The sequence below is a fragment of the Pelophylax lessonae genome (assembly GCF_965119305.1).
Source record: "Pelophylax lessonae genome assembly, chromosome: 3".
In the NCBI taxonomy this organism is placed as follows: Eukaryota; Metazoa; Chordata; class Amphibia; order Anura; family Ranidae; genus Pelophylax; species Pelophylax lessonae.
The window spans coordinates 163,379,600-163,451,688 of NC_138770.1; positions in this window are offsets into that span (position 1 = coordinate 163,379,600).

A 72,089-nucleotide genomic window follows, 5' to 3' on the forward strand; every position below is an offset into this window, starting at 1 on the left:
ATAGACAGGCACTTGAAGCTCTGTCATATTCTATACCAGAGACTTGGAGCATAGAACAGAATCCTGGTACTGGGTTTTTAAACAGGTGGATAACAATGATCACTTTTTACGATCTCTACTGGGTCAAGCCAACCCAACAAACTCAGAGCCACTCAAATACAAGCTATTCTCACAAACAGCTGTGTTGTGTGGCTGTATTTTTAGATCTATGTTCTCTTAGTTCTTGTTTCTACCCCATATTCTATACCATATTCCTGTACATTATCTGCTTATTTTTACAGCCTCTTGGAACTGTCGTATTGTGTTTCTCTTGATAAGTAAATTTGATAGGCAAATAAATTGTACATATGCAAAATGTACAAATGCAGTCAGAAAGTCTGTAATGTCTACCTATCTGGTCCAAGGGATTTTCCCCTCTGGTAGTCCTTAATGGCAATTGAAAGTTTTTTAGGTATTTAAGGTATTCCAAGAGATATTTGTCCTATATTTTTCATTTGGGGAGGGAAAAGGCTTTAAATAGGAACAGATGTCTCCTAATTGATTACAGGTGTAAGATATGAGATAGGTCTGGTGCAGGTTATAGAGAATGAAATAGAGAATAAGAAGTTTCAGTTATGTTTGTATAGTAACGTTTTCTATTTTCTTTAGCAAGGGTAGTCTGGTTAGATAGATCGTATAGATTAAGCGCATAGAAAATGAAATAGAGTTCCTGTATGAGCCAGAAGGTAGGTTTTTGGTCATAAAAGAGAGTACAAGAGTGGTAGTGGAATCTGAATTAAATTTGAGGTCTGCTGTGAAGGTGAAAAGTGCACATTTCCACAGAGAGATCTGGGAGAAATATTTTCTAGGCTATCAAATTTTATTTCACAAAGCATGACTTTTTCTTAAATGTTAGAGAAATGGACCGTACATATAGTGTGCCATGGACTGAAGCAGTAGATAGGGTTTGACCTAAAGTGGGCATGGACTCAGTTTGTTTCTGTTCATTTGGTTTTCAAGAGTAGATGAAATCTACTTTGCTGGCATTATTTCACCAATTCATATTTACCAATTATGTAAATATGAAGCTTCAGCTGTAGAAAAAAAGGATATCCCTTTTTAAAAAGATGATCTGCTGCTGCAATGATAACGTTTTTTCCTCAAGAGTTTTTGCTAAGCTTGGTGACATCCAGGTATATTTCTGCTGGGTCCTGTTTGTAAATGGGTTCAATATCGCAGGTAAAAGTCAGTGTGGATAGGCAGTGACAATAGCTGGGCTCTAATGGTTGCATTATTTACATCAAGCAAGGCTTTAGAACACTGAAAAGCTTGTGATCTTCTCACCGTGTCCTCCAAAACTTGCACATACAGTAGTCTAATAGAATGCATCTCTTAGGAAGAGATTTGTTGGCTAGAAACAACTGCATACAGCATAATAGACTGCTGCTCTGAGGATTCCAAAAGGATGTTGAAGAGGGACTCACACAGGGATTTGGAAAATCTGGCATCTTTTATGACTTGCATGCTTACTGGTCCAATGTCATTCTAGGTTTGACTAGGTCCAACCAAAAAGGGCAAAGAGACAGGTTTACTTTAACTTATCTATTTCTAGTATAACTTCCTCTCACTCACGATTAGCTTAATTTATCTCCTGGAAGTAAAAAAAATCCTATATAAGCTAAAAGTCGCTAAAGTTGTAGCTTGGAGTTGTAGGGCTATGGACGTTTCAACAGTGATTGGTGCAATGCTGTTAACATGGTGTTAGTCACATATTCCTCCATACACAGAAGTACTGGGTATTTTCTCTGGCACATGGCACGGAATAGAGCAATGGGGACAAAGGAATAGTATGTATATAGGTCGCTCACCCAGGAGCCTGTAGGGGGCGAGCACGTGCCGCCAGTGGCGCGCTCCCACCCCCGCTCGTTCACTGACATCCCCGCGTGTGTGACCGGCGGTTCCGATGTCCGCCGGCCACTCGCGATCTTCCGCAGGAGAGGGAGAAGGACGGACGGCTGATAAACACAGCCGTCTGTCATTCTCCCTTATGTAAGCACAGAGGCTATGCGATCCTGCTATGTAGGATCGTATAAGAAAGAAAAAATAGGAAACAACTGCGCTAATTCAAAACAATAATAAGCAGCAACTTCAAGTGCGACAGAAACCCCAAAACAGAATAATAAAAATAAGCTGCGCTGTATGTTGAACCATCAACTGAAATAGTCCATAAAAGTCCAATAACAAAATGTAGATGTGAAGACTTGTGCAGATACCCCTTACCAAATAGCTGATTGAGGAAAGCCAAATGATGAATAATCCACTTGTCCTCACGGTTGTGACACAATAATTCTCACAATAGCAATGGGCATCTCAGCAATGAGCATTAAAATGAAAGAAAATAAACACCATAGTGTAAATCCAACATTAAATGGGAATAAGCACCAGATGTAGTAATCAAGCCTTGTTCAGGTACCGCTTACCAGAGTTTCAACAAGATATAGCCCGACAATAAAGGATGACTCCAGACCCGCCTCAGAAGTTGGGGATCAGGGGACCTCGTGATGTCAGTGTGGAACTCCAGCAACGTGTATGTTGGATTATAGAAAATAAAACAAGGCAAACGCCATAGCGTAAAACCACAAAACAAAACAAAGAACAACCAACACCCAAGTGATGTACACACAGCAGGTCTCATAAGAGGAGAGTCAGTGCAAATAATTGAGTGAGACACCAACCACCAGACAGACTCCGTAGGTACCCCTTACCGAATGCTGTATGAAGAAAAAGCAGACAGGGGAGTGTGTAGGATATCAATCCAGTGAAGATGGCTGCTTACCAGATGGATAAGGATTAAAACGTAAAAAAGGGGGGAGGAGACACCGAACATGCAGACCGGGTGACCGATGGTATGTATAGGTACTCTTACCAACTTCAATGATAAAGAGGCAGGGATGTAAATAACTCGGCTAGAGCTCCCAAAGTAGACTCAACCAGCTCAACAAATAAATGGATGGGGAATCCAAAGGCTAAAACTTCCACTCGGGACTTCTCCACAAGGCTCAGGTTGTAGATCAAAAATTAGCCGGGGAACACAGAGGAGAGAGCCATAGCGTAAAACCCCAAATATATTTATTAACAAAAAAGGAAAAAAACTTACAAACGTCAGAGGATAAGAGCATAAATGGAGAGGGATGTACGAGCCGCCGGCCGGACGGCTCCGCTCGCCCGTCCTTCGTAGGTGGATCACGTGGGGATGACGTCAGCACGCCGCGTTCTGACGCGTTTCATCAAAGATGATATTCTCAAAGGAACGGGCGGCGTGCTGACGCCACCTTTAAATAACAACACAATCGATGACCAGAAGTTCCCTTAACGCCATCTTTACTGTGGTAACCCGGAACCGAAACATTCTGCATGGCCCGGAAAAGGAAATACAGAGAAACAATAGCAATAGCCATTGGTGAATCCCATGGAGGGATTAACCCTGAATTTACTCTAGCTATCACCATATGTAAGCACATATCGTACAGTGAACTACAAAACCAAATGGGCCGGGATCACAGCCCTGATGGCCAATGTGCAAAACTGCAATAAAAAAAAAAAAAATAAAAATTATATAAATAAGGCACTAAAAATAAGGCACTAGAAAAATTTGCCTAAATATAAGGTCCACTAAATATGAGAACTTACAGTAATGGATTCTATTGTGTGATCTCACAACATCATAGCACAACATCATAGAAACAGAGGTGAACAACATCATAGAAACAGAGGTGAACGCATTTATTGACAACTCTTAATCACTTTTTAGTCGGGTTTCCCCTCCCCTTTTCTCCTTTCTTGATTCCAACAAATTGCTTATCATTGTCGCTTCACATCTCTTATAGGATGGTTGTGGCTTGTTTTGTCATTATTGGTGTTTTTTATGCCTTCCAATGCTCATTGGCTCTGGAGAAGAATGTTTTTTCTTTCTTTTTACTTATATATATATTTTTTAAAATATGCATATATATTTTATTACTAATCAATTTATGTAACATATATTATTCATTTGTATATTTTTTATGTCCATATTGGCCTTAATCCGCAATTATGATCCAATATAATGTGATTCTGTTTCTATGATGTTGTGAGATCACACAATAGAATCCATTACTGGAAGTTCTCATATTTAGTGGACCTTATATTTAGGCTAATTTTTCTAGTGCCTTATTTTTAGTGCCTTATTTATATAATTTTTATATATTTTTTTTTTTATTGCAGTTTTGCACATTGGCCATCAGGGCTGTGATCCCGGCCCATTTGGTTTTGTAGTTCACTGTACGATATGTGTTTACATATCGCGATAGCTAGAGTAAATTCAGGGTTAATCCCTCCATGGGATTCACCAATGGCTATTGCTATTGTTTCTCTGTATTTCCTTTTCCGGGCCATGCAGAATGTTTCGGTTCCGGGTTACCACAGTAAAGATGACGTTAAGGGAACTTCTGGTCATCGATTGTGTTGTTATTTAAAGGTGGCGTCAGCACGCCGCCCGTTCCTTTGAGAATATCATCTTTGATGAAACGCGTCAGAACGCGGCGTGCTGACGTCATCCCCACGTGATCCACCTACGAAGGACGGGCGAGCGGAGCCGTCCGGCCGGCGGCTCGTACATCCCTCTCCATTTATGCTCTTATCCTCTGAAGTTTGTAAGTTTTTTTCCTTTTTTGTTAATAAATATATTTGGGGTTTTACGCTATGGCTCTCTCCTCTGTGTTCCCTGGCTAATTTTTGATCTACAACCTGAGCCTTGTGGAGAAGTCCCGAGTGGAAGTTTTAGCCTTTGGATTCCCCATCCATTCATTTGTTGAGCTGGTTGAGTCTACTTTGGGAGCTCTAGCCGAGTTATTTACATCCCTGCCTCTTTATCATTGAAGTTGGTAAGAGTACCTATACATACCATCGGTCACCCGGTCTGCATGTTCGGTGTCTCCTCCCCCCTTTTTTACGCTTTAATCCTTATCCATCTGGTAAGCAGCCATCTTCACTGGATTGATATCCTACACACTCCCCTGTCTGCTTTTTCTTCATACAGCATTCGGTAAGGGGTACCTACGGAGTCTGTCTGGTGGTTGGTGTCTCACTCAATTATTTGCACTGACTCTCCTCTTACGAGACCTGCTGTGTGTACATCACTTGGGTGTTGGTTGTTCTTTGTTTTGTTTTGTGGTTTTACGCTATGGCGTTTGCCTTGTTTTATTTTTTATAATCCAACATACACGTTGCTGGAGTTCCACACTGACATCACGAGGTCCCCTGATCCCCAACTTCTGAGGCGGGTCTGGAGTCATCCTTTATTGTCGGGCTATATCTTGTTGAAACTCTGGTAAGCGGTACCTGAACAAGGCTTGATTACTACATCTGGTGCTTATTCCCATTTAATGTTGGATTTACACTATGGTGTTTATTTTCTTTCATTTTAATGCTCATTGCTGAGATGCCCATTGCTATTGGGAGAATTATTGTGTCACAACCGTGAGGACAAGTGGATTATTCATCATTTGGCTTTCCTCAATCAGCTATTTGGTAAGGGGTATCTGCACAAGTCTTCACATCTACATTTTGTTATTGGACTTTTATGGACTATTTCAGTTGATGGTTCAACATATAGCGCAGCTTATTTTTATTATTATTTTTTATTATTATTATTATGTAGGATCGTATGTCGCTGTGGTTACATCACAAGCCACGCCCCCCACAATTTAGAATCCCGCCCCTGGGGATACATTTAACCCACTGATCATCAATAAAGTTAACCCCTTCCCTGCCAGTGTAATTTTTACAGTAACAGTGCATATTTATAGCACTGATTACTGTAGTAATGTCAAAAAACAAGAATACAAGGTGCCTCTAAGTGCAGTAGGCTCAGTGTATTTATTAAAATGAAGAATTAAAAGCACTCACATGAGTAATAAGACAAGAGCATGGTATAAGAGCATGGTAAAGGGTATTACTTACCCCATAAAAGAATTTTATACTTGCTCTACGGAACACGTAGTGTATTGCCTATCTTGTCCCTGCGGCCTACATTATGTAGGCCGCACCATACGGCCGTTGAGACAACGCTTTGGAGAACATCGCTGAGCAATTCAGGCCGGCAAAGATGATCATAGTGTTCCGAGACACTTCAGTAAACACCACAACAAGTCTAGTACTGGTCTTAAGGTGTGGGTTATTGAGTCCATTCCCCCCACCTTCTCCAAATCAGAGAGGTTCATGCGCCTATGTTGCAGAGAAACATATTAGATTTATGCCCTCAAAATTTTGTCACCGGGGGCATAAATGTGGAATTAGAAATTAACACGCTTCTATAGACTATCTTCTTGGGTTGTTATGAATATAACTAATGCACTCTTTTAGACTATTTCCTTGGGTCTCTTTGAACACCATGTTTTTTTTTTTATTATTATTATTTATTATTTTATATCTTTTATTCTATATTTTTTTATTTATTTTATTTTATTTTTTAATTTTTGCTTACATTTAGGGCATGTTGGCATAATTTGTGTATTATTTACAGTTCTGTGATGTTTGCATCACTTGTGCATCATTTATTAGCCCTTTGGGAATGCACATTAGGTAGGGTATGCATGTTATATTTATATTTAGATTGTTTACTAGTTAGGGTATGCTTGTACCACTTGTGTATCTGCCAGCCTTCCAGGGTTGCACATGATTATAATTAAGCTTCTGCCGCACCGCACCTGTCTCCTGTATGGTAGTAATGAGCGGAGCTGCCTACATAAGTATTCCCCTACCTCCGGCGGGTGGAGGTCTGACGAAGGAGCAGCGCTCCGAAACATGTAAAAGCCCACCACCCGCTCCATTGGATGCCGGCCGCCTGTGTCCCCGCCCTGCTCTCAGGAAGCTCACGCCAACAGCTTAGACACAGTTGAGAGGACACACACACACCGGAAGCGGCTCTCTGGGCATCCGCAGCACAGCATCACAGTATTCAGCATAGTGGCTTGGAAGACTCCGGATGGACCTTATACCATGCTCTTATACCATGCTCTTGTCTTATTACTCATGTGAGTGCTTTTAATCCTTCATTTTAATAAATACACTGAGCCTACTGCAATTAGAGTCGCCTTGTCCTCTTGTTTTTTGTCATTTCCAGAGCAGCTTCTCTTTCAAGTGCCGCCGAGGTGCATTGACTCAGATATAGCCTGCTAAGATCCACGGAAGCGCACTAACACCCCCTTTTCTTTATACTGTAGTAATGTCACTGGTACTCCCAAAAGTGTTAAAAATGTCAGTCAGGGGTCCGATCTGTCCACCGCAATGTCGCAGTCCCGCAAATAGAATCGCAGATCGCCGCCATTACTAGTTAAAACAAAAACAATAAAAATGACATAAATCTTTCCCGTAGTTAGTAAACGTAATGACTTTTGCGCAAACCAATCAAAATACGCTTATTGTGATTTTTTTTTACCAAAAATATGTAGTAAAAAACAAATTGGCCTAAAATGTTAAAAAATTTAGATTTTTACATTTTTTTTGAGAATTTCATATAAAAAAATGTGAAATAGATTGTTATTTTTTCAAAATTGTCGCTCTTTTTTTGTTTATGGCGCAAAAAAATAAAAATCGCACAGGTGATCAAATACCACCAAAAGAAAGCTCTGTGGGAAAAAAGGACGTCAATTTAATTTGGGTACAGCGTCGCACGACCACGCGCAATTGTCCGTTAAAGTCACGCAGTGCCGAATCGCAAAATAGGGCCTGGTCTGTGTTGCTCTGAGGCTTAGACTTAGGTACTTAGGCTGGCCATACACTATACAATTTTCTTATTCAATTTCCTTTAGATTTACCTTAAACTATGTAGTACAAGTGCCTGCCTGATTGCATACAAATTGAAAGTTTGTAGGTTTGACCCTATATTACATGGTTTTGGTAAATCTAAAGGAAAGTTGAACAAGAAAATTGTATAGTGTATGGCCAGCCTTAGGTTGGATATAGGAGATGCAATAATCTCCTCCTCACTCAGCCCCCTCCCATGCTATTCTTTTAGAGTAGACCTTTCCTTCAATGAAATTACAGCAAAAGCATATTTGTGTGAAAGCTTGAAAAGTCAAATCCAGCTCTGCTTTACACCTTTTATTAATTATAAAGAAGTTCCAGGGACAATTAGGTAGGACAATTTTAAGAAGTTTAAGTAAGGCCTGTGATTAGTGTTTTGTTCAGGGTCCAATAAAATGTGTTAGCTGTGACTGTGATTGTTACACTTTGCCAAAACTTCAAGTAGTGCTTACATAAACTGAGGAATCTTGGTCATTTTCCATCACTAATATTTTAGTCATCTTTAGTTTTTAGTCTGCAGTCTTGCAAAAAGAGATCTGCTAGTAGTTTAAATTCATTTTGCATTTGGTCATTTTTCAAGACACACCGCTGATTGTAAACAGTACTATTGAGAAAATGATATGCTTTAATGCAAGTTGCCAAAGCAATTTCATAGCTGGAAGTGTCTCAGCAATTTACAGAGTTACTAATGTAGTATTTACAGTATGAGTTGTCTATGATGTTTTCATATGTTTTGTATTATGTTATATATCAGAATATTAACAAGTTTGAAAACTATATTGGCCCAATGACCAGTTTCCTGTAATTACTGTTAGTGTGTTGCCATAATTCCGTTACAAAAAAAGTCTTAAAGCAAACAAAACTTTTTTTTTTTTTTTTTTCATTTTTGGAAAAAAAGGGAATGTTTTAAACTCCTGTGGGTTTTTTTTTTTTTTTTTTTGCCATCTGTGTTCCATTTACTGTTGTGCACTATTGACACAACAGTAAATAAAAGGAAATGTCCAAAGTGAGGGAAATGGCAGTTGTCACCAAAACCTATGCCCCTATTGGAAAACCTCCCCTCTAATCCTGTTCTGGTGACAAATCAAACATTTTGGACTTGCCATCACTTTCATTTCTGGTGACAGTTGTCACCTGGACAAATACAGAGGCTCAATCTATGTGTAGTGATGTGATAATTTTGTTGCCCATCTTTCAAGTGTGTATTCCTGTTATGCGGTGTTTGTTTTGCCCCTTGTCAAAATGGTTGCTGTGCTTTCTTTGTCTCTCTGCAAGAAGGATGAGGTCATCAAAAAGGGCAGAGCAAGGATTGCTGGGTAAGACAGGAGAGAAGAGAGACATGACGACACACAGGAATTTCATGCTTAGAGAACAGAGACTGTAAGTGCTGCAACATCCCCTCACTGAGACACACAGAGACACTGCTAATGAGTTCATGTTCCTGAGAGGAGAATCTCTTATGTTGTATGGTTCACTGAATGTTATTTCTTCAATACATGGACATTTAAACACTCTGCTGTGTGGATTACTGTCTATATGGATATGTTTTCTCAATTGGGATTTCACTTGCTAATCACAAGCCCTGATTGAGTGGAGGCACTGACGCTTACTATAAATCCTGTCCTGATCACACAGATTATATATACTCTGCTCCTAAATACTACACAGGTGGCGTCATCATACACCAGTAGCCGCCAAGAGTGATCAAAATAGCGCTACATTTGGAGACACTGCTGAGATACAAATCTTGGATCAGGACATTGAGGAACGACCATGTCATTGTTATCTACAGAAGCTGTGAGGCAGTGGGCCCTGGAAGAGGGACTGCCACCTAAAAGGACATTTGCTATTTCTTATTTACCTATCCGTGTGAGCGTCCACAAACTGCAGGAGGCGCTAAAAGCAAATGAAACCTTGCGGTATGCCGCTCCTGTGGATAAAAGAGAGGAAGATGAGAGTTATGAACTGTATACCCATTATCTCTGTCTCAGTGAGGTGGATTTAAATCCAGTTAAAGGGCCCTTTTGTATATATCCGAAAGGGGCTGAAGAAATTGGTTGTGCTGTAGTATTTCCAGTAAGTTCACCTCCAGTAAGGCGGAAGTTACCAGTCCTGCCTGATAAGTGTGAACCATTGAATACAACTGCTTCATCAGGAGAAACTGTAATGTTGTTTGCTGCGGCTGTTAAGCAGGAAACAGATATTGAGCATCTGCTGCTAAAAGTCACTGAAGTCATTGCCCAGAATTTACATGCTGATTCTTATCGCAAATTAAAGGCTTTTTCAGGAGTGCTACCTGTCCCCACTGGTGAAGAAAGCTTTGAGGTGTGGAGAGATTTTGCACAGCAAGTGATAGAGGAATGGACCTGTTCAGAGGAAAAGAAAAAAAAGCGCATCATGGAAAGTTTAAGACCACCAGCATCCATTATCATCAGAGCTTACAAGGAGACTCATGTGAGTACCAGTGCTCAAGAATATATTGACATTTTGACAGATGCTTATGGACTGCACCGTGACTCTGATCAGATGCTTGCCGATTTTAAACAGACAAAGCATAAAGAGGGAGAGGATGTTTCTGTGTAGGTGATGAGGCTAGAAGTACTACTGGGGAGATTGCTCACTGACAAGGTCATCTCTCCTACAGATGTTGACAGATTAAGGACTGCTCAAATAATAAAGGGGCTACTGCCACATCACCCAATATCACCAGTTCTAAGAGTTGTTTTGAGAGAGAGGAACTTTACTTTCACTGAAACTATGACTGAAGTAAAAAGACAGGAGTCTGATATTCTTTTTAGTACCCCTTCCCAGAGCAAAGTTAAACAGAATTATGGGGTGGAGCCCACAAATGAGACTGTTGCTAAGAACAAAGAAGTGGGTAGACTCCCACAGCCTAGAGCTCTATCTGCTGATAAAACCTCCAGTGATAAGCCTCTCTTCCACATTAAATGTTTCCGCTGTGGACAAGCAGGCCACACAGTTCGTCAGTGTCCACTACTTGCTGACAGTTCTGAAATTCACAGTAAAGCTGGACATATGTACCAAAGAAAACAGGGAAGATCAAGAAAACAAACGTTTACAAAGCTACCTGGGGTAGGCCGCAAATGTAGCGCTATTTTGATCACTCTTGGCGGCTACTGGTGTATGATGACGCCACCTGTGTAGTATTTAGGAGCAGAGTATATATAATCTGTGTGATCAGGACAGGATTTATAGTAAGCGTCAGTGCCTCCACTCAATCAGGGCTTGTGATTAGCAAGTGAAATCCCAATTGAGAAAACATATCCATATAGACAGTAATCCACACAGCAGAGTGTTTAAATGTCCATGTATTGAAGAAATAACATTCAGTGAACCATGCAACATAAGAGATTCTCCTCTCAGGAACATGAACTCATTAGCAGTGTCTCTGTGTGTCTCAGTGAGGGGATGTTGCAGCACTTACAGTCTCTGTTCTCTAAGCATGAAATTCCTGTGTGTCCTCGTGTCTCTCTTCTCTCCTGTCTTACCCAGCTATCCCTGCTCTGCCCTTTTTGATGACCTCATCCTTCTTGCAGAGAGACAAAGAAAGCTCAGCAACCATTTTGACAAGGGGCAAAACAAACACTGCATAACAGGAATACACACTTGAAAGATGGGCAACAAAATTATCACATTACTACATTCTCCTCCTGCTGAAAATCCTTCCGACCCGGCAAGGATATACACATAAAATAACAACAGAAATTAACATTGTTGTCGCTTCTGTAGACCACTTCTCCAGAAGCAATCTATTACTGAGCTAGCTGCAAAGAAAGTATGGTTAGTAACAAATAGGCATCATGCTAACCAGTCTAGAATGAGCTGCAATCATGTCCGTCAGAACATGAGGTTGAACATAGTTCTGTACAGCGTAGCTGGGTCTTCCCAAAGTGTCATAAGTAAACACCGGTGGAGGACATCTAACACGATCCCCTCTCCTCAACCCCTCAGGCATAAATCCAGAGAACTCTGGGACAGCATTAGTGGGAAAACTTGGTGCTCAAACCATGCCTGGAACTGTAGGCACAAAATTTTGGGCTGATGGTTCAAAAGCAGGAGTAGCTGGGTTCAAACCTCCCCTCTGAGGAAGGCCCCCATCAATACTAGGTGAAGGAACCTGTACAGGAGACTCTGGTGGAGGTGTAAACCAGTCACTGTCATCACTCTGGTCTCCACTGTTGCCACAAGGCACATCATTAGAATCTGTAGCAATGTTGGATTGTGGCTCCTCATCAACAGTAGCAATTTGTGGTACCGGAAGCAAATGATTCCTATGCCAGGCTTTGATCCGACCTTCAGGTCCTTGAATCCTGTATACTGGAATCCTAGGCAGTTTTTCCACAACTTTAATGAACTCATTTCTCCAGCGATCAGCTAACTTATGTTAGACTGAGGGTCCCAAATTGCGGAGAAACACTTTATCACCAGGTTGTAAGTCTTTGTAATGAACTTTGGAATCAAAACGCCTTTTATTGGCAGCATTTAATTTCGCAGCATTTTCCTCAGCCATCTGATAGGCTTCTTTCAAACTCTGTTTAAGTCGTGCCACATACTGATAGTGATTCCTCTGTTCCACTCCATCAGTAGACACGCCCAACTGAATGTCAATAGGGAGACGGGCTTCTCTCCCAAACATAAGAAAATAAGGAGAAAAGCCAGCGGATTCATGTCTGGTGCAATTGTAGGCATGTACCATAGCTCCAACATGTCGGCTCCAGGTCTGCTTAGCACCATTAGGGAGGGTACCCAACATGTTCAACAAGGTACGATTGAAACGTTCAGGGAGAGCATCACCCTCTGGATGATAAGGGGTGGTGCGGCTCTTGTTGATGTTAAGCAATGTTAACAGCTCTTTAATTAGGCCTATTGTGGCTGCCTATTGTGCTACAGCTGCTGTACAAGGAGACAATATTGTTTTCTCTGACCTACAAGCTATTGATTCCCTGGGAGCTGGGGAAGAGTGTATTCCAAACATGTATTGCTGCCCCACTGCTTTAGGGGTGCCAGAAAACATCCAGCTGCAAAAGAAAGATATGATCCTTCTACAAAAAAGAGATCCAATAATCAGACATGTCAGAGAGTCTGTTTTCCGCAAAGATCCTAACTACATGAGAAAATACCTACCTGAGCAGAGTACCTACTATCTTAAGGAATGGGAGAAGCTCAAAATAATAGATGGACTTTTATACAGGGTACATTTGTTTCATGATCATCCTGGAAGGAGACAACTAGTGCTCCCTCAAGTCTATAGAAACTCTGTTTTGAGAAGTTTGCATGACCAACATGGGCATCTAGGAGTTGAAAAAACCTATGTATTAATCCAAGACTGATTATTTTGGCCACGAATGAGGGAAGCTGTTGTGGACTATTGCCCCCGTTGTGTGAGATGTCTGCAACGGAAAACTCTGCCTACTCGAGCTGCTCCTATGGAACACTTGAAAAGTTCTGGTCCCATGGATTTAGTGTGCATGGACTTTTTGTGTATTGACAATGACAGCAGTGGTGTGGGAAATATTTTGATTGTGACTGATCATTATACTCGCTATGCTCAAGCCTATCCCACCAAAGATCAGAAAGCAGTAACTGTAGCCAAAGTGCTGTGGGAGAAGTTTTTTGTTCACTATGGATTGCCAAATCGACTTCACTCTGACCAGGGGCGGGACTTTGAAAGTCGCCTAATTAAAGAGCTGTTAACATTGCTTAACATCAACAAGAGCCGCACCACCCCTTATCATCCAGAGGGTGATGCTCTCCCTGAACGTTTCAATCGTACCTTGTTGAACATGTTGGGTACCCTCCCTAATGGTGCTAAGCAGACCTGGAGCCGACATGTTGGAGCTATGGTACATGCCTACAATTGCACCAGACATGAATCCACTGGCTTTTCTCCTTATTTTCTTATGTTTGGGAGAGAAGCCCGTCTCCCTATTGACATTCAGTTGGGCGTGTCTACTGATGGAGTGGAACAGAGGAATCACTATCAGTATGTGGCATGACTTAAACAGAGTTTGAAAGAGGCCTATCAGATGGCTGAGGAAAATGCAGCGAAATTAAATGCTGTTAATAAAAGGCGTTTTGATTCCAAAGTTCGTTACAAAGACTTACAACCTGGTGATAAAGTGTTTCTCCGCAATTTGGGACCCTCAGCCAAACATAAGTTAGCTGATCGCTGGAGAAATGAGTTGTTTGAAGTTGTGGAAATACTGCCTAGGATTCCAGTATACAGGATTCAAGGACCTGAATGTCGAATCAAAGCCTGGCATAGGAATCATTTGCTTCCGGTACCACAAATTGCTACTGTTGATGAGGAGCCACAATCCGACATTGCTACAGATTCTAATGATGTGCCTTGTGGCAACAGTGGAGACCAGAGTGATGACAATGACTGGTTTACACCTCCACCAGAGTCTCCTGTACAGGTTCCTTCACCTAGTATTGATGGGGGCCTTCCTCAGAGGGGAGGTTTGAACCCAGCTACTCCTGCTTTTGAACCATCAGCCCAAAATGTTGTGCCTACAGTCCCAGGCATGGTTGGAGCACCAAGTTTTCCCACTAATGCTGTCCCAGAGTTCTCTGGATTTATGCCTGAGGGGTTGAGAAGAGGGGATCGTGTTAGACGATCTCCACCGGTGTTTACTTATGACACTTTGGGAAGACCCTGCTACGCTGTACAGAACTATGTTCAACCTCATGTTCTGACGGACATGATTGCAGCTCATTCTAGACTGGTTAGCATGATGCCTATTTGTTACTAATAGTGTTGAGCGAACACGGACTGTATTATTCGTGTTCGTACCGAATAATTGGATTTTTGTTACCCGAACACGGACACTTTACTGTATGTTCGGGTAAAAAATCCGTGTTCGGTCGTTTTATTTCCGGGTTTTGCATGTTTTGGCTCTCTTTTCATGGTGGGCTTTCAACAGCCAATCAACAATCGTTTAACTGGTGTGCCTTAAGCTATCCCAGCCATGCCTGCAAATGTATGAGTAGCTGTGATTGGCCGTCTGAAGCATGTGACCAAGTCTTTATAAGTTCGAGGCAGCCGCAGCGGCGTCATTCTGCTGCTTAGCTCAGGGACAGAGCACACATACGTGCTGGCTGCTGATTAGGGAAAGACAGGCAGGGAAAACGAATTGGTGTCCGGATAGAATTTAGGGTCAGGTCGGAGTGTTTAGGCAGGGCGAGTTGTAGGCATTTTAGGGATAGAGTCTGCTGAATTATAGGGTCAGTGTGTTCTACAAACTACAATCGATATTGCTGTGTGGGATAGGAGATAGGCAGGTGTCAGTGATCCACATCCATTTTTCTGTGTGTGGGCTGCAGTGAACACAATCTTTTTGGGGTGCAGTGAACACAATCCTTTTGGGGTGCAGTGAACAAAATCTTTATGGGGTACAGTGAACACAATCTTTGTGGGGTGCAGTGAAGACAATCCTTGTGGGGTGCAGTGAAGACAATCCTTGTGGGGTACAGTGAACACAATCTTTGTGGGGTGCAGTGAAGACAATCCTTTTGGGGTGCAGTGAACACAATCTTTGTGGGGTGCAGTGAACAAAATCTTTGTGGGGTACAGTGAACACAATCTTTGTGGGGTGCAGTGAAGACAATCCTTGTGGGGTGCAGTGAACAAAATCTTTGGGGGGTACAGTGAACACAATCTTTGTGGGGTACAGTGAACACAATCTTTGTGGGGTGCAGTGAAGACAATCCTTGTGGGGTGCAGTGAACAAAATCTTTGGGGGGTACAGTGAACACAATCTTTGTGGGGTACAGTGAACACAATCTTTGTGGGGTGCAGTGAAGACAATCCTTTTGGGGTGCAGTGAACACAATCTTTGTGGGGTACAGTGAACACAATCTTTGTGGGGTGCAGTGAAGACAATCCTTGTGGGGTGCAGTGAACACAATCTTTGTGGGGTGCAGTGAAGACAATCCTTTTGGGGTGCAGTGAACACAATCTTTGTGGGGTGCAGTGAAAAAAATCTTTGTGGGGTACAGTGAACACAATCTTTGTGGGGTACAGTGAACACAATCCTTGTGGGGTGCAGTGAAGACAATCCTTGTGGGGTGCAGTGAACAAAATCTTTGGGGGGTACAGTGAACACAATCTTTGTGGGGTACAGTGAACACAATCTTTGTGGGGTGCAGTGAAGACAATCCTTGTGGGGTGCAGTGAAGACAATCCTTGTGGGGTACAGTGAACACAATCTTTGTGGGGTGCAGTGAAGACAATCCTTTTGGGGTGCAGTGAACACAATCTTTGTGGGGTGCAGTGAACAAAATCTTTGTGGGGTACAGTGAACACAATCTTTGTGGGGTGCAGTGAAGACAATCCTTGTGGGGTGCAGTGAAGACAATCCTTGTGGGGTGCAGTGAACAAAATCTTTGGGGGGTACAGTGAACACAATCTTTGTGGGGTACAGTGAACACAATCTTTGTGGGGTGCAGTGAAGACAATCCTTGTGGGGTACAGTGAACACAATCTTTGTGGGGTGCAGTGAAGACAATCCTTTTGGGGTGCAGTGAACACAATCTTTGTGGGGTGCAGTGAACAAAATCTTTGTGGGGTACAGTGAACACAATCTTTGTGGGGTACAGTGAACAAAATCTTTGTGGGGTACAGTGAACACAATCTTTGTGGGGTGCAGTGAAGACAATCCTTGTGGGGTGCAGTGAACAAAATCTTTGGGGGGTACAGTGAACACAATCTTTGTGGGGTGCAGTGAAGACAATCCTTGTGGGGTACAGTGAACACAATCTTTGTGGGGTGCAGTGAAGACAATCCTTTTGGGGTGCAGTGAACACAATCTTTGTGGGGTGCAGTGAACAAAATCTTTGTGGGGTACAGTGAACACAATCTTTGTGGGGTACAGTGAACAAAATCTTTGTGGGGTACAGTGAACACAATCTTTGTGGGGTGCAGTGAAGACAATCCTTGTGGGGTGCAGTGAAGACAATCCTTGTGGGGTGCAGTGAACAAAATCTTTGGGGGGTACAGTGAACACAATCTTTGTGGGGTACAGTGAACACAATCTTTGTGGGGTGCAGTGAAGAAAATCCTTTTGGGGTGCAGTGAACACAATCTTTGTGGGGTACAGTGAACACAATCTCATACTTCTGAAGATTTGAGGGTGCTGCCTGTTTCATCCTCCTCCTCCTCATCCATCCTTTTAGGTGTACAAACAATAGTAATTGGGGCCTAGTGTGCTTCTGCACGTGTGAGATACATACACTTTTTTTGATCATATTTCCTATTCCGCTATTCAATAAAAACCTTTGGGGATCAATTAAATTACGGAAGAGTCTGTGTCGGTACGTGTGAGATCCACCTTTCCAAGTTTTGGGGCTTCATCTCATACTTCTGAAGCTTTGAGGGTGCTGCCTGTTCCATACTCCTCCTCCTCCATCCTTTTAGGTGTACAAACAATAGTAATTGGGGCCTAGTGTGCTTCTGTACGTGTGAGATACATACACTTTTTTTGATCATATTTCCTATTCCGCTATTCAATAAAAACCTTTGGGGATCAATTAAATTGCGGAATAGTCTGTGTCGGTACGTGTGAGATCCACCTTTCCAAGTTTTTGGGCTTCATCTCATACTTCTGAAGCTTTGAGGGTGCTGCCTGTTCCATACTCCTCCTCCTCCATCCTTTTAGGTGTACAAACAATAGTAATTGGGGCCTAGTGTGCTTCTGTACGTGTGAGATACATACACTTTTTTTGATCATATTTCCTATTCCGCTATTCAATAAAAACCTTTGGGGATCAATTAAATTGCGGAATAGTCTGTGTCGGTACGTGTGAGATCCACCTTTCCAAGTTTTTGGGCTTCATCTCATACTTCTGAAGCTTTGAGGGTGCTGCCTGTTCCATACTCCTCCTCCTCCTCATCCATCCTTTTAGGTGTACAAACAATAGTAATTGGGGCCTGGTGTGCTTCTGTACGTGTGAGATACATACACTTTTTTTGATCATATTTCTTATTCTTCTATTCAATAAAAACCTTTGGGGATCAATTAAATTGCGGAATAGTCTGTGTCGGTACGTGTGTGATCCACCTTTCCAAGTTTTTGGGGTTCATCTCATACTTCTGAAGCTTTGAGGGTGCTGCCTGTTCCATACTCCTCCTCCTCCTCATCCATCCTTTTAGGTGTACAAACAATAGTAATTGGGGCCTGGTGTGCTTCTGTACGTGTGAGATACATACACTTTTTTTGATCATATTTCTTATTCTTCTATTCAATAAAAACCTTTGGGGATCAATTAAATTGCGGAATAGTCTGTGTCGGTACGTGTGTGATCCACCTTTCCAAGTTTTTGGGGTTCATCTCATACTTCTGAAGCTTTGAGGGTGCTGCCTGTTCCATACTCCTCCTCCTCCTCCTCCATCCTTTTAGGTGTACAAACAATAGTAATTGGGGCCTAGTGTGCTTCTGTACGTGTGAGATACATACACTTTTTTTGATCATATTTCCTATTCCGCTATTCAATAAAAACCTTTGGGGATCAATTAAATTGCGGAATAGTCTGTGTCGGTACGTGTGAGATCCACCTTTCCAAGTTTTTGGGGTTCATCTCATACTTCTGAAGCTTTGAGGGTGCTGCCTGTTCCATACTCCTCCTCCTCCTCCTCCATCCTTTTAGTTGTACAAACAATAGTAATTGGGGCCTAGTGTGCTTCTGTACGTGTGAGATACATACACTTTTTTTGATCATATTTCCTATTCCGCTATTCAATAAAAACCTTTGGGGATCAATTAAATTGCGGAATAGTCTGTGTCGGTACGTGTGAGATCCACCTTTCCAAGTTTTTGAGGTTCATCTCATACTTCTGAAGATTTGAGGGTGCTGCCTGTTCCATACTCCTCCTCCTCCTCATCCATCCTTTTAGGTGTACAAACAATAGTAATTGGGGCCTAGTGTGCTTCTGTACGTGTGAGATACATACACTTTTTTTGATCATATTTCCCATTCCCCTATTCAATAAAAACCTTTGGGGATTAATTAAATTGCGGAATAGTCTGTGTCGGTACGTGTGAGATCCACCTTTCCAAGTTTTTGAGGTTCATCTCATACTTCTGAAGATTTGAGGGTGCTGCCTGTTCCATACTCCTCTTCCTCATCCTCCCTTTAGGGTAGGAAAAAATTTAATCGGGCCTAGTCTGTGTTTGTACGTGTGAGATACACAGTTTTTTATCCTATTCCGCTATTCAATACACACCCTTTTGGTGTAAAAAACATTAAATTGCGGCATAGTTTGCATATTTGACTGTGAGATACACCCGTGCGATACTGTTGTTCTTTTGTTCTGCTATTCAATAAAGACCTTTCTAGGGCAAGATCTTAAATTTCAGAAATATGAGGAGAGCGTCAAATAGGGGCCGTGGCCGGGGTCGTGGTGCTGCTGCTAGAGCTCCTGTTGCAAGGAGAGGACGTGGTCGATCTGTGCCAGCTACACGCACAAGTGAAACACCTTCCTCAAGTGTGAGTAGGCGACAGAACCTGCAGCAGTATTTAATAGGGCATCATACGCCTCTAGAAGTGATGAGGCCAGAACACAGAGAGGCGATAGTAGATTGGTTTGCTGCTGACAGTGCCTCCAGTTCCTTCACATTGTAGACTCCCACCCAGTCTACTGCAGAAAGGTCAGAGTTGGCACCTGCAGCCAATGTCCAACCGTCTTTCACCTCACCCCCTTGCAAATCAGGCAAGCAGTCTGAGCCCCAAGCCATACAGCAGTCTCTTATTCTTTTTGAGGACTCTGTCAGCAGGGTTTCCCAGGGCCATCCACCTAGCCCTGCCCCAGAAGTGGAAGAGATTGAGTGCAGCGATGCCCAACCACTTATTTCTCAAGATGAGTACATGGAAGGACCATCACAGCACGTCTCCGATGATGACGAAACGCAGGTGCCAACTGCTGCGGCGTTCAGCATTGTGGAGACCGACAGGGAGGGCAGGGGTGAAGACTGGGTGGAAGATGATGTGGAGGACGATGAGGTCCTCGACCCCACATGGAATGAAGGTCATGCAGGTGACCTGAGTATTTTGGAGGAAGAGGCGGTGGTCGCACAGAGCCACCAGCACAGCAGAAGAGGGAGCAGGGTGCAGAAGCGGAGCGGCCGTGCCCTAGACACTACGCCTGCTACTGCCCAACGCAGCAAGGGAACGAGCGCACCAAAGTCAGCTCAAAAGAGTTCTCTAGTGTGGAAGTTCTTTAGAAAATGTGCTGATGACAGGACACGAGTGGTTTGCACCCTGTGCAATCAGAGCCTGAAGCGAGGCATAAACCTTCTCAACCTGAGCACAACCTGCATGATCAGGCATCTAAGTGCAAAGCACGAGCTGCAGTGGAGTACACACCTTCAAAACCAAGAAACGTCTCTGGCTCATCCTGCTTCCTCTTCTGCTGCAGTCTCGGCCGCTCCAGCCACCTCTGTAGTCATACCGGCACCTGCCACCCCGCAAACAGACGATCTGTCAGCAACACCACCACCTGGGTCACCAAAAACCATCTCCACAATGTCCCGTGGAAGTGTTCAGCTTTCCATCTCCCAAACACTTGAGAGGAAGAGGAAGTACCCCCCTACCCACCCGCGATCCCTGGCCCTGAATGCCAGCATTTCACAATTATTGGCCTTTGAAATGCTGTCATTCCGTCTGGTGGAGACGCCCAGTTTTAAAAAGCTTATGTCGGTGGCTGTCCCACAGTACGTCGTGCCCAGCCGCCACTACTTTTCCAGGCAAGCCATCCCTTCCCTGCACAACCAAGTGGGGGAAAAAATCAGGTGTGCACTGCGCAACGCCATCTGTGCCAAGGTCCACCTAACTACCGATACGTGGACCAGTAAGCACGGTCAGGGGCGTTATATCTCCCTAACGGCACACTGGGTAAATGCAGTGGCGGATGGGCCTGAGGCGGATAGCAATTTGGCGCATGTCCTTCCACCACCGAGGATTGCAGGGCGCTTCAGTTTGCCTCCTGTTCCTAACTCATCCTACTCCGCTACCTCATCTTCTACCGCCTCCTCATCCGGACAGCGTAATACCTTCACCACCAACTTCAGCACGGCCAGGGCTAAACGACAGCAGGCAGTTTTACAACTTGCCTGTTTGGGGGACAAACCACACACCGCGCAGGAGTTGTGGAGGAGCATGGAACAGCAGACAAATGAGTGGTTGCTGCCAGCGAGCCTCAAGCCCGGCCTGGTGGTGTGCGATAATGGGCGAAATCTCATAGCAGCTCTGGGCCTAGCCGGTTTGACGCACATCCCTTGCCTGGCGCATGTGCTGAATTTGGTGGTGCAGAGGTTCCTTAAAAACTACCCCGATATGTCAGAGCTGCTGCAGAAAGTGCGGGCCGTCTGTGCGCACTTTCGGCGTTCTCACCCTGCTGCTGCTCGCCTGGCAGCGCTGCAGCGTAACTTCGGCCTTCCCGCTCACCGCCTCATATGTGACGTGCCCACAAGGTGGAACTCCACCTTGCACATGCTGCAAAGACTGTGTGAGCAGCAGCAGGCCATAGTGGAGTTTCAGCTGCAGCACGCACGCGTGAGTCGCTCTGCGGAACAGCACCACTTCACCACCAATAACTGGGCCTCCATGCGAGACCTGTGTGCCTTGTTACGCTGTTTTGAGTACTCCACCAACATGGCCAGTGGCAATGACGCCGTTCTCAGCTTAACTATCCCACTTCTATGCCTCCTTGAAAAAACAATTCGGGCGATGATGGAAGAGGATGTGGCACAGGATGAGGAGGAGGAGGATGAAGAGGTAACATTTCAAAGGCTTTCAGGGCAGTCATTCGCAAGGGGCTCCGAGGGTGGGTTCCTGCACACACAAATGCCAGGGACACAATTGTCCAGCAGGGGCACAGTTCTGGAGGATGAGGAGGAGGAGGAGCTGGAGGAGGAGCTAGAGGAGGAGATGGAACCATGTTCACAGCAGGGTGGCACCCAGGCCAGCTCATGGCCATCACTGGTGCGTGGCTGGGGGGATACAGAGGACACGGACGATACACCTCCCACAGAGGACAGCCTTTCGTCGCCTCTGGGCAGCCTGGCACACATGAGCGATTACATGCTGCAGTGTCTCCACAACGACCGCCGAGTTGCCCACATTCTAACTTGTGCTGATTACTGGGTGGCCACGCTGCTGGATCCCCGTTACAAGGACAACGTACCGTCCTTAATTCACTCACTGGAGCGCGATCGCAAGATGCGCGAGTACAAGCGCACGCTGGTAGATGCGATGCTGCTGGCATTCCCATCTGACAGCGGGGCCACAGTGGAAGCAGAAGGCAGAGGAGGAGGAGGAGGAGGAGGAGGAGGTCGCCAATGCAACCAGGGCACCGCCAGCACCTCAGAAGGCAGGGTTAGCATGGCCGGAATGTGGAAAAGCTTTGTCAGCACGCCACAACAAACAGCAGCACCAGCAGCTCAGATGGAACGTCTTAGCAGGAGGCAGCATTTTACCAACATGGTGGAGCAGTATGTGTGCACACGCCTACATGTAGTGAATGAGGGGTCTGCCCCCTTCAACTTCTGGGTCTCCAAATTGGGCACATGGCCTGAGCTTGCCCTTTACGCCTTGGAGGTGCTGGCGTGCCCTGCAGCCAGTGTATTATCTGAACGGGTATTTAGCACGGCTGGGGGCGTTATAACAGACAAGCACAGCCGCCTGTCCAGAGACAATGTGGACAAGCTCACGTTCATTAAAATGAACCAGGCATGGATCCCATGGGACTTTTCCGTACCTTGTGCAGAATAGCAATGGATACCGACCTTACCCACCCATTGTTCCATTTTTGCTCTTTCTCACTCTTTTGGGGTGTACCCTCATTTAAAATTTGTGAAAAGAAGCAGTGTTGGCTACCTCGTCCTCCTCCTCAGGGCCAGATTAACGTAGGGGCTATTGGAGCTGCAGCTCCAGGCCCCTACCTTTTATATAGGCCCCGGGTTGGCCATATTCACTGTGACCGCTCTTCTGTCACTTGTAAACACAGAAGTCTGGCTTCTATGCTCGCTTCCCCAGGCAGCACCCTCAGAACCTCCCCACACAGCGCGAAGGCCTGACAAGGAGGGAAAGTTGCCGATGCATGGATGTGTTTATGGGCTTCAGAGACAGCATCCCATGTTGAATTAGGCATGCATGGCTGCACCCTTCCTCCTCTGGGTGCATGCCAAGGCACGGCCCTTAAGGCCCTTCAAAATCCTCAGCACCAAGACCATGATGCTCTTAATCCGGCCCTGGTCCTCCTCCACCGCCGCTTCCACCTACACCGCCCATAGGTGTGCGCAGCCTATTGCATTAGGGTGTGCACCCCAAAGTTGAAATACACATGCATGTGTTTGCCTACATGTACATGGCCCCGATACATTACTCTCCCTGCTGGCAAAGAGAAATAGAGCAGAGCAGGTCCGAGGGAGATCTTTCCCATCTCCTCACTGGCAAACAGAGCGATAATGCTATGTGCCCTAGGTGATTAGGGTGTGCCCAGGTACACCCGGCACACCCTGTGCGCACGCCTATGACACCGCCACATCCACCACCACCTCAACCTCCCTCCTACTCCATATGGGCCTCGTCCTTCAGAGATGAAGAACATTGTTTTATTTTTCTGGTTTTTTTTTGTTGTTTTAAGTTATTTCCCTATCCACATTTGTTTGCAGAGCACTTGCCATGCTCTTAACTACATTTTGCTGCCTTTTGCAGCACTCTAGCCCTTTCCATTGGTGTTTTAGAGCCATTTTAGTGCCTTAAAGTTCGGGTCCCCATTGACTTCAATGGGGTTCGGTGTCCGGGAAAAGTTCTGTAAAAGTCCGGGACACGGACCCGGACTTTTTTTTAAAGTTCGGCCGAACCCGTCGAACACGGACATCTAGGTGTCCGCTCAACCCTAGTTACTAACCATACTTTCTTTGCAGCTAGCTCTGTAATAGATTGCTTCTGGAGAAGTGGTCTACAGAAGCGACAACAATGTTAATTTCTGTTGTTATTTTATGTGTATATCCTTGCCGGGTCGGAAGGATTTTCAGCAGGAGGAGAATGTAGTGATGTGATAATTTTGTTGCCCATCTTTCAAGTGTGTATTCCTGTTATGCAGTGTTTGTTTTGCCCCTTGTCAAAATGGTTGCTGTGCTTTCTTTGTCTCTCCGCAAGAAGGATGAGGTCATCAAAAAGGGCAGAGCAAGGATTGCTGGGTAAGACAGGAGAGAAGAGAGACATGAGGACACACAGGAATTTCATGCTTAGAGAACAGAGACTGTAAGTGCTGCAACATCCCCTCACTGAGACACACAGAGACACTGCTAATGAGTTCAAGTTCCTGAGAGGAGAATCTCTTATGTTGTATGGTTCACTGAATGTAATTTCTTCAATACATGGACATTTAAACACTCTGCTGTGTGGATTACTGTCTATATGGATATGTTTTCTCAATTGGGATTTCACTTGCTAATCACAAGCCCTGATTGAGTGGAGGCACTGACGCTTACTATAAATCCTGTCCTGATCACACAGATTATATATACTCTGCTCCTAAATACTACACAGGTGGCGTCATCATACCCCAGTATCCGCCAAGAGTAATCAAAATAGTGCTACATATGTAAGGCAAGGTACAGATAGGAATGTAATAGGGGCTCAAACATAACATAAATAGCACTATCCTACTGCAGTTGGCACTCATTTGTAAAGCAGGTAGAGTAGGGACTGGATCTCCGGCTGGTTAGGGAGAATGTATTTAGCTCAATGGAGAGGTTCCCGTTAAGGAAGGACAGAGCAGGGATACCACTGCTAGCTCAACGATATGGGGACACTAGAGAGTTGGGACGAGCATCCATCTATCAGTCTACTAAGTGGGCCTGCACTGCTGCTGTGCCTATCAGCCACCCCTTCTTTCAGATGCTTCTCAAGTCACGTAAGCATTATCAATGTGTCTTCTCAAGCAATAGAACTGTGTTGAAAGTACCACCAACATTGCTGAGAACTGTTGTACTGGAGTTGCCCGTATAATCCAGATTCCGAAGCCATACTGTTTGGAGCTGTTGAGTAAGCATGTGGCCGTTGTTTTCCACGTGTTATTTGCCACTTCTAATAAAAGTGTTACTAAACCCAGGAGCCTGCATTCACTATATCTGGTCTCCCACAGTACACAGAACATGGAAATGCAATTACTTTAGTAAAAATACACTGCTAAATGCATTTTCTCATCAGCAGTATATAGAAGTCTTGGGACTTCTATCAATGTCGAGTCGGGCACTGGTTAAAGCTTGTAGGAGGAGTTTTCCATCTCTTCTGACTGTCATATGAGGCTGCATGACTCCTGACCCTCTGTCTGGCCCTGTGCTGATCACATGCACCCTCCCAAAAAGAAAAGTTAAAAAAAAAAACTCTCTAGCAATAGACACCAAACTGAGCATGTGCAGAGTGCCCTCATGCTTCTGTACTATCAAGAGATGGATTGGGGATGGTGGAAGAAGGGAAGGATCAGAGGAGACAGGATCAAATAGCCTTTTTACACAATGCACATGATTAACCCCTTAGGTTCCACAGTGCGTATGACAAGCATGATTTACTGCATATACAGACTGATTTTACTCTTGTGGGTTTAGTAACACTTTAACCAAATAATAACAGGACCACTTAATTTGGTCTCTGTGTGCCTTTGCTCTATCCTGGGTACCAATCAACTGGCCCCACCCACAAGCTTTTATGTCTTTATGTAAGACTTTATTCCAAAATGAAAAAAAAAAACTGTTGCTTTAAATGTTTCAAAAGATTGCCAGGGTACAGTTAGCCAGGTCCATTTAAATCTGTTAGTGCGTCTAACACTGCCCAATCCCCTGACTAACAATACTACTGTTTAAAGATGTCTCTGTTGCTTCTCCATCCAGAAGGAAGACACCCTAAGACAGGGGTGGTGTGTTAATGGTTGGATTACCGTATGAAAATAAGGGAAAAAGGCCTAAATAACAGAAAAAGTAGTCCGCCTCATTTAAGAATTAATAAGCTGAAATGTATAAAATTTTTGTTTATGAGTTTTGATACACTATACTGTAAGTGTAAAGTGCTAGGAGAAATAAGTGGTAAAGGATATCACTTTTGAGTCAATATTTTATTATTTCTTTTCAGACACAGAGGGTCCTGCACTGAAACTTCTGGCTCTAAAATGCAATAATACATGAAGGGTAAACTTGAAAGCCTGGTAATTAATTTAATCTATTGAATTTATAATGCATCAGGAATTTGCCTGAAGTTTAGTACAAATGTAGCACCCTCTAGTGTGCTAGAATAGGTAAGTGTTTAGGTTTTTTGTTAGTGTAGGGAAAATGTTCAGGCTGGCAGCCAAGCCTTTGTTTTAATCTGGGTCGGGTGAGTGACTCAGGGAGGCTGGTATGACTCACAAGCAGCATCTCTGATACCTCCCCCTACTTCCAGAAACCTGGAGAAGATTCTAGAAGAATAGGAGTGGAGGTTAGTAGGAGCTGCCTGGAGTATTTATTAGGGCCCTGACCAATCCCCAACAGATGGGTTGGCAGGGGGCAGGCTCCCTCAAATACTCCAGATCAGCCCAGACAGGGCAGGGGAGTTTGGGTGCAAGCTAGAGCTGGAGTGTTGGGCTGTCAGTAGCCCTTGAGGGTAGCCTCCTAGTCCTTGGGCTTGGGCTCGGGGTGTCCTGACCAGAGGTACAGGAGCAGGAGAAGAACAGCAGCAGAACACTGCCAGGCAAATCTCCAGGGAGGCAGGAAGCCAGGTTGGCTGGTGAGTGTTACAGTTGGGAGAGGACTGAGAGGCATGCCCGAGAGGACTAGGAGAAAGCAATCTGAGATAGATGCAGATTCAGTCTGGGAGGACTGTGAAAGTTTAGCCAAGAGGGCTGGAGAAAGGGGCAGCTGCAGCCAGGTGGGCAGGCAGTGCCTGAAGAGGTGGTGCTGGGATCAGTAGCAACAGAATAGCTGGGAGCTAGGACTTTGCTACACAAACAAGGGGCCTGCGGTCCCTGCCTGTAAAGGGCTTGTGCTACCTATCTGACTGAGTATTTTTGTTAGATCATCCAGTGCCGGTTGGCCCCGGGAGTTGTAGTGCTTGAAGCAAGTGTTGTGCTGAAGGAAGAAGAAAAGTATAATTAGCTGTACAGAAGAAGTTTGTCCCTAAAAGAGCTGAAAAAGTCAAGTGGGCATCCCATATTACTCTACTCCCTATCCAAGTTAAACCCCCTAATAAAACAACAAAACAAAGAACTGGACTGTTCCTTGCCTCAAAGTGTGCTGTGAAAATGCAGTGTGCCTGGCTGTGCAGGATTGGAGATACCTAATTCACCAGCAGCTCCTACGGAAGTAGCGCTACACAAGGAAGAAAATATAGAGAATAAATAAGTGAAAGAGTGAACAATGTTGCATTTTACATGTCCTCATAAGTTAATATCCTTATTTTACTTTTAAAGATGAGTCAGAATTCTACTAGAAGCAAAAGGCATTAGAATAATAGATGAGCAATTTAAAATAATGTAAATCAGGTAATAAATGCATCAAGAGAGGGTTGTAAAGCATGTATATACCTACAAAAAACTCATCTTTATGACAGTTTAGTAGATGATCATGACCGCTTCAACCAGGACAAAGGAGAAAATGTTTTTCATGCGACAGTTCTGTGTCACGATAGTCTGAAACTAACATATAACACCTAAAAATTCATACATTAGGGATGCTGCTATCATTTAGAGGTACATCTGATTCCACTTTAACGTTCTGAGATGGACTGAGTCAAGCCAGGAGAGGTCACATGACTGCAGAGAGAAGGGAAAGAATCAGATGCCTATTAACATAAAACTGATTCAGAATGTAATTTAGGTTGCCTTACAACATTATTCATTGCCAATGAACTTTTGCTGTATGAATGCTTAGTCAGAGAGCCTGTACATACTGTTCTTGGCTACAAAAACCTTATGTTCTGCATGTTCATAACTGTGTTTGTGAAAAATGGTATCCCCACTCAGCTGTGTATGTCACAAATTCTCTTTATTTTGGTGTCTCTATAATACGTATATAAAACTAAAACTTTTGTTTTGTTTTGGCTCGAGTAGGGAATTGGTAAAGTAGTATTAAACCCAAAAGCAAACATTTATTATATTTCAGCTTACCAATTCTTAGCTGTGATGGCTGTAGTAGTTCCTTTTTTTAGGCTTTCTTTCTTCTATTTTTATCTGGGGATCCAGCCAGCAAGTTTGTTTTTCAAAACAACAAGCTCTTCAGCAGAATGTATCAGTTTACAAGGATGAGACAAACCACCTAAAACTGACAGGGGTGATTAAAATGCTTTTATTTATTCATGTAAAACCTTTATTTTAAAAGGAAAAAAAATCAGTTTGCTGTAACTGCTTATAAAATGTGAGCTGGAGTTTGGCTTAAATTTTTTAGTGTATCTACAGTAAATCTGCTAATACATTTAACACTACCCTCCATACAGAATGACAATGCTGCTGTGCCTCCTATGCATATTCCTCCAGAGATGTGTCTCACTAATACAGGAGGTGTGTTACTGGCCAGCTCAGCAGGTGAAAACAGAGAGGAAAAGGCCAAAGAAAAGAAAACGGATTCAGCCACCACATATAATGATTAATAATCTGAAATATATTACGGTTTTGGTTTTGGGTTTAACTACTTGACCCCCGCCAATCGTACATATACCGCGGCATTCTGCCACTGGTGGGCAAAGCGACATATCCCTACGTCGCTCGCTCAAACACCTGTGGGGGGTGAGCGCGCACCGCCGGTGGCCTGCTCCCGCCCCTGCTCGTTCCCTGGGGAGCTAGCGCATGTGACCAGCTGCTCCGATGGCCGCTGGTCACTCACGATCTCCCACAGCAGAGGGAGAAAGACAGACGGCTGATGTAAACACAGCCGTCTGTCATTCTCCCTTAGATGATCACAGAGGCTATGTGATCCTGCTATATAGGATCGCATGTCTCTGTGATGATCTAACAAGCCACGCCCCCTGAGAGTTAGAATCACGCCCCTAGGGTCACACTTAACCCCTTGATCACCAATAAAGTTAACCCCTTCCCTGCCAGTGTCATTTTGACAGTAACAGTGCATATTTATAGCACTGATTACTGTAGTAATGTCACTGGTACTCCCAAAAGTGTCAAAAATGTCAGTTAGGGGTCCGATCTGTCCTCCCCAATGTCGCAGTCCCGCAAAAAAATCACAGATCGCCGCCATTACTATAAAAATAACATAAATCTTTCCTGTAGTTAGTAAACGCAATAACTTTTGCGCAAACCAATCAAAATATGCTTATTGCAATTTTTTTAAGCAAAAATATGTAGCAGAAAACAAATTGGCCTAAAATGTTAAAAAAATTTTGATTTTTACATTTTTTTTTTGAGAATTTCATATAAAATAATGTGAAAAATATAGTTATTTTTTCGAAATTGTCGCTCTTTTTTTGTTTATAGCAAAAAAAATAAAAATTGCACAGGTGATCAAATACCACCAAAAGAAAGCTCTGTTTGTGGGGAAAAAAAGGACGTCAATCGTTTGGGTACAGCGTCGCACGACCGCGCAATTGTCCGTTAAAGTCACCCAGTGCAGAATCACAAAATAGGGCCTGGTCATTGAGCAGCCAAATCCTCCAGGGCTAAAGTGGTTAAAGTAATTGTAAAGTCTTGTTTTTTTTCTATTAAAAAAACAAACATCTTAGTTGTACTTACCTGCTCTATGTAATGGTTTTGCACAGGGCAGCCAAGGTCCTCCTCTTTATGGGTTGCTGGCTGGAGCTCCTGGCTCCTTCCTCCTGTTGAGTGCCCCATAGCAAGCAGCTTGCTTTAGGGACACCCGGGCCAAGCTGCAGCTCTGTGTATCCATTCAGACAGGGAGCCGCTGTTCGGCCCTGCCCCCTCTCTCTCCTGATTGGCTAACTGAGTTTGATTGACAGCAGTGGAAGCCTGTGGTGCCACTGCTGTGTCTCAGCCAATCAGGAGAGAAAGACCTAAGCGGCTGAGGCACTCGTGGACATCACTGGATAGCGATGGGGCTCAGGTAAGTCTTAGGGGGGCTGGGGGAAACTGCTGCACACAGAATGCTTTTTATCTTAATGCATACAATGCATTAAGATAAATAACCTTCTGGTATACAAGACCCTTTTAAACCTCTGTCAAATTTGTATGGCTGTCTGTGTCCCCGCTGGAGAGATTCACTCTTTCTGTGGAAACTATTCTCTCGGTAAAGAAAAAAACAACATTATAGAGTTACAAAAGATTGGTGAAATTCTCGCGCTGTCTCTCTGTTGTTGTTTAAAGTCTATCACCTTTAATGCCGCAGGTACTAAAATTGGTAACCTACACAATTCAGATAAGTCTAGTTGGGGGGAGTACCGCGCTTTAAAGTGCTTATTATAACATAAATTAAATCATATAAATATGTGAAAAAGTGCCTTAGTGCTTTTCAATATAATATTCACAAATGTGTATCTCAATATATAAAGTAAATACAATCTTCCTTCAATTAATAAATAAGTGGTGAAACATTAATTATTAAAATTCATCTTACTCAAATCCACAATATAAATACAATATACAGTGACATAAATAGTGTATAAAATATATAGTCCGTGACCTTTTTAAAATTAAATAAAGTGCTCTTAATTAGGTGGTTTCAAAAAATAAATAAAGTGCTGAAGTGTCCTTTAAATAAATATAAATATGTAGTGATCAACCAGATCTTCTTATCCAAATTTGACATGCAGGTGCTCTTTCGTGCAGTGCCCACTAGGTGTCCTAAGCGCTCCCTGGAAGAAGCTGCGTGGGTACGCAGCGTAACGCGTAGGATAGCCAAACCGGAAGTGACGTATCGGCGAAGGAATTTGTGTTATGCTTTGAACAAGACGGAGTGTAATGTGAGTGTTACTCTTATTTATATAATAAAATACACGGAACGTACTTCACTATGTTTGGCCCGATTTGATTTTTTTGGAGACACAAAGGACCGTATATATCCCCTGGAGTATAGATGTCTACATAAGGGAGAAAAAACCGAGGAGTTATAATGGTATCTATATGCCAATAAGGAGGAAGGAGGAGCACATTGAGGCATACTACTTAAGGCTTTGTTTAAAAAGCATTGAGGTGAGCGCTTAGGACACCTAGTGGGCACTGCACGAAAGAGCACCTGCATGTCAAATTTGGATAAGAAGATCTGGTTGATCACTACATATTTATATTTATTTAAAGGACACTTCAGCACTTTATTTTTTGAAACCACCTAATTAAGAGCACTTTATTTAATTTTAAAAAGGTCACGGACTATATATTTTATACACTATTTATGTCACTGTATATTGTATTTATATTGTGGATTTGAGTAAGATGAATTTTAATAATTAATGTTTCACCACTTATTTATTAATTGAAGGAAGATTGTATTTACTTTATATATTGAGATACACATTTGTGAATATTATATTGAAAAGCACTAAGGCACTTTTTCACATATTTATATGATTTAATTTATGTTATAATAAGCACTTTAAAGCACGGTACTCCCCCCAACTAGACTTAACATTATAGAGTTGTCACAGTAACAGAAGGGGAGGGAAAACCCTTCTAACGGGCACATCTGTACCAGTGACTTCAGTTTGGAGAGATATGTCCTACTTCCTATTGTTTTTCTAGAACAGGGTTTGAAGAAAAATCTCCCTGAGAGACATTAAAAAAAAAAAAAAACATTCCCAGGGCTTTCCAAAAGTAGAAAACTATAAGAAATATACAAAACTAAAATAAATAAATAAATGAATAAAAAAATGGCTTTACATATGAATATGTAGGCTGCCATTGCGTATCTCTCCATCTGTAAATGGTTGTTGCCTGGCAGGCTGTCACACTGGTTAAGTTGCTTCAATACGTTTAACTATGCGCAAGCAACATTTAAAAAAAAATTACACCTGCATTTATGGAAATTATTATGGATTTCATATGGATATTTCTTATATTGGTGAATATAAAAAAATGTGTTTGTTTTTAAATATGTATAACATCTTTAGGTTACAAATAAATATATATTACAGGCTGTAAAATGACACTTAGTTTTATCCACAGATCAGTTATGATTTAAAGTAGATCTAAACTCAATCAATAAAATCGTATATAGGCTTTAACATCTAATTTAATTTTAAAATGTTTTTCTTTTTAAATCTGCAATACTTATTAAAATAATACCTGGTAATCTTGCCATAGAGGTTTTTGCACTTCCTGTTATGACAACAATGTTTTCCAGCTATGCTACAGCGTTGTCACCCAGTTTAATGTGCCCCTGGTGGAAACTTCAGTAGGTCCCCCCGACACACTTTGCACAGGCATTGTTTACCATTGTCAATATCAGAAAGCCAGTCCAGAGCAATTCTGTGTAACCAAAGCTAAGTGCGAGTGAATGTAGACGGAAATTGGGAGGCTGGAGGAGTTCAGTAGCACCGAGAAGTAAAGGATGAAAATTTTATGTTTTTCAGACACATAACATTCCAGATTCTGAGAAATTTCACTACTACTACAAATTCATCATTTATTAGAATCATTGACAAAAAAATCATGACTGGTTGACGACTACGAAAGCATTAGAAACTAGATGTCGAACATCCCTCCCTCATGACTCAACGTCTCATCTCTTATTATACTCCTCAATACTAAACAATTCTAATTTGCGCACCCTATCTTACCCCTCAAACTGGGAAACTTCGGTGTCATGCAAACCTCCGAGATTTGGAACAAAATATGGGAGGCAATATTCCAACCCTAGAAAACTCTTTCAAAGCTCTGTCCCGGTAGTACTTCCCCCCAGTTAGAATTGGCAAATGCCTTCCTGACTTTCCTTCTGCGTACTTTAGGGAATGCTCTGACATAGGGGACATGAAACACACAGGTGCATTTCATAAAATTAGAATATCATCAAAAAGTTGATTTATTTCAGTAATTCAATTCAAAAAGCGAAAGTTGTATATTTTATATAGATGCGTTACACACAGAGAAATATATTTCAAATATTTCTTTCTTTTTATTTTGATGATTAACCTAACTGGTGGTATGATTATTTCTGATTTTAGGTGCTGAAAGTGGTACCATTATTTTGCATGTAATTCTTAATAACGAGCAGCCCAAACCAACTATTTACATATGATTTTTTTTTACTGTGCGCTCTTCTTTATAACATCTCGGGTATGATAAAGTTTGAAACAGAAAATCATAAATTATAATATAATAAATAACTATAAATAAGTTAAAGTATATATATAGTACATAGTATATGTATAGTACAGTAAAACTGCAGGCAAGGTCACTGGGGGGCAAACTAAGGTCAATTTATTTTATTTAGTTATGTAATCCAATAGGATGTTTGTGTGTTTTACTTTTTGAATTTGCCGCCAGTTCCACCCCCTAGCGACGCAACGCTCGCAGGGAACGGAAGCCGGGGCACACAGCATCAGGCGGAAGATCCGGTCCCTGTACACTGCCGGAATACATTGCAGGATCTTGGGGACAAGGTAAGTAACCTCTTCCATGATCCAGCGACTTCTCCCTGGCGATACCCCGAGTGTGGCTCGGGGTTACCGCTAATGGCACAGAAATTCCACCCCGAGCCACACTCTGGAATATCGCCAGGGAGGTTAAGGCTTACAGCTAGTGAAAATCCAAAATTCAGTATCTTAGAAAATTAGAATTTTACATAGCACCAATAAGAAAAAAGGATTTTTAATACAGGAATGTTGGCTTACTGAAAAGTATGTCCATGTACAGTATAGTATACATTTAATACTTGGTCGGGGACCCTTTTGCAGGAATTACTGCATCAACCTGGCATGGCATGGAGGTGATCAGCCTGTGGCACTGCTGAGATGTTATGGAAGCCCAGGTTGCTTTGATAGCAGTCTTCAGCTCGTCTGCATTGTTGGGTCCGGTGTCTCTCATCTTCCTCTTGACAATACCCCACAGATTCTCTATAGGGTTTAGGTCAGCACAGTGATACCATGATCATTAAAAGTTTTTCCATTTCCCGCCTATTTTGACAAAATTGTTGCAAATCAGTGGGGTTGCCCTAAACGCAATTTGGTGGTTCCTAAGTGTTTCACTAAAAGGTACCCCTTTGAGTTCCTGTTAAAAAAGTGGACGGTCCCATCTGTTTGTCCCTTAGGGTCTCAAGAATTTGGAGTCCAGACTTCCGATCAATGTACTGGAACGTCGGGCGATCAGACTTTGTCTGGCCTATTGGATAGTTCATCTTCTAGGGTGTCCGGTACGGATTCAATCTGACAATGCCACGGTCGTGGCATATGTCAATCACCAAGGGGGCACAAAAAGTGTACTAGCGGCTCGATAAATAGTAGACATTCTAAGGTGGCGGAACGTTTAATTCCAGCTTTCCCTGCTGTACATATTCCAGGGGTGGAAAATGGCAGGCGGATTACTTCAGTTGACAGGCTTTGGACCAGGGAGAATGGTCACTTCATCCGGAGTTGTTTCATCAGCTGTAATAAATGTAAAGAACTCTCCGCTCTGTCAAGGTGTGTATAAATGATTCAATTTGTAATGGAGATTAAGTAATTAACAGGGTAGCTGCTTCCACTCAAGTGCTTATTCTTAGCAGTTTATGTACTGTACAGTATATAGATTTCAGAAAATAGTGTTGTGCTGCCCTTAAATTACTAATCAAATCTGGTGCTTTTCAATTGTAAGTGCAATAAATATTTAAAACGTTAAAATGTGATCTATCAAGGTGTTGAAATATGAAACAAGAAAATCTTTAATACATGTAAAACAGCATTAAACCATGATACATCATCAAGTATAAAGTACATACAGTGTAAAATCTACCATAAAGTGCACCATGCAATAGTGCAAAAATAAAGACAAAAATTGATCTGCAAAAATAATTTTAATGCAAACAAGTGAAAATGTCCTCGTAGATGACAGTAATTCCCCTTTGTATATGTAAAGTGCAATGTGCAAAAGTGCAAACTTAAAAAGATGTATATATCCATCAATCAAGAATTGTGTGAAAATCTTTGATAAATAATCTAATGGATCCCTTCACTAGTGTGATTAATTGGCACCGCTGTACTCTCTGGCCTCTCATCTCAATAACATTTGCATCAAGTATGTAATATCAATGCATCCTGGAAATGGCCATAATCTTTTCCTCAACTAGAAGTCCTTAGCGCTTATGGTTTCCTGCTCCCAACAGTACAAACTTCACTTCCGACAACCTCTGTCCAAACTCTGCCCATTACGTCACGATCCCCTGAAGAAGTCACGGGGCCTGGTATAGATTTTGGTGAGGACCCTACGCCATTTTTTTTCTTAGTTATGTCATGGGGTTCTGCTTAAAAGCCATACCAGACCCAAAGGGTCCCCCCAAGCTGTTTTTACCCCAGCTTTTTTTAATTTACTTTTTTTTTTACAATTCATTTAGCTTCATTTATCTAATTTAGCTCACAGCAGGGAAGCCTGAACAACGTATTGACTGTGGGCTTAGCGAGCCATCATCCTGCTAAGTGTCCAGAAGGTTAGTGTTAGGCGAGTACCTGAATATGCGATGTTCAGGCCAAACTTATGCTTGTCCCAATATGTTCACCCATCCCTAGTGGTGCCTGAACACTGTAACCCCTCACAGTTACTTTTGTTGGATGCAGGAACAGGCCCTGATGTTGAAAATTTGAAAAAAAAAAAAAAATTGAAATTACATGCACCTGTCAAACAGGTGCAGAAAAATTGGGCCTTGGGTGTTGGTGGTGCCTTAACAATGTAACCCCTTACAGTTACTCTTGCTGCATACAGGAATGGGACCTGCTGTTAAAAATTTAATTAAAAATTTAAATTACATGCACCTATCAAATAGGTGCAGAAAAACTGGGCCTTGGGTGTTGGTGTTCGCTGCGGTCTGCTGCACATGTGTTGAAAAAAGCCCACACCAATGAACTTTGGGAAGTCAGCAGAGCCCTACACCTGTGGAGCTCTGTGGTGTGACGCAATAGGGTGGCTGCCCTTAAACCGGCCCCTGGAGGACATCCTGCCTCCTTGGAGTTGTGCCTCCTCCTCCTCACTTTCCTCCTCTTTTCTTTCAGGCACCCAAGTATAGTCGGTGACCTCATCCTCCCCTCGCTCCTCATCACTGGAGCAAACTTGGCAGTATGCTGCAGCTGGGGGGGACATGACTGCTAGTTTCTTGTCTGTCATTGGTTGGCACCCCCTCTCTCTATGCACACCCTTCTCCTTTTCTCTACCTGGAAACCAACACTGGAGCATTCAAATTGCTGTGCATCCTCCATCAGGATGTAACTAGAGTGTGGGATGGGAATATTGTGCTTGGGTGCAATACGTTTGTGCTTGGTGCACTATAAACCGTTTTATTATAATCTTCTTCTTTTTTTTTTTAAGAAAAAAAGGGTGCAGCAACTGTGGAGAAGAGTTTTTTTGCTGCTGAAAAAAAAAATAAAATAAAATAAATGTAAAAAAAAATTAAGAAAGCCAAGAAAAAAAAAAACAATGTGGAGGAGGAACACCTGCGACGCAGAGGGGGGAATAGCAAATATGCCCTAAATATTATTAGTGCTGCTGCGCCCAAAAAAGAAAAAGAGGTAATAAAAAAAAAGGAAACCAGTGCTGACACAGAAGGAATAACACCTGCAACACAGAAGGGGGAGGTCCTAAGTGCACCTGGAAGCATAAAACAGAACCTGATGGTGCAAAAAAATAAATAAAATTATTGATGGAAAAAAAAATGGGATCAGTGGGGTGACACAGACGTGTTGTACACACCAACATTTCAGTGGCACCACTAAACTGTGTTATTCACAACACTACACTGACTGCACTAAACTGACTGAACACACAGTCCACTAACTACCTGCCTAATCTCCACTAACACACACTATACTCAGCTGCCATGTAAGCAGCCTTATATAGTGTGGGGCGTGGACTTAGCCCCTGAGCCATGATTGGCCAAAGGCACCCTGACTTTGCTCAGTTAATGCTCTAACGGTACAATGTGCTCTGATTGGCCAAAGCATACAGGTCAGGTGCATGCTTTGGCCAATCATCAGCAATCAATGCATTGCGAGATCACAGTGCATTAAGGGGTGCTCTGTGGCGGATTCACGTCCCGCCGAGCGTCCCGTTTGTTCGTGTGTTCAGCAAGCACACAAACACCGGATTTTCGTGTCAAAATTAGGTTTGACTCGAACATCAAGCCCATTACTACCTGGAAGGTGCTTTTGCACAAACTAATAGATGGTACTACCAGGTGTGAATACACTCTAGTGACCCACATATTCTCGGTCACGAAACAGACAATTGCAAAAGCATGGAAAATGCTGACTCTCAGCTTCGACAAAGTGAAAAGGTCGGTGCAAGCTACGCTGGTGAATGAAAAACTGATGGCGATACTAAACGACGCGCTCTCTCTTACTCTACTTTTTTACTTTCACATTTCTCTTCTATGGTTCTCTTGCCTTGAGACTGCCTTTTTTTCCCATTCTTACTAGCCATACCTATGTTTGGTTTTGTGGATGACTGCATCAATGCACTTATGTTTTATTTTCCTCATGGGACACTCAGTTGGGAAGATTTTTTGAAACATGAGTGTATGTTGCAATTTCAAGCAAAGCTTTCCTATTACCTAACATTGATTTCCAGACAGGTCACTCTTTATCTATGAATACTGTTCAATGTTTAATATTTGCAGAAAGTGATTGTAAAGTCTTGTTTTTTTTTTATTATTTAATAACAACATGCTCTACTTACCTCTTCTGTGCATTTGGTTTTGCACAGAGTGGCCCAGATTCTCCTCTTCTCGGGTCCCTTTTCGCTCCTCCTAGCCCCACCCTCTTGTTGAATGCCCCCACAGCAAGTAGCTTGCTATGGGGGCACCGAAGCCGAGCTGCAGCTCGGTTTGTCCATTCAGACATGGAGCTGCGGTTTGGCACTGCCCCCCTCTCTCCTGATTAGCTAACTGACTTTGATTGACAGCCATGGGAGTCAATGGCGCCGCGTCTCAACCAATCAGGAGGGAGAGTCCGAGGGACTCGTGGACATTGCTGGACAGAGATGGGGCTCAGGTAAGTATTAGGGGGGCTGAGAGGGTCTATATCACACAGAAGGCTTTTTATCTTAATGAATAGGATGAATTCTGTAGCATTGCATATAATAAATATTATATGCTGCCCTGTGTTGATGTTTAGCTGAATACCTGTAAAAGATCTCTTAAATAATTAAAATTTACTTAGCAAGTAATACCAAGTTATTTACGAGAACAGAGTAGTAAATTGATAATACTACTACGTTGAACTGACAGTGACCTTTCCTCACATCCTGAAGTTGCTTGTGGTGTGATTTACCATTAGGGAATGACTATAATGCTTTTACTGTAATTATTCAACAGAAAACTGTAAATTAATTACATGTTTTTCAGCATTGCATGATGCACACAAATGTATCTGCAGAAACTACATTCACTGAAATAATGTAAAACAAGCATAAGAGAATGACTCAAACTTTAAAAATGTATCTAAAGCCGAACAATAAAAAACATTTTCTGCCCCTATTGGTGCATTAACTATACCGGCCTTTCTCAGCCAGGGTGCTGCAAAACCCTAGAGTGTTGTCTAGGTTCAGGGGTGTTGAGGCACAATGCATAAAAATGGCCCCTAATTGCCCAAAAATTGTAAACAAACTGGTGGGTGGATCAAGCCTGACTCTTGTTTTAGCTATACAAAGCCACAGTTTTTCATAGTGGGACATTACAATCATGGATGCCCATGGGCCGTCCACATTAACAGATGACATAATCTGTTGCTAAGAAGCACATCACATGCCAGCACAACATCCTTGGTTCCCCTCGCCATCAGCACTGGGATAATGCTAGCCATGTGAGGGAGAAGACTGAAGAAGAAGAGAAAGGCTGGGATACTATCCAGTACTAGTGTGCCTGAACTGAGCCCTGCATTGAACTGTCCCACCCCAAAAATACAGTAACACACTAATCTTTTTCAAACCTATTTCCAAACAGCAAGTGCAAATCAAGAACAAGTATTAAGTTCTTTCTTAAGCTTCTGAAAAGAATAGCAACCTTCACAGCGGAAACCCCACTCACAACTGGACAGCTCTTCTGGTGGATGACAGTAGACTAATCTTCTCATGAGGAATAAGGCACCTCAACTCACAAAGTTACCAGGGGTTCAATCCACTCCCTCCTGAGGAACATAGGTCTAGCTGTCTCTAACAAATGGGTTCCTGTCCCCATTCACTAATTTTACAATCTTTGTGACACAGATTGTGCGCTTTATAGCACATATGCTTCAGAAATGGCCACTGAAATCTTGTGAGCATCAAAATTAGACACAGGCTCTCCCAAGATGGCTTACAGAGCCTATGACAGAGGACACATCAGTCCTATGCTTGGCTCCTTCAAGTGCCAGCAATTCTTTACTACTTAAAGCTAAAATGGTAAAGAGATTACAGGGTTACAGTATCATTCCTTTGCACCACTAACTTGACAATGTAGCACCAGTTCTCCTGTGGTAAAGCAGAGACTGCCCCAAACTACCTTCCTTTTCAAAACTCTGCTGCTGCTGCTGCAAAAATGAAAACAGCCAATGTGTAAAAGGAGAGCACCAGAATGGATCAGTTCTGCCACCGGTGACTCTGATGTTCACTCTTTTGAAGAGTTACACCAGAACAAGAAACTTCAGCATCTGACATTTGCAGGTATATCAGACGCCTGCTTCCCCCTGCTGCATGCTGTGGCTCTATCCATTGGCTGCTATGTCACTACTATGTCTCTGGAGCTATAAGAATTCTTCAGCTAGATAAAGAGTCCTGGATTTTACATTTGTGGTGCAGCTTCTAGCAGGTGCAATTCTTATAGGGACTTTTTTTTAATACCTGTAAAACACACTATAATGGTACATCCTCTTCCCTGAAAACATTTAAAAAAATGCATGTATAATGCATAAAAAAGTACATATTAATAATGCATACATTTTTAAACACATAAGTGTGAATAGTAGGATGCCTGTATGCACATCAACTCTGATTGATACACATTACAACAGTAATTTATTTAAAAGGCAGTGTAAAGAGCAGACCAATAAGTACAAAGATAGACTATTTCTAAATAGTTGCAAGAGTCTAACGCATTTTGTTTCTCAAATAAGCTTGATGATATTTTTACCCGTAGATTATGTCTAACACAGGTTTACCTGCAATCATAATTTCTCTAAGTCTGTGCAACTTAAAAAAAATTGAGATACAGCAACAGCAAGTAAGCATGGGTTGGCAAATAGCACTGCAGTCTATCAGGTCTGTCAAAACCATAGAATTCCAAGCTGGCAGAGTTTGCAGACTCAGACCATCAATTAAAGACAGATCAAGTTGAATTAGGAGGAGTAATCGCTAAGTAATTGATATCCTCACGGTCTGCAGTCATCTGCCACAGAAATATACTATCAATTTGCTCTCTTGCTCATTGTTACACTCAGCAAAATGGAGTCATTAAGGAGTCCAGCAAATTTATGGGGCAGTAGGCAGGATTTCCTTAACTTATCGCTAAGGCTATTTAAATGAATGACACCATCAGACTCTTTAAAGTTTGGAATAAAAGAGGCCGCTGCCGTTTATTATTTAACAAATTAAAGATCAATAAATCTTTGAAACGTAATAAACTTCAGAATAAAACAACCCGGTCACCACGACCCAGGTTGCCATTAGCAGAAATAAAATACATCAAATAATTCATCCATAAGGCAGGCGGCTCACGCCCGCCTGGCACAACCCCAACACGCGGCCTCTTCAATGCAGGTCCCCAAATTAGCATTAAAGATGTGGAGACCTATGTCCGACAAATGGGTGTCATGAAATCTGTATAAACCTCTAGTACCACCCTCTAACTCCCTGTGCCTAAATGACAGAACGCCCGCAAAGCGCAGCAGCTTTTCTAAAGCTCTGTTCACCCGTTTTCAAATTCTTTCAAGTGGCTTCAAATAGCAATGTTTGAACCATGCAAGTCTAGGGATGATTTCCGAGAACACCACGGTCATATAAGGGTAAGATAATTTTAGCAGTTGTAAGTCATCCCGAATCGCAAAAATTAAATCGAGAGTTTTGGCCCTACCCACATCATTCCCCCCGAGATGCACAACCAATACATCCGGGGGGGAAAGAAACTGTAATAGCCTAAACACTTCAGGTCGAAACTCAGACCACAACATCCCTCTCTTACTAAACCACTGCACTTGGTAATAATCAGGATTCAGGCCAATACTTTCCCCATATGGTCTTCTCCTGGCTCTTGCACGAGCCCAGTGCACAAATGAATGTCAGATGATCCATACGTTCAATCTGCGTCCTAAAATATTAACAGACAGAATCAGGGCGGATATATGACTGAAAAACATCAGACTTCCATCTACCCAACCTCTTAAGCAACTGATCATCCAGACCCAACCTTGCAGCTTCAGTAGCGGCACCGATTCGAAAAGAATGAGAAGTCAACCTTTCTTTATCCAGACCCATCCTCACAAGACATTTCTTAAAAACTGCGGTAAACTGATAGCCAGTCAATGGCCTACCATTTTGATGGGTGAACAAAAATACTGAACCGGCCGACCGCATGGACAAAAATTTGTTCATTAAGCGAACCGGACATATCGCCGACTCCCTGAACATATGTAGATATATATATAAAATGGTACAACTTCTGTCTGATAAAACCACGTCCGAAAGAAAAAGACCAGAATTTAGCGTCTTCCCTGAAGGCACCAGCTCAGAAATTCTCAGTGCCGCGAAAAACATTAACGAAAAAGCCGCCTTGAAAAGGACCGACTTGTAATAGGAATAGCAAACTGAAAATGCAACAGTGCATAGCCTAGTCAAAATTGGAATAGTTATAGGTTTCCTAGAATCCGGTTGAAAAGTGGCTTTACGATAACCTTTCAAAGCTTGGCGTACCGTAAAAAAGGATGAACAAGAAGGAAAATTCTTTAATTTAACAAAAAAGGACACGCCAGCTAAAATTTTGTTGACGTGTGACCACGCATATTTTTTATGAAACAAAGAATTTAAAAAGGATAGCACTAATTGCTCTGAAAATTGACCCGGGGTTATACCCAACAACTGAAGGTGCGATAACCAGAGCGACCACGCTGATTGATATCCCGCCATGGTCGACGGAGCTAAAGAATGCAAAACATTTCTCGCGACCAAATCTAAACTATGCGCCACAGATGGTTCGGGTACTGACAGCTCAGCTCGTCCGCTTCCGGGAACAATGCAAAAAGCGATCCATCTGCAGGCGAGACAAAGCATCCGCCAATACATTATCTCTGCCCGGGACGAAAGTCGCCTTTATCCATATGTTCAGAGACAAACACCTAGATACCAAATAACGCAATAAAGCGATAACAGGGGGGGATTTAGAAGATAAACAATTAATTGCAAACATAACCCCCCTGTTATCAGTTCTAACCATTATTTGCTTATTCCGAAAGTGTTGGCCCCAAATGTCTAGGGCCACCACGATGGGAAACAGCTCGAGTAACACACTGTTGCGGGTGTAACCCAATTGAATCCATCTCTGACACCAGCGATCTGCGCACCAATGTGTGCGCCAAATAGCTGCAAAGCCAACCGAACCCGCCGAATCTGTAAAGAGACAAAAATCCTTGTCCAGGACGAATTCCTCCTGCCAAACATTTTTGCCGTTAAAATCGATTATGAATTGGAACCACACCAACATATCCTCCCTAATCTCATGAGTCAACCTAACGTGAGAATTGGGGGATTTCAGACCCGCTATAGCCGCATACAGTTTCCTGGAAAATAGCTTACCTAAGGGTATAACCCTGGAAGCAAATGCCAGTAAACCAAGCAAAGATTGCATTTCCTTCAAACATACCTTCCTTCTGCGGATCAAACTCAATAAACATACCTTAAGGTTTGAAATCTTCTCCTGTGGAAGCCTAAACTCCATGTTTTCAGAATCAATGGTAATGCCTAAAAACTGAACGCAGGTAGACGGCCAAGCTGTCTTCTCATGAGCCAAGGGAATCCCAAACTGTTCGCACATCTTGAAAAAACGATTCAGTAAGCGCAAAAAGTCCGTAGACCCTGCTCTTCCTAGAAACAAAAAATCATCCAAATAGTGGACTATATCAGTAGAGTCGCAAGAGACAGAAACGACCCATTCCAAAAATGTGGCAAAACATTCAAAATAAAAACATGACAGTGAGCATCCCATAGGGAGGCACCTATCGAAATAAAACTTACCTGAAAAGAAAAACCCCAGGGAATTAAACGCATCCGGATGTACTGGTAACAAACGAAAGGCCGATTTGATGTCTGTCTTGGCCATCAGAACCCCCCTCCCAAGACTCCGCAATTTAACCAAGGCATCATCAAAGGAGGAATACTGAACTGTAGCTAAATCCTCACTTATCCATCATTTATCGTTTCCTTTCGGGGACTCTCTGAATGATGAGATAAGTCTGTAAGTATTAGGCTCCTTCTTTTGGACAATGCCCAACGGAGAGATCCTAAAATCACAAAAGGGGGGAACCGAAAAAGGGCCAGCAAATCTACCTAATTGCAGCTCCTTACTCACCTTTTCTGCCACTACGGATTCAAGACTATGTACAGACTTCAGATTCTCAACCATTTTACAACCTTGCCCAGAAAATATGGGCAAAGGGAAACCGTCCCTAAAGCCCTCAGTTAGGAGGGTGGCCTTCGCCTTGTCTGGGTACCGCCGAAGCCAAGGAAGCATGGCGGTGAGCTTCACCGGGGTTATTGCCTTTCTGCATAACACCTGATGACTGGCTCCCTTGCCTCTTAAAGCATTTTACGATGGGGTGAGACCCAGAGCAAAAGGCGCATTCGTGTCTATATTTGCACGACCCCGGCCACTTACAGGCGAACTCGTTATAGTTGAAGCATACACCTTTTCGAAATTGAAATCCTGTGGCAAGGGGCTGGGTTTGCTGATTGGGAAAAGGCTGTCTGGAGAAAATTGACCTTTGTGGGAGAAAAAGGTCCAGCCATAGGCTGACATCCTTAACCCCCCACTTCATGGATGGCTGCACTGCCAACTTCTGGCGAAAAGCCACATCATATTGAAACCATGAAGTGCCACCAAAATTTTTATATGCTTCCAAAATGATATCTGCATGTTGAAAAAGCCCTATGCTCTTAGCAGGGAATCTTTCACACATCACAGAAGAAAATATAAAAAACCCCTGTAACCAGTTGTTAAAAGACTTAGAAATAGGACGCCTCCTCTCATCCTCGCCCTTCTTATCACTTTTAGAGACAAAATCCCTAGCCGAGGGCAGAAGAGATAAAAGGTCTATAAAATTGCCCTGCCAGATCCTCTCCTTAACAGCCTCAGACAGGTGAAAGCCTAAAGGAGAGACTTCACATGTAAGTGCTTCTCTCAATGCAGTTTCGGGCAAATTTTGGGATTTCGCCAATAAATATGAATTAGACACCTCGGAGTGGACGCTTTGTGGCCTATGAGGATTAACCTCCAAGCTGCCAGTAGGAGGCACCCACACATCCCTCGGAGAAGGAGCAGGCTGAGTTGTGACATTGTCACTGGAAATGACAGGGTTGTCATCAAGAATGGACTTAAAATCCCTTAAAAAACCCTGTAAAAGGCTGGCAATGGCTGGCTGGACAGCACTGTTTTGAACGACAGCACTTCTCTGTGTGTGTTCCGCCCCTAACTGAGGCACCCCAGCGGGCTGTGTGGTAAAATTAGGGGCCGAGATAAAATCCATGAAGTGTTCCTCACCTGTCCCCGCCGGCTCGCTCCGCTCCGGACTCCTCGCCTGGACGGACACCCGCGAACTCGCTGCCTGCGCCCTCGCTCCAGTCCCTGGAGCAGGTCTTCGCGCCGTCCTTCTTCGTGGGGAATCGCCTCCGCCCCTCCCGGCGCGTCTGGCATCCGCCGGAGGGGAGAACCGATGGCGCGGTGTGCGCCTCCTCTTCGCCGGTCCGACCTTTGAACCGGCTCCTCCGGGGGTGACGCGCCTGCCCACCGCCCTCTCCGAGACGTCGTCTTCCTCCGGTGTCGCTGGCGATGACGTTCTTCCGCCTCCGACGACCGCGTCACCCGGTCCGCGTCCTCCGTCTCTTCCGGTCGCCGCTTGAGATGACGTGCCAGCCTGTTCTCCGCCCGCCGGTCCTTCAGGTTCCGCGACGAGAGGCAGCTCCAAGCAGCGCCGGAGCCAGTCTTCACCCCATCTTCTCCGGCGCGCTCAATCAGCCGACGAAGGAGGCTCATCTTCTCCCAGGTAGTAGTAACCGCTGGGCTGTCTTCCTTCTCCTCCCTGACAGGGAACCGCTGGGCTGATTTCTTCCTCCTCCTGGACCGGGGACCGCTGGGCTGTCTTCTCTCTTCTTTCTTGACAGGCGAAGTGACGTCTCGTCCGTGAGGGGACCCCTTAAATGGTTCTGCTGAAAGCCCCGAGCCAATCACAATCCTGTATCTCCGGCGGGAAAAACTGGCTAAAACAGGTAAGGGGCTTATTCTCCCTAGATACTCGGACATCTAACTTGTAATTTTATTGTCCAATCAGCTTAGAGTGCTAGCTGACAGAATCTGCCTAACAACTAGAAACTGCCTATTTGCTTGACTAAACTGACCTTACCTGCCACTGCCCCATAAATAAAAGGGGCTATTCAGCCCCTTTTCTCTTTATTCCAGTACAAAGGCAGCTAAAACCTAGCAAATGGTTTTGACAGTCTGACCTGCAATATATCAGAATAGTCAAAAAGTGTACCATACAATGTAGCAGCTTATACTGTATATTATAATAGTCCCCTGCGCTTATGTATATTATTAACCTTCTATTCAATGTGACCTTAGATTCAATGTAACTTACTAGCTGCTGCTACTTACAAAAATATACTACGACAAAAAGAAATCCAACCTGCCCTTATGAGACAAGTAGAAGAAAATCAGTAGCACAAACAAACATTCAATCAATAACTTATACAATAATAAATCATATATCAAACGGTGATACTCAATAAATAATATGATGGACTAAAATATATCAGAATACATTCAGTAACAAAATCAGCTGCTAGATAGATCATTTGGTATATTTATTTACCTTAACGTGTATCCAAACCAATTAAGGCAGAACTAATACAAAAAAAGTGAATTGCAAACAGGCAGGCTCTTTATTGCAGAAGAGACAGTCCATGTCTCTATTGCAAGAAAATATACTTACCTGGCTGTTCACAATCCTCCTGCATGTACAGCTCCAGCACAGTGCCAATGTGCCGGAATGAATGACACATGCCCCAGCCAATCAAGACAGGCCGGCATCAGGAGGAGCCCAGGGAGAAGATTCCAGCACTGGAAAGGGACCTTGCAGGCATCGGACTGTTGGAGAAAAGGTGAGTAGTTCTACCTTTACCAGTCCTTAGATATGGTGGCTGCATTGGTTTTTATTTTTCAGGCTTTTTTCTGGTTATTTTCTCCTTTTGATCCAACTAGTAACACGCGTCATCTCCTAGGGTAACAATGCTCAGTTACTATACTGTAGCTATAGAGGAGGAGCTTAGTCACCCTAGGACTAGAAAACATCCCCATCTTCATCTCTATAAATTGGGGGCATTGTAGTACACAGAAGTGAACCGGGCACTGCTTGGGATAATGCTACATAGTGCACAGTTCATAGGACCACACCAGAATTTTGCAAGGATCAACAGAATTTATTGTTATGCATTAAACATAAAAAAAAAAAAAAAAAACGCTCTCACTGGAATGCTTAATAGACCAAAAGAAAGCTAATAAGAGAAGGTAATGTTAAAGGGTACATACATACAGGAAATGTCAATTTCTTTCCTTTTGCTAGCTGATGTGAATGGTAGTTTTACTTTTCAATAAATATAATCAGTAAGACGTCTTGATGGGCCATATCTGCCGGCCAACTTTGGAAACTCACTGAAATTAACATAGTTACATACAATGGTTACATAGCTAGTCTGGTTGAAAAAAGACACAAGTCCATCCAGTTCTACCAATAGAAGGGGGAAAATTATACAATCCTATATACACAATACTATACCCACAATTGCTCCAAAGGAAGGCAGAAAACCCCTTATAATGCCAGATCCAATTTGCTCCAGCAGGGGAAAGAAATCCTTACTGATCCCCCAAGAGGCAATCGGATTTTCCCTGTATCAACATTATCTATAAATATTAGTATCCAGTTACAGTGCCATGAAAAAGTATTCATGCTCCTTGAAAATTTCAACATTTTGTCTTGTTACAACCAAAGTGTATTTTATTGGGATTTTATGTGATATACCAACACAAAGTGGCACATAATTGTGAAGTGGAAGGAAAATGATAAATGGTTTTTAACCACTTAAGCCCCGGAAGATTTTACCCCCATTCCGACCAGGGGGTATTTTGCGATTCGGCACTGCGTGAATTTAACGGACAATTGCGCGGTCGTGCGACGCTGTACCTAAACGAATTTGGCGCCTTTTTTTTCCCACAAACAGAGCTTTCTTTTGGTGGTATTTGATCACCTGTGCGATTTTTTGATCACGCGCTATAAACAAAAAAAGAGCGTCAATTTTGCAAAAATAACAATATTTTTCACATTTTTTTATATGAAATTCCCCCTAAAAAAAATGTAAAAATCAAAATTTTTTAACATTTTTGGCCAATTTGTTTTATGCTACCTATGTTTGGTAAAAAAAAATCGCAAAAAGCATATTTTGATTGGTTTGCGCAAAAGTTATCGCGTTTACTAACAAAGGGAAAGATTTTTGTCATTTTTGTTGTTTTTTTTTTTAACGCGTAATGGCGGCGATCTGCGATTTTTTTTGCGGTACTGCGACATTGTGGCGGACAGATCGGACCCTTGACTGACATTTTTGAAACTTTTGGGGTTACCAGTGACATTTCTACAGTAATCAGTGCTATATATATGCACTGTTACTGTAAAAATACACTGGTAGTGAAGGGGTTAACTTTATTTGGGAGGGAGGGGCTGTGTGTGTCCCTAGGGGTGTGCTTTCTACTGTGATTGGCTGTGGCTTCAGCTGTAAGGACACTGATCAACAGATCTACATAGTAGATCCATGTGATCAGTGTCTTTGCAGCGAGGAGAATGACAGGCAGCTTGTTTACACAAGCTGCCTGACATTCTCCCTCTCCCCCGCCGATCGCCGAGTGGCCGGCGGACATCGGGTCCGCTGGTCACACGCGTGGGGGGGTCCGTGACCACGCGGGAGCGGGAGCGCGCCTCCGGGGGCGCGCGCTCGCTCCCTAGACCCTCACAAGCAAGCAACGTAGCCCTACGTTAGTTTGCCTGTGAGGGGCTGACCGCCGACGTAGATAGTCGTGCAGCGGTCGGCAAGTGGTTAAAATGTTTTACAAATAAATGTCTAAGTTTGTATTCAGCCCTCTTTACTCTAATAACCCATAACTAAAATCTAGTGAAGCCAATTGCCTTCGGAAGTCACCTAATTAGTAAGTAGAGTCCACCTGTGTGTAATTTAATCTTAGTATAAATACAGCTGTTCTGTGAAGCCCTCAGAGGTTTGTTAGAGAACCTTAGTGAACAAACAGCATCATGAAGGTCAAGGAACACACCAGAAAGGTCAGGGATAAAGTTGTGGAGAAGTTTAAAGCAGGGTTAGGTTAATAAAAAAAACATCCAAAGCTTTCATCTTACAGAGCACTGTTCAATCCATCATCTGAAAATGAAAAGAGTATGGCACAACTGCAAACCTACTAAGACGTGGCCATCCACCTAAACAGACAGGCTGGGCAAGGAGAGCATTAACCACTTACCAACTGCCTAACGTACATTTACTGTGGCAAGTTGGTTCTCCTGTGCGAAATTACTTACCTGTACGTCGTTTCATGCAGCGGGTCTAGGGTGTGTGCACGCAATGGTCGAATTCGGTTTGTTTCAGAACCGATCAATCATCAGGTCCAGGCCTAAGATTTATGTCCTGGACCTGCTGACCGGTTCTGACGAAAGAATGTTCTGTTATCTGTGTAATGTAAAGGCACAGCAAATGATGCAATCTTCCCTCCTAAAGCCCTTTTCAGTTCCAGCGTCCAAAAAGATAACATCTACTGTAAACACAAGCACTACACTGACACCAGAACACATAGTTAGGCACATTTACCTACCTTGTACCATTTATGTGACTAAAGGAACTTTTCTTCACATAACCTGCCACATATTCCCTATTAAAGTTTTAACTCCCTGATCGTCCCCACCTAACTCATTCACTGCCCTGTCACAGTGTCATTAGTACAGTGTATAGTTCTTTTTTCTGATCACTGTATTAGTGTCACTGGTGGTGCTAGATAGTTAGCATCAGTTAGCGTCAATCCCAGACACCCTTAGATTGTCCGCCACATATTCACTAAAACATTTTAACACTTTGATTGCCAGTAACACTAACACACACTACACACCTCCATTACTAGTATAATGTCTGAACGGATAAATATTTTTTATCAGAACAGTTCTATTCTAGCATCCCCAATAGCATAGTGTTCCCACAAATGCAGCGTTAGCAGAATCAGCCCCAACAACCCCACTCAGTGACAGTGTCAGTAGACCACTGTCACTTCTGATACACAGTACACAAACCTGCAACGTTAGCAGAGTCATGCCTCATCTCTGCTAGTGCTAGCAGGTCAATTTTTTTTAGTAGGGGTCCTTGACAACCAGGTGCTTTTTTACCTGTGAGCCTCACTAGGTACCTATAAATTTAGTGGTCCAAAGTGTCCAAACAAAGGTACACTAATGAAGAGGCCTACATGATGCTGAGCATGACAGATGAGAGTGTTGGGTAATCCTCACTGTCAGAATCAGGCTCAGTATTTGAACCTTTAGACAGCAGTGGCACCCTGACAGATAGCTACGATGGAGTAGTGGTCACTGCTAAGGTCAGGCATACCCGGCCCTGTTTTTAGGTTGCTGAGGTGCAACAATCACATGGCTCTCGTATGCAGCAGAGTGCCAGTACTAGTGCCGCTCAACCCTCTGGTGAACTGGCAAGCACCAACGGCCTAGTACGTTTTGGTCGTAGACAAACCAGCACTGCAGTAACACTTGGTGATGTGGCGAATCCCATAAGTGCAGTTCAAGCTGGTGCGGTGGCTAGCACAAGTAGTGTCCTGCAGCCACCAAGAATTCAAAGACAGGCCCGTAGAGCCCATAGCGCCCTTCCTGATGCACTTTCAATTGTAAGCACACCGTTTCTGCAGTGTCTGTACTTCCCCCATTCACTGGCCAACCCGGAATTCAGGTGGAAACAGCCGATTTTACTCCCCTTGGGTTTTTTTTAGCTGTTGTTCAGAGAAGATCTGTATGGATCTATTGTGGACCAAAGCAAGTTATATGCCAATCAATCTATCGCTGCAAACTCAAATTTGACCCTTGCCAGACAATTTGGATGGAAACCTATAACAGTTCCCGAATTTAAGACCTTTCTGGTCCTATCCCTCAACATGGGCATTACTAAAAAGAGTGAGTTGCGATCATATTGGTCCACTGACCCAATACATCATATGCCAATGTTCTCTGCTGCCATGACCAGGACTAGATAAGAGCAAATCTTGCAGTTTATGCACTTCAACGACAATGAACTCTGTCATCCTCGTGGGTGACCCTGGGTATGACCAGCTCCACAAAATTCAGGCCCACATAAACCACTTGAACCAAAAATTTGCAGCCTTGTATAAACCTCAAAAAGCTGTCAGCGTAGATGGGTTCCTGATTAAGTGTTTTGGTCGCATTTCTTTCAAACAGTTTCTCCCCAGCAAACGTGCCAGATATAGGGTCAAAATGTATAAGCTCTGTGACAGGGCAACAAGATATACATATAGTTTCCTGGTTTGCGAGGGAAAAGATAGCAGCTTGGAACCCCATGATTGCCCAGTCTACATAGGAAGCAGCGGCTAGATTTTTGGGACTTGGTGTCACCCTTATTCCAAAAGGGGTGGATAATTATTACACAAGCGTGCCACTTTTTAGTTACCTATTTGAATTTGGAATTGGTGCATGTGGCACCATGCGACATAATCGCCGGGGGGTTCCCCCAACGGCTTGTACATTCCCCACTTAGTCAGGGAGAGAAAATTAATGAATTGCTTGCAGTGAGCTGTAAAGACAAATGGAACGTTTCCCTCCCATCTACCATTCACGCATATCCGACAGTCCAAACAGCAACAGCGACTGGTATTGTTGAGAAGCCCCTCTGTGTCCACAACTACAACCTTAACATGGGAGGGGTGGACTTCAAGACCAGTTAATGGTGCCGTACTTAGTTGCCTGTAAGGCCAGATGCTGGTACAAAAAATGTCTGTATATTTATTCCAATTGGCTCTGCTTAACGCTTATGTACTATACAAAGCATCAGGAAGAAGTGGATCCTTCTTAAAATTCCAGAAAGAGATCATCACAGCCTTTCTGTATCCAGAGCTGCTGTGGCCCAATTTCCCAATCCAGATGCAGTGAGCCGGCTGCATGAGAGGCATTTTCCTGGATGTCCTCCCTGGTACCCCTACCCAAAGAGCAACCCAAAAAAGATGTTGTGTCTGTAGCAAACGTGTATATAGGCATGACATCTACTATTTTTGTCCCTCCAGTCCTGGCCAACTTGATCTCTGCATTGGGGACTATTTCCGTCTCTACCACACACTAGTGGATTATTAGTATAGGGTACAGCAAGGCACATTCTAGTGCACACATTCACACAGGGTCTCGAAAAGTGTTAGATGGCTAGCGCATTTTGAGAGACCCTAGCCTGTAACATTTAAAGTTTTTTTACAGTTACAAATAAAGTTTTAAAAAAATAAAAAAAGCCAAATATAGTTGTCGTTTAATTCAGTTAATTTTCTGTTCCTACTGTTTTACTGTACTTTATACTATACTGCTTTTCTGTAATGTTTTATTGTTACTGTGTTTTTCATTGTTAACCATTGTTTACTTTGCAGATATGCCATTCTACTGTTTTACTGTACACTATACTATACTGCTATATTGTAATGTCTTATTGTTACTGTGTTTTATTGTTAACCATTGTTTGCTTTGCAGGTACGCCCATCAGCTGCAGCAATGATCTGTTTATTCTGACAGCATCAGCATTTGCTTTCAGCATACATAAATGAATGATTGCAGCACTGTATGAGGGGATTTCACCACTGCAGTTAAAAAAAGAGCATATATGGCGAAGCATAGGGGATGGGGTGAACAGAGGGTGAATCTCCCCTATGCTTCATCATATATTTTTTTACATTTTTCTTGGCAGAGATTTCTTCATCCACATCGGTTGATGTGAATTGAGGAATCTAATATGTTCTTTATTTTCATTCAGCCCATGAGCTGAACGAAAAAAGAAATAACATTGAATGTATGCCCATTAGAAGTGGGTGGATGCAGCGCGGTCTGATGGTGGGCATACCACACACATTTTCTGGCAGAGATTTCTTCATCCACATCAATCAGGCTGCATGAAATAAAAGAACATTATAGTATATGCACAACAAGGACCAGCAACATACTGGTACCTCGCTGGACTTTGAGTGGTTATACCAGGATGATGCCTGCAGGTTTAGGCATCCTTTTTTCAGCCAGTGGTCAACTTTCATGTAAAAGCAATTCTAGTGGCTAATTAGCAGCTAGACTGCTTTTACAAGCAGTGCGAGGGGACTCTTCCCCCCTCCACGGTTTTCTCTGGCTCTCCTGTCCCACTGGGTAACAGTTAAGAGCTCTGACTGTGAAGAAGCCTTTCCGCATTTGGAGAGGAAATATTTTTTCCTCTGGATGTAAAGGGTGCCCCCTTGTCCTCTGTGATGACCCTAAAGTAAATAACTCAACACCAAGTTCACTATATGGACCCCTTATGTATTTATAAATGTTGATCATATCCCCCCTAAATCTCTTCTCAAGAGAGAAAAAAAATCAGTTCTCTAATCTTTGCTTATGGCCGAGCTCCTCCATGCCTTTTGTAACGGACCGTTTCAGCAGACAAGGGGTTAAAATCCGTTTAGGCGATATGCCCCTTTCTGAGAGAGCAGGCACAGCTACTTGCAGGAGATCACACTCCCGAACTGGATACAATATAGCACTCCAACCTGGAACCTCACGAATAGCTGCTAGCAGACGAACAGGAGAAGAATACATCAGCTTACATTCCTAGCAATCGGTCTCCAACAGCATACAGTGAATCCCCCCAAGAACGAGACAAAGCTCCGTGTGGAAGGTCAAGCAGTGGTATGTTTATTGAGGGCTACCTGCCCCCGTATTTATACAGGTCTACCACCTGGTGGACACTCCCATAGGGAACCAAATGGAACACTGTAACACAAACAGACATGTATCACATTACAGACTCCCAGAAGCAAAACATCCCCACAATGCATCCTGGCTTCCTCCCTTAGTAGACAGCCAGGTGAGCTCATTAACATGTTTATCAATAGTCTCAGTTAATCAGTAGACATTCCTCAGGAGGGGGCTGCTGGAAACAATCCCCCCCCCTCTCTCTCTGCAGCTAGAACTAGTTTTCACTGCGAGACTCCATTACACGCATGGGGACCCAAATACAGTATTCTGCTTTAAAATATATAAAGTTACTTTTTATACACTAAACATAGACATGTTACATATCCCCAGATAGCTCAGGTCTGAGTGCACATTATTAGGTGAATGGCACTCAGACCCCACGAATACAGTTTAATTGCCAGGGAGTCAAAGTCTTTTAAAGTCTGGTCCATAGTCCAAAGGCAGCAGGCGGGCAACCAGGCTCCTCCAATGCAATGTGGCGAGACTGGTCTCGTCACATCTCTCCCCCTTTCCAAAAAGACTAACAGGGTACCTGACCTCCTGCCGGTCAGTGCCCTTGTTAGTCCAGCAGTCCACCCACAAAACAGAAACAGCAGTACAGCCCACCCAAAAGAACTGGCTACTACACCTGGGTAGAAGAGAAATTTGTCCATGTCCAGGTGCCTCACCTTGGCTGTGTGGGGGACTGGTAGACTGCCTTGGTGGGTTGCTGAGTGGGCAGAGACCAGCGGTACTCTGCCCTGGTGCCAGAGCTACCACAGAAGTAGCCTGGTTGGAGATGGGTTGTTGGAGGGGGAGACCGCCTGTCTCCCCTTTAGATACACCATCATGCTGCTGTGGGGGAAGACCGACTGTCTTCCCTTTGGCTAAACAGCCCTGTTGCTGGGGGTCAGGACCGACTGTCCCTACCCCCTGTGCTGTGAGTGCAGAGACCACAGTCCCATCTGCACTGTTGGGGGGCTTACTGTCTCCCCCTGGTACGTTAAGCTGCTGCTGTGGGATGGAGACTGGGCTCCCAATTCCCAACAAATCAAACTGTCCATGGGGAGAGGGGGTAACAAGCTCCTCTCCCAAATATACTTCCAGCCCCTGGGGAGGGAGACCGTCTGTCTCTGCTCCCAATACAGTGTCCTGTTGCTGGGGAAAGGAGACTAGGCTCTCTGTTTCCTGCAGGACACTCTGCTGCTGTGGGATGGAGACTGGGCTCCCAATTCCCAACAAATCACGCTGCCGCTGGGGAGTGAGGACACTGCTCTCCTCTCCCTGCACTTCACACTGCCTTCCTGGCATATCACTCTGCTGCTGGGGGGCAGGAAAACTACCTCTGCCCCCTGTAACTCAGCCAGCCGCTGGGGAGGGAGGACGCTGCTCTCCTCTCCCTGCACTTTACACTGCCGCTGGGGAATGGAGACTGGGCTCCCAATTCCCTGCAGGACCGGTGGAGAGACCTCTGTCCCATCTCTACCGGCCACCTGGGGTTCTTCCCAGTAAAACTTTACCATCTCATCCCCTCTGAATGGGTCTGGCTCTGGGTCTGTCCTGCTGCTCTCCTGCTGAGCCTTCTCATAGTATTGGAACAGCTGCTGGTAGCCCTGTTCTAGCTCCATCTCCCGGGTCACCAGGTGGACCAGGTCTTGCTCAATTTCGTGAGCGTCGTCCCAGTCATACCTGCTCTCCCTCCACTCCAAGAGATCATTGAACCGGGCTTGTGTAGGGCTCCCAAATTCCAGCTCTGAAAAAGACTCCCATAACAAGCCAGGACCATCAAACTCCTCTCCCTCTGGCTTGTCATGCTCGGCTGTCCAGGGCAGGTACTGTGCAACACACCACCACAGCGCCTGGTAGGCATCCTCCAGCCACATCTCCTGCCATACCCGGAGCTCCAATTCTTTTACCCATTCCTCCCGGGGCTGCTCCCCCAGGAAGGGCATCCGCAGGGCTACACGCTTCTGCAACCGCTGGTCTTCCTTGGGGAGTCTCTGACCCCGCTGGTACTCCACAATGCCCAGTGCCTGGTACCAGATGCCTTTACGGACTGCATCTCGGTCATCCATGGCACCCTCATCGAACTCCACTGCTGGTTCCATGCTGGTGCTGTCAGGGTCGCTGTACTGGGACATGCGTTGCCCTCAATTGTAAAATCCAGAGCAATGGTGTCTCCTGTAGCTGTCCTTCTGGCTGTAGGAACGATCACGCCGCTTGCCACCAAATGTAACGGACCGTTTCAGCAGACAAGGGGTTAAAATCCGTTTAGGCGATATGCCCCTTTCTGAGAGAGCAGGCACAGCTACTTGCAGGAGATCACACTCCCGAACTGGATACAATATAGCACTCCAACCTGGAACCTCACGAATAGCTGCTAGCAGACGAACAGGAGAAGCATACATCAGCTTACATTCCTAGCAATCGGTCTCCAACAGCATACAGTGAATCCCCCCAAGAACGAGACAAAGCTCCGTGTGGAAGGTCAAGCAGTGGTATGTTTATTGAGGGCTACCTGCCCCCGTATTTATACAGGTCTCCCACCTGGTGGACACTCCCATAGGGAACCAAATGGAACACTGTAACACAAACAGACATGTATCACATTACAGACTCCCAGAAGCAAAACATCCCCACAATGCATCCTGGCTTCCTCCCTTAGTAGACAGCCAGGTGAGCTCATTAACATGTTTATCAATAGTCTCAGTTAATCAGTAGACATTCCTCAGGAGGGGGCTGCTGGAAACAATCCCCCCCCCTCTCTCTCTGCAGCTAGAACTAGTTTTCACTGCGAGACTCCATTACACGCATGGGGACCCAAATACAGTATTCTGCTTTAAAATATATAAAGTTACTTTTTATACACTAAACATAGACATGTTACATATCCCCAGATAGCTCAGGTCTGAGTGCACATTATTAGGTGAATGGCACTCAGACCCCACGAATACAGTTTAATTGCCAGGGAGTCAAAGTCTTTTAAAGTCTGGTCCATAGTCCAAAGGCAGCAGGCGGGCAACCAGGCTCCTCCAATGCAATGTGGCGAGACTGGTCTCGTCACACCTTTTATCAGTTTGATTGCATTACTCTGCACTATCTTCAGTTCCCCAATATTTTTTTTGCAAACTGGTACCAAAACTGAACTGCATTCCAGATGAGATCTTACTAATGATTTGTACAGGGGCAAAATTATATCTTTCTCTGTGGAGTCCATACCTCTCTTAATGCAAGAAAGGATTTTGCTCACTTTGGAACTGCAGCTTGGAATTGCATGCCATTATTAAGCTTAGGATCTACCAGAATACCCTGATCCTTCTCCACCATTGGCTCCCCAAGCTTTTCTCCTTCCAGTATGTATGATGCATGCATATTCTTAGCTCCCAAGTGCATAACTTTACATTTATCAAATTAACCCCTTGGAGCTGGCGGGTGCCGGCCCGTTAAGGGGTTCTGCATGCCAGGAGTTGTGGGGGGGGGGCTTAAGGTCACGTGGCTGCAGTGATTGGCTGTCATAATGGTCACATGATCGTAAATCTCCCAATTGCTCAATTTCCATCAGGGGTCGGTAAGCGCTGCACTAATGCACTCAAATATGTGGCCGTTCGATGCCAAGGTTCAGCCGCTGAGTGACTGCATATTTGCCTGCGGCTGGTGCAAAGACTTTATTTCACTGCATAGCTTGGTGTATTCTGCTTACACTGAAATGTTACTTTTAATCCCAGACCCTATATAATTTATAAATGTGTTAAAAAGTAAGGGTCCCAACACTGCACCTCGGGGTATATCACTAACAACCCTAGACCATTCAGATTATGGATCATTAACCTTTACTCTCTGAATTTGGTATTTTAGCCAGTTTTCTATCCATTTACAAACTGATATTTCCAAGCTTGTAGACTTCACCTTACACATTAGCCGTGTGTGGGGAACTGTATCAAATGCCTTTGCAAAATCCAAGTATATACTACGTCCACAGCCACCCCTCTGTCCAAGGTTTTACTTACCTCCTCATAAAAAGAAATCAGATTTGTCTGACAACTTCTGTCTTTCATGAATCCATGGTGTCTGTTGCTTAAAATATTTTTTCTAGCAAGAACTCATCTATGTGGTATTTTATTAAACTCTTCAGTATCTTCATATCTGTAGAAGTTGAACTTACAGGTCTGTAGTAGTAAAGGCTTTGAGCCCCTTCCTAAAAATGATTAAAAATGGATTTGAAATGACAGAGCTCAATTCTCTTAGGATCCTTGGGTGTATGCAATCTGGTCCAGGTGCTTTATACACCTTTTTTTTGTTCAAAAATTTCTGGTTTATATTCATTTTGAGCCATTGTGGATCATCTGGGGCTGTGTCAATACCATCCCAATTATGGACATGAGCTCCCCCATGCTCTTTTGTAAACACAGAGCTGAAGAAGTTATTTAATACATTTTCCTTCTCTTTGTTCCCAGTCACCCACTCTAGATTGTTTTGTAAAGAGCCTACATGCTCAGACCTGACCTTTTTAACATTAATATATTTGAAGGATTTTTGGGGGGTTTGTCTAACTTTCTTTTGCAAGCTGACATTTGCTTTACATTGTTATGGCCTTGATTTCCTTTTTACAGATTCTGTTATATTATTTGTAGCATTTAAATCATAATAGTGTTCCTTCATTTTTATATTTTTTAAAAGCTTTTTTCTTATTTAAGAGATGTAGGTGCAATCCGCGCTATGGATAGTCTAACAATGTGAAATGGTGGGAGCTGCTGCCCCCAATTAGACTCCTACCTGGGTAGTGCCTGTTGAAGGAATTAAGTGTAAAGGTTGGGTTGTGGCACTGCTCTGTATTGTTAAACTTTCAGTGCGAAATATAAATACATTTTTATTATTACAGGTCAAGAATTGTGAACTTTGAGGCCTCCATTGACCTTGCTACATATTGAGTCAAAACTCTTTCAGTTTGAAACACACATTGCGTCCATTGTTTGAGATGGTTTTGATTGCATGTACTTTGAGATGAGAAGCTGTGTCATCTGCCCCCGAAAGGAAATTGTGTTGGTTAAACTTTGAATAAGAGAAACCAGAAAGATCATAAAACTTTATGTCCTAGCCATGAGACATTTTATCACACAATGGCCGAAACTCAATTTCAGGATAACACCTGTGTTCAACCATCCACCAGCAAATAAGCCATTGTCTAAATCATGAGAGGACAAACAAATGGAAATTAGCCTTGACAAAGACTGGAATTGGTAATACATTCCCATACACTTACATGGTTAAAGTTTGTGTCATACAGACAATTGTCCATTGAAAATTAAATGATATCAGAGTCACTTAGGCTGATGAGAACTGCAAATCTCAAAATGAATTTAATAAAATCATAAAGTGATATCTTTGCCCCATCATATACAAAAGGTGTTATGGAACTATGATGTTATGACAACCTCCTACTGAGAAGTACATTATATTCTATCATATAGTAGTGTCAAATGGTCAGAAATTTCGCCCATATTTTATAATCCAGTCCCCAAATCATGAATGTACTGTTGTTAACATAATAATGCCTAAATGGGTAATATTCTGATCAGAAGTAACCATGTATAGAAAAAGTTACATATACAAGCTGTTGTGTATCAATATATATAACTGTATATGTATCTATATAATTCTTACTGCTACTAATTGAAGTCTTGGGTTAAAAAGTAAAATCCAATATATATATATTACATAAGAGATATTAAATATGAGAATGGTGGTATCCAGATTAATCTTTATTCAGATACCTGGTGGATTAAGTGGACATGTCATAGATGAGAGCATGATTACATTTTATGTTGTTTTATAATAGTCTTAAATGGAGAAATCTTTATTTAATTTTAATATACTGGTTAACCAAGAGGTGTCACCCTATGACATCACCAGTTAATGAATAAGATGTTCCAACCAATAGGAATAATGTTCCTCCCACGGGGTTTGGCTTATGATAATTTTTACTGCCCTTTTGTTCAACACAAAATAAAAAGAAACCAGAGATGTAATAGGATACACAACACACAAGACACCAGACACATCACACTTACAACATACACGCTATTACAATCATGCATAGACTCATCTACACAGACGACTCCATCTTGGTCCACCATGTATCTGAACCTTTGAGGGACGCCAAGCGAAACTCCTCCCTAATTGGTCACCATCTTGGAAATGCAGCCATCTTAAGGAACCTGGTAACTACCATTCTAAATTAGCGACCATTTTAAATATAGTAATTATGCCTTGCTGTTACTTGATTATTATTCAATATTGTTTATGTACTTCCTTAAATGTTTTACATTTCGTATTTAAAGGGTAACGAAAGTACAATCCCAGCCGTATAAACCATATGTAGATTTTTCTCTAAAGAGATGTATTTTGTTTTTATAACATTTTTAATATCAGATTAAGCGCATTATTTGCGATTTTACGTCTTCCGTTTTGCATGGCTTATTCTCACTTCATCTGCAGTGGAATGACTTTCGGCCATGTGATTCGCAGACAATTGTGGTCTGATTATATAGAATATTAAAATATGGTTTCTACTACATCTGGGAAAAACGTAATCTTGCTTTAGTTTCACTTTCATCGTTTAGCTAAATATCACATTGCATTTATCGTTTTAAGTTTGTATCTTATGTAAGGTTATCTCTTTGTGTCACTCAAGTATGATCATTTATGGTGAAAATATGTCTTGCGAATAAATATTCTTATATATATATTCCCTACTGTAGACTGTTTCACTAAGATTGGTATATGCTTTTAAAAAGAAATTAACTGATAAAAAAAAGAACTCGGGAAAATTACGTAGTATACTATGAGTGTCTGAACAAAATTGATTGGGTTTTGTTTTTAGTTATTAAATTATTTTCCGTAATCGGCTGGAGGCACTGCGTCATAATTTTATTGATAGTTCAGACACCGCCTTTTAGTAATAAATTAAAAATAGTCAAATTTTAAACCAAACGCACAACAGTATGCACTATAGAGATCAGTGTGCTTGTACAATATCATCAAAAATCCCAATGCCTATTATTATATCAAACATGTGAAACATATGCAAAAATTGTGCAAAATCTGCTCATATTGTGCAAAAAATACATAATTGTGCAAACAAGTATTGTAAATTATTGTGCAAGCTTGGCAAAGGGTGAAAATAAAATTATTATGCAAACCACCAAAAAGGTGCAAGTGCTACATTCAGTAAAGCCTTCAAACACACAAATTATAATTAATTACTACATGAAACATAAAATGATCTATAGCAAATAGACCTACTTAACGAAGTGTATTCGTTAACAGTTCATATATAATGTGCAAGTGTCCTTTAAGTTTCACTCTCCTTGTGATCTTGCTGATCCTTATGGTGCCCTCGACACAGGGGCCTTAAATGGTGCTGTTACAATCAGGGTGGTGTCATGACATACAGTGTACCCAGTATTTCCACTCATGCCCCACTCTTATTATCACACTCAAGAGATGACTTTCCCCTTGCAACGGGGGTATCTCGCTTTAACAATTTTGCCTGGCTTGCATACCGCACCCACAGCCTCTGTTTTCAGATGTCTTTTCCCCTTATATCAGGTTTATCCCACTTTGGCAGTTGTGTCTGGCTAGTATACCACATCCACAGCTTCTCCTTGTATTCCCTCGCATTCTCCATGGCACATAAAAGAGACAGCCCCCCATAGTGTAAAACCGTATAGGTATGTTTATTATTAAAATAGTAGTGCACTTACATGTGGTAAAACCAATCTCTCATATCCAGAAAGAAGAAGTCCGGGATGTGATGCGCTCCATGGACTCTTTTTGGAAGTTTTGCAATGATGCTAGGCTCTGCCCTACGCGTTTCATCACTCTGACCTCATCTGGAGCTTTTTTAATTTTAGACGTGAGCCACATAGGTTTTATTTTGAGCCTTTTAACCACTTCCTGCCCAGCCTTTAGACAAATGACAGTTGGGGAGGGACTTTCCTATCCTGACTGGACATCATATGACATCCTGTCAGGAAGCACTTGTTGCGCTGCCGACGGGCCGCACAGAGGTGAGATCTGTCACCAGCCGTGTCCACGGGACTTAGCCAATGACTGATTCGAGTACCGGCTCACTGCTTCTACTATGTGCCCACTGTTACAAATCCCAGCAGGTCACATTACATTTGTACACAATCAATGGCTTTCTTCCATGCCATCCATTGTGTAAAATTGTGTGGCTAGCTGTGATTGGTCAATTAGATCACATGGTACAAACAGGGCCAATCCCAGCCCATCTATACCATGTGATTAGCTTTGATCAATCACAGCTAATCACAATAAAACAGACTGAATTTGTCTCATTAAGTAAAATGCTTGCTTATAGTAATGCAATACAGTGCTATAAGCAATCCTAATGGGTAAAAAATAAAATAAAAAATCCTGATCACTTCCCCAAAGTAGTACAATGTTACTATGGTAACATTATATTGCTCTGGTTACAGTGTGTTAAAAAATAAAATCGTAAAAGAAAAGAAAAAAATGTGATAAAAGAATAACTTTTTTTTTTTCATACTGTCACCAGTCAGTGTCCCTGATCATCCCCACACCAGTTATCTGAAGATGCTGTACTGCACTTGGGACCAGGGGCTGACTGGCAACTTTTGGCCCAGGGGGCAAGAATAAACCACAGGACCATGGTGCAGCGACTCGGCCATCCTCCCACTCCCCTTCTTCCTGGCCTTCTTCTGACCCCCATTTAAGGCTGAAGCTCCGCTCTAGGTACTCTGTACTCACTGGCCGAATATGGGTTCCAAACCTGGCTACCAGAGGAGGTTGGGGGGAGCTGGGGGAGCTAGGCTGGGGGGGTCACCAGGGTAGGAGAGTCTTCAGTGTGACATAGAACTGGCCTCTGCTAGAACAAAGTTTACACCATCCATGCTGGGGGTGGGAGGCCTGCGCTCTGTCCTTTGCTGCATCCCACACTCAGTAGGTCAGCGTTGGGGACTTTTTACTTCTTACCAGGAATCATTTAGACATATCTGTGGCAAAAGTGGTGAAGCCTTTTTAAAGGGCATCAGAGTGGCCCGGGAGGCAATTGCCCTCCTGCCCCCTGGCCCAGTCCTCCCTGCTGGTGACAGTTATATTTCTTTTCTTTTCAGTCATATTGTCTAAAGACACAAGAATAAATGTTATATCAGAAATAACGTACAGTAAAAAATCAATAATACCTACTACTATCTCCACAGAATTGGTGATACCCTAAAATCCTTGAGAAAGGCTACCCTGTAGCCGAAACGCGTTGGCTAAATACGCTTTTGACCAACAGCTTGATCTCTGGGATTTTTTCCAAGCAACTAGCCTGGAAAAACAGAGAACAATTGTCCAAAAGATAAAAGTCACCTTTTTCACTTATGTCACGGATATATTCCAAAACCTTTTCCTCTTCTAAATACACCTTGGGTCTATAACCCAAACACCTGTGCACTGATTATATGTACCAAATTGTACCCTAAATGGGAATTGTTATATATTTATTTTTTATTATTTTTTCCTTAAAATAAATTTGATTACCTTTTACAAATTGTGTTCAAACCTACTTGCCCGTAAAAGTCCCACCCTCTTCTTTGGCCTGAGGCACCAAAAATGTCCCCCTTCTAGATAAATAGGGACGGAGGCAACAAATACTATTTAGCTCTATAAAGGATCAAAACAAACCCCCTCTACAGTCATATTTCTTAATTATGATAAAAATAATTACAACTTCAAAAAACCTATCATGCCCCTTACTAAATATCTTGGATAGAGTTGAGCGGACACCTGGATGTCCGTGTTCGGCGGGTTCGGCCGAACTTTAAAAAAAAGTCCGGGTCCGTGTCCCCGACTTTTGCCGAACTTTTCCCGGACACCGAACCCCATTGAAGTCAATGGGGACCCGAACTTTCAGGCACTAAAATGGCTCTAAAACACCAATGGAAAGGGCTAGAGTGCTGCAAATGGCAGCAAGACGTTGTTAGGAGCATGGCAAGTGCTCTGCAAACAAATGTGGATAGGGAAATAACTTAAAACAACAAAAAAAAAACAGAAAAATAAAACAATGTTCTTCATCTCTGAAGGACGAGGCCCATATGGAGTAGGAGGGAGGTTGAGGTGGTGGTGGATGTGGCGGTGTCATAGGCGTGCGCACAGGGTGTGCCGGGTGTACCTGGGCACACCCTAATCACCTAGGGCACATTAGCATTATCGCTCTGTTTGCCAGTGAGGAGATGGGAAAGATCTCCCTCGGACCTGCTCTGCTCTATTTCACTTTGCCAGCAGGGAGAGTAATGTATCGGGGCCATGTACATGTAGGAAAACACATGCATGTGTATTTAAACGTTGGGGTGCACACCCTAATGCAATAGGCTGCGCACACCTATGGGCGGTGTAGGTGGAAGCGGCGGTGGAGGAGGAGTCCGAGGTAGCCAACACTGCTTCTTTTCACAAATTTTAAATGAGGGTACACCCCAAAAGAGTGAGAAAGAGCAAAAATGGAACAATGGCTGGGTAAGGTCAGTATCCATCGCTATTCTGCACAAGGTACGAAAAAGTCCCGTGGGATCCATGCCTGGTTCATTTTAATGAACCTGAGCTTGTCCACATTGTCTATGGACAGGTGGCTGTGCTTGTCTGTGATAACGCCCCCAGCCGTGCTAAATACCCGTTCAGATAATACACTGGCTGCAGGGCACGCCAGCACCTCCAAGGCGTAAAGGGCAAGTTCAGGCCATGTGCCCAACTTGGAGACCCAGAAGTTGAAGGGGGCAGACCCCTCATTCAGTAGGCATGTGCACACATACTGCTCCACCATGTTGGTGAAATTCGGCCTCCTGCTAAGACGTTCCATATGAGCTGCTGGTGCTGCTGTTTGTTGTGGCGTGCTGACAAAGCTTTTCCACATTTCGGCCATGGTAACCCTGCCTTCTGAGGTGCTGGCGGTGCCCTGGTTGCGTTGGCGACCTCTTCCTCCTCCTCCTCCTCTGCCTTGTGCTTCCACTGTGGCCCTGCTGTCAGGTGGGAATGCCAGCAGCATCGCGTCTACCAGCGTGCGCTTGTACTCGCGCATCTTGCGATCGCGCTCCAGTGAGTGAATTAAGGACGGTACGTTGTCCTTGTAACGGGGATCCAGCAGCGTGGCCACCCAGTAATCAGCACAAGTTAGAATGTGGGCAACTCGGCGGTCGTTGTGGAGACACTGCAGCATGTAATCGCTCATGTGTGTAAGGCTGCCCAGAGGCAACGAAAGGCTGTCCTCTGTGGGAGGTGTATCGTCCGTGTCCTCTGTATCCCCCCAGCCACGCACCAGTGATGGCCATGAGCTGGCCTGGGTGCCACCCTGCTGTGAACATGCTTCCATCTCCTCCTCCAGCTCCTCCTCCTCATCCTCCTTATCCTCCAGAACTGTGCCCCTGCTGGACAATTGTGTCCCTGGCGTTTGTGTGTGCAGGAACCCACCCTCGGAGCCCCTTGCGAATGACTGCCCTGAAAGCCTTGGAAATGTTACCTCTTCATCCTCCTCCTCCTCCTCCTCCTCATCCTGTGCCACATCCTCTTCCATCATTGCCCGAATTGTTTTTTCAAGGAGGCATAGAAGTGGGATAGTTAAGCTGAGAACGGCGTCATCGGCACTGGCCATGTTGGTGGAGTACTCAAAACAGCGCAACAAGGCACACAGGTCTCGCATGGAGGCCCAGTTATTGGTGGTGAAGTGGTGCTGTCCCGCAGAGCGACTCATGCGTGCGTGCTGCAGCTGAAACTCCACTATGGCCTGCTGCTGTTCGCACAGTCTTTGCAGCATGTGCAAGGTGGAGTTCCAGAGGCCCAGAGCTGCTATGAGATTTCGCCCGCTATCGCACACCACCAGGCCGGGCTTGAGGCTCGCTGGCAGCAACCACTCATTTGTCTGCTGTTCCATGCTCCTCCACAACTCCTGCGCGGTGTGTGGTTTGTCCCCCAAACAGGCAAGTTTTAAAACTGCCTGCTGTCGTTTACCCCTGGCCGTGCTGAAGTTGGCGGTGAAGGTGTTACGCTGTCCGGATGAGGAGGCGGTAGAGGATGAGGAAGCGGAGTAGGAGGAGTTAGGAACAGGAGGCAAACTGAAGCGTCCCTGCAATCCTCGGTGGTGGAAGGACATGCGCCAAATTGCTATCCGCCTCAGGCCCATCCGCCACTGCATTTACCCAGTGTGCCGTTAGGGAGATATAACGCCCCTGACCGTGCTTACTGGTCCACGTATCGGTAGTTAGGTGGACCTTGCCAGAGATGGCATTGCGCAGTGCACACTTGATTTTTTCCCCCACTTGGTTGTGCAGTGAAGGGATGGCTTGCCTGGAAAAGTAGTGGCGGCTGGGCACGACGTACTGTGGGACAGCCACCGACATAAGGTTTTTAAAACTGTGCGTCTCCAATAGACAGAATGACAGCATTTCAAAGGCCAAGAATTTTGAAATGCTGGCATTCAGGGCCAGGGATCGCGGGTGGGTAGGGGGTACTTCCTATTCCTCTCAAGTGTTTGGGAGATGGAAAGCTGAACGCTTCCACGGGACATTGTGGAGATGGTTGGTGACCCAGGTGGTGGTGTTGCTGACAGATCCTCTGTTTGCGGGGTGGCAGGTGCCGGTATCACTACAGATGTGGCTGGAGCGGCCGAGACTGCAGCAGAAGAGGAAGCAGGATGAGCCAGAGATGTTTCTTGGTTTTGAAGGTGTCTACTCCACTGCAGCTCGTGCTTTGCACTTAGATGCCTGATCATGCAGGTTGTGCTCAGGTTGAGAAGGTTTATGCCTCGCTTCAGGCTCTGATTGCACAGGGTGCAAACCACTCGTGTCCTGTCATCAGCATATTTTCTAAAGAAATTCCACGCTAGAGAACTCCTTGGAGCTGACTTTGGTGCGCTCGTTCCCTTGCTGCGTTGGGCAGTAGCAGGCGTAGTGTCTAGGGCACGGCTGCTCCGCTTCTGCACCCTGCTCCCTCTTCTGCTGTGCTGGTGGCTCTGTGCGACCACCGCCTCTTCCTCCAAACTACTCAGGTCACCTGCATGACGTTCATTCCATGTGGGGACGAGGACCTCATCGTCCTCCACATCATCTTCCACCCAGTCTTCACCCCTGCCCTCCTTGTCGGTCTCCACAATTCTGAACGCCGCAGCAGTTGGCACCTGCGTTTCGTCATCATCGGAGACGTGCTGCGATGGTCCTTGCATGTACTCATCTTGAGAAATAAGTGGTTGGGCATCGCTGCACTCAATCTTTTCCACTTCTGAGGCAGGGCTAGGTGGATGGCCCTGGGAAACCCTGCTGACAGAGTCCTCAAAAAGAACAAGAGACTGCTGTATGGATTGGGGCTCAGACTGCTGCCTGGTTTCCAAGGGGGTGAGGTGAAAGACGGTTGGACATTGGCTGCAGGTGCCAACTCTGACCTTTCTGCAGTAGACTGGGTGGGAGACAATGTGAAGGAACTGGAGGCACTGTCAGCAACCCAATCTACTATCGCCTGTACTTCTTCAGGCCTCATCACGTCTAGAGGCGCATTATGCCCTACCAAATATTGCTGCAGGTTCTGTCGCCTACTCACACTTGTGGAAGGTATTTCACTTGTGCGTGTAGCTGGCACAGATCGACCACGTCCTCTCCTTGCAACAGGAGCTCTACCAGCAGCACCACGACCCAGGCCACGGCCCCTATTTGACGGTCTCCTCATATTTCTGTAATTTATGATCTTGCCTTAGAAAGGTGTTTATTGAATAGTGGAACAAAACAACAACAGTATCGCACGGGTGTATCTGACAGTCAAATATGCAAACTATGCCGCAATTTAATGTTTTTTACACCAAAAGGGTGTATATTGAATAGCGGAATAGGAAAAAGGATAAAAAAACGGTGTATCTCACATGTACAAACACAGACTAGGCCCCGATTAAAATTTTTTGTACCCTAAAGGGAGGATGAGGAAGAGGAGTAGGAGGAGTTGGGAACAGGAGGCAAACTGAAGCGCCCTGCAATCCTTGGCGGTGGAAGGAGATGCGCTGAACAAATTTAAAAGGTGTATCTCACACGTACCGATACAGACAATGCCGTAATTTAATTTTCTTACACTCCAAAAGGGTGTATATTGAATAGCGGAATAGGAAAAATGTTATAATATGGTGTATCTCACACGTACAAACACAGACTAGGCCCCGATTACAATTTTTTTACCCTAAAGGCAGGATGAGGAGTAGGAGGAGTTGGGAACAGGAGGCAAACTGAAGCGCCCTGCAATCCTCGGCGGTAGAAGGAGATGCGCCAAACAAATTTAAAAAGGTGTATCTCACATGTACCGATACAGACAATCCCGCAATTTAATTTTTTACACTCAAACAGGGTGTATATTGAATAGCGGAATAGGACAAACTTTACAAAATGGTGTATCTCACACGTACAAACACAATCTAGGCCCCGATTACAATTTTTTGTACCCTAAAGGCAGGATGAGGAGTAGGAGGAGTTCGGAACAGGCAGGAGGCAGACTGAAGCACCCTCAAATCCTCAGCAGTATGAGATGCGCCCCAAAAATTGGAAAGGTGTATCTCACACGTACCGACATAGACTATCCCGCAATTTAATTGTTTATACCCAAAGGTTTTGATTAAATAGCGGAATAGAAAATATGATCAAAAAAAGTGTATGTATCTCACACGTACAAAACCACACTAGGCCCCAATTACTATTGTTTGTACCCCTAAAGGCAGGATGAGGAGTAGGAGGAGTTTGGAACAGGCAGCACCCTCAAATCTTCAGAAGTATGAGATGAACCCCAAAAACTTGGAAAGGTGGATCTCACACGTACCAACACAGACTATCCCGCAATTTAATTGATCCCCAAAGGTTTTTATTGAATAGCGGAATAGGAAATATGATCAAAAAAAGTGTATGTATCTCACACGTACAGAAGCACACTAGGCCCCAATTACTATTGTTTGTACCCCTAAAGGCAGGATGAGGAGTAGGAGGAGTTTGGAACAGGCAGCACCCTCAAATCTTCAGAAGTATGAGATGAACCCCAAAAACTTGGAAAGGTGGATCTCACACGTACCAACACAGACTATCCCGCAATTTAATTGATCCCCAAAGGTTTTTATTGAATAGCGGAATAGGAAATATGATCAAAAAAAGTGTATGTATCTCACACGTACAAAACCACACTAGGCCCCAATTACTATTGTTTGTACCCCTAAAAGGCTGGATGAGGAGTAGGAGGAGTATGGAACAGGCAGCACCCTCAAATCTTCAGAAGTATGATATGAACCCCAAAAACTTGGAAAGGTGGATCTCACACGTACCAACACAGACTATCCCGCAATTTAATTGATCCCCAAAGGTTTTTATTGAATAGCGGAATAGGAAATATGATCAAAAAAAGTGTATGTATCTCACACGTACAAAACCACACTAGGCCCCAATTACTATTGTTTGTACCCCTAAAAGGCTGGATGAGGAGTAGGAGGAGTATGGAACAGGCAGCACCCTCAAATCTTCAGAAGTATGATATGAACCCCAAAAACTTGGAAAGGTGGATCTCACACGTACCAACACAGACTATCCCGCAATTTAATTGATCCCCAAAGGTTTTTATTGAATAGCGGAATAGGAAATATGATCAAAAAAAGTGTATGTATCTCACACGTACAGAAGCACACTAGGCCCCAATTACTATTGTTTGTACCCCTAAAAGGCTGGATGAGGAGTAGGAGGAGTTTGGAACAGGCAGCACCCTCAAATCTTCAGAAGTATGAGATGAACCCCAAAAACCCCAAATATCAGGCCACAATTTATTTATTTTTTAACCCAAGGCTGTATATTGAATAGTGGAATAGAAAAAAAGTGTATGATTTTTGAAACCACTCAATAATAGCACATGTGAACTGAACACAGCAGTGTATGATCAGTCAGCACAGCACAGCTGAAGGAAAAATGCTGCACACAGTGACTGATAGAAAAATACTTTTCTCCCTCCTCCTCAGTGGGCAAAAAAGATTGTGTTCACTGCACCCCAAAAAGATTGTGTTCACTGCACCCCCAAAAAGATTGTATTCACTGCACCCCAAAAAGATTGTGTTCACTGCACCCCAAAAAGATTGTGTTCACAGCAGCCCACATACAGCAAAATGGATGTGGACCACTGACACCTGCCTATCTCCTATCCCACCCCACACAGCAATATCGATTGTAGTTTGTAGAACACACTGACCCTAAAAATCAGCAGACTCTCTCCCTAAAAGGATTGATAAGATGATGATCGTAGATCGGGTGACTGCAAACCCCACCCCACACAGCAATATCGATTGTAGTTTGTAGAACACACTAACCCTAAAAATCAGCAGACTCTCTCCCTAAAAGGATTGATAAGACGATGATCGTAGATCGGGTGACTGCAAACCCCACCCCACACAGCAATATCGATTGTAGTTTGTAGAACACACTGACCCTAAAAATCAGCAGACTCTCTCCCTAAAAGGATTGATAAGATGATGATCGTAGATCGGGTGACTGCAAACCCCACCCCACACAGCAATATCGATTGTAGTTTGTAGAACACACTGACCCTAAAAATCAGCAGACTCTCTCCCTAAAAGGATTGATAAGATGAAGATCGTAGATCGGGTGACTGCAAACCCCACCCCACACAGCAATATCAATTGTAGTTTGTAGAACACACTGACCCTAAAAATCAGCAGCAGCCTCGCCCTAAAATGCCTACAACTCGTCCTGCCTAACACACTCCGACCTGTCCCTCAATTCTATCCGGACACAAATGTTTTTTTTTTTTCTGTCTGTCCCTAATCAGCAGCCAGCACGTTGATGTGTGCTCTGTCCCTGAACTAACACAGCAGAATGACGCCGCAGCGGCGCTGCCTCAAACTTATAAAGACTTGGTCACATGCTTCAGATGGCCAATCACAGCTACTAATACATTTGTAGGCATGGCTGGGATGGCTTAGGCACACCAGTTAAACGCTTGTTGATTGGCTGTTGAAAGCCCGCCATGAAAAGCGCGCCAATGCATGCAAAACCCGGAAATAAAATGTAAAAAAAATCCAATTATTCGGTACGAACACGAATAATACAGTCCGTGTTCGCTCAACCCTAATCTTGGACTGTCTACATTCCAAAAAGGGATCATTTATGGCGTATATGTACTGTCCTGGCAATGGAAATGAGGCCATCAATACATCAGGATTGATTTATTTCAGATATAAACCATAGTTTGTGGACTCTATAACGTTCCTACAGACTAAATAATATACACTGATTTGGGTTATTTTCACCAAAGAAATGTAGCAGAATACATTTTGGGCTAAATTTATGAAGAACACTTGTTTATTTGCAAACTTTTTAGAAGAAAATGCATTTTGTTTTAAAATTTTCAATCTTTTTCATTTATTTAGCAAAAAAATGTAAAAAACCCAGTGGTGATTAAATGCCACCAAACAAAAGCTCTATTTGTGTAAACAAAATGATAAAAATTTACTTTGAGTACAGTGTTGCAACTGTCATACAAAATGTGACAGCTCTGAAAGCTGAAAATTGGCCTGGTCAGGAAGGGGTAAAAATTGGCAAGTACTGAAGTGGTTAAACTTGTTGCCCATGGGAATATACTTTGCAAAGTATTCACAGTAATTTTGAAAAATTCCAATTTCTGTTCTGTGCTTATTGCTTCCAATATTTCCTCCCAGTCTAAGTCTTGGAGAGGAGCCCTCATCCTTGTTACTAAACCCACAACAGTAAAATTAGTCTGTTTATGCAGTAAAGCATGCTTGTTATACTCACTGTGGAATCTAAGCAGTTAATTCTCCCCATTGTGTAAAAAGGCTGTTTGATTCTGTCTACTCTGATCCTCATCCTCTTTCACTGTCCCCAATCAACCTGCTGATAGTACAGAGCCTTGGAGGCACTCTGCACATTCTCAGTTTGGTATGTATATCTAAAGAGTTGTTTTTTTTTTTTTTTTTTTTGGGGGGGGGGGGTGCGTGTGTTTACCACAAGCAAATAAACACTATCCAGACAGAATTGCAGGGTCATGTAGCCACATAGGACAGTCAGAGGAGAATGAGAACTCCTCCTACAATCTTTAACCAGTATCAGACACTGATACAAGTCATAAGACTGCTATACTGTATACTTCTGATGAGAAAAGGCATTTAGCAGTTTATATCTGCTTAAATAATTGCATTTCTATGTTCTGTGTAATGTGGGAGACCAGATAGAGTGAATGCAGGCTCCTGGGTTTCATAACACTTTAACTTATTATCACCGTTTGCTGTTGTGTTTTGCATATCTTTTATAGTAGTACAAATAGTACTGTAATTTTCATAGGTTGTTTGTAACATGGGAACCTTCATATCTGCCATAATGCTCCCCCCATCTATCCCCATTCCACCCTCCATTAATGTCAGACCCCTAATTGACTTGTCTGCCCAATTGAATTCTAGTTCACCCTTCCCCTTGAATCCTAGTTTAAAAATTCTTCCCATAAACCGATCCCCAAGCACAACAGACCCTCTTCCATGTATGTGCAAGCCATCTTTCACATATAGGTTGTACCCCAATGAAAAGTCAGCCCAGTGCTCTAGCCACCCAAAATTTTCCTTCTTACACCAGGTCTTTAGCTCCCCCTGTCATAAACCAAGATAGCTGGATCATGTCCAGTCCCTCCCAGTAATTTATCAACCCAGTCCACCACATACTCTGAAATAATTTGAAACTGACTAAAGTAATTGACATCCATCATTTATTCCATATTTTTTTTTTAAAACTGACTATGTTTGTGATTTAACATAATATTATAAATGATAAAATAAATGATAAAAATGT